Source organism: Heterocephalus glaber, unplaced genomic scaffold (genome assembly GCF_053883595.1).
Source record: "Heterocephalus glaber isolate CG9 unplaced genomic scaffold, H.glaber_assembly_v1.0 deba00001504, whole genome shotgun sequence".
Classification (NCBI taxonomy): domain Eukaryota; kingdom Metazoa; phylum Chordata; class Mammalia; order Rodentia; family Bathyergidae; genus Heterocephalus; species Heterocephalus glaber.
In genome coordinates, this window is record NW_028258324.1 from 29,761,140 (window position 1) to 29,833,228 (window position 72,089).

General features: G+C 34.5%; 1 pseudogene; it reads right to left on the reverse strand.

Moving 5' to 3' along the window:
- Positions 1-23,966: 23,966 nt before the first annotated feature.
- LOC147825291 (U4 spliceosomal RNA) lies at positions 23,967-24,116 on the reverse strand (annotated as a pseudogene).
- Positions 24,117-72,089: the final 47,973 nt, after the last annotated feature.

Sequence of the window (72,089 nt, forward strand, 5' to 3'; positions counted from 1 at the left end):
AAGTGGATGAAATTCATTTAAAATTACTTAGAATCTGGGTTGCCATTGACACTCTTCAAGATGAGTGTTTATAAAATTTTTGTCTTTCAGAGCATTAAGATTATCTGCAAACTTGCCTGAGAACAGTTCAAAGGAGGAAGATTTTGAATGTCAGTAACTTTTCTGAATATCCTGCCCCCAAAATACAACTTTTCTCTTAATTGCAGAGTAACAAAAGACCTTTGTAAATATTTGGAAAAATGTAGAGAAAAATAAAACCACACTATTCAGGCATATTCAATTTTAATATGCTGATGTTTTTCCTTCCAGTATGTATTTTGACTAAACACACACCTGCATTAATTTTCAGACTAGGAGTTATAGTGTAGATGAATTTTTGCATTCTGGTTCTGACTACAGCATACTATAAGCATCTTCTCCATAATAATCCATAAAATTATAAATTGCTGTCTATCCTATGAAGTATGCATCCAGTCCTTATAAAACCTGATTTTAGTTTATCGTTGCGGAAAGAAGGAGTCTTGGGCTGGTGCCAGGAATAAAGACTGGCTCAGGAGGGAAACACGAGTTTGTCCTTGGTCATGCTGTCTTGTGTACTGGTTCTCTGTAAAGTAGCATTTCTGGGGATTGAACAGAATATATGTCAAACTAATTACGTCAAAAAAGCACACCAGAGTGCCTGAAAGAAAAGAAATAACTTATGAGGAAAAAGACTGACAGGGAAAGCTAGAAAATGAATATTTAATGTCTTGTCAGCCAGTCCAAAATATTTTTGTCTAGAGCAACTGCTCTGTCCGTTATTAAGGAACTGAGGTGTGTTGGTGCATCTGTGTGAGCGCCGGCACCAACTCTCCCTTCACATCTTTTTTTTTTTTTTTTTTTTGGTACCGGGGATCGAACTCGGGTCCTTGAGCTTGCGCAGCAGGCAGCGAAACCACTGAGCTAAATGCCCAGCCCTCTCCCTTCACATCTGAGCAGGCTGGAAGAAAGAGATTTCTGAATTATTATAAAAGCTCTCTGAGATGGATTATCTTCGCTGTAATGATACCCAGCATTGCCCAAGTGCTTACTGTGTATCAGTGTGTCTGTTCTCTGTTCTTTCTGTCCATTAACTTATTTAATCCTCACAACAATTTCAATAAATAATTTCATTATTACCCCACAATTTCCATTTTACAGACAAGATAGAGGAGGCAAGGGAAGTTATACAAATTGTTGAAGGAGAAAAAGTCAAAAGGATTTAAACCTAGGTGTTCTGGTTGATATGTCTATGTGCATATATATGTATCCATATGAATATATATATATATATATATATATATGTATCCATATATAAACTCTCCAGTAAAGTATATTTATAATGCTGTGTGTATTTCTTTAGCTTGTTCATTGATGGTTTTTCTAATTTATAAAAATCTTGCAAATGTTCCTTTCTAACTATGGTGTCTTTGCTTGTTCCCTTTTACAAAAACTAGAGAAGAACAATACTAGGTGTAGCTAATTGTGTCACCTCACATTTTTGACCCTAACCACTGGAAACTTGCTTTTCTTCTCAGGATTTTAGGAACATAGTTTTTTTATAAAACCAACCATAATATATAGCCTTCCAGTTGCCATCCATGGAGCCTTTTTAGACATTGTCCTACACTCTTCATAGCATTTAAGAGAGCAACTTCTTCCTAGATATTCTCTATCATAGAGTTTCTATAACAGTGAGCATCCTATTTTTCTTTTTCTTTTTATAACATTTCTTTATCTTTTTGATGATCTCTTTCATTTTGCATCCTCAGAAACTATAGTCTGCAAATTTTCACTGTTATCCCACTGTTTTTCTCACTCAGTGTATGTTCCCAGTCTAATATGATTTTTGAAGATTTTATCTATCATCTTTTATAATGGTTCTCTAGCCTATGCTTTTCAAAACTGGATATAAATGTATTTAAACTTTTGTATACATCTGTGAGATAAACAGCTTCTAAATGGCTGATAGACGTCCTAAATTTAACATCTATAAAGCTCAACTAATCATCTTCTCCCTTAAATTACCTGATCCTTTTGTGTTAACTCTCCATATAAGTTAACAGTAGCATGCTCCACTATCTAATATTAGCATTATTCTTGTTTTCTTACTTTCTCATCCATACATAGTAGCAATTTTCAAGACATTCTTATTTTATTTCATAAATACTGAGTCTTGCATAAATGACACTTTGGATTCCAAGTGACTGTAACAAAACTCAACTTCAACTTCTCTGTGGCAAAAGGGAGACTATACAGACTCATTATCAGCAAGAAGGATCACAACTGGAGGAATTAATGCTGCCAATTATCTCTACATTTCTTGATCTCTCCCTTGTACCATCCCACAATCATTTCTGCTTCTCTCTGCTTATTATCTATATCCCTCCAGATTCATAGCTTTATGTATAAAGCTTCCTTTAGTAGCTCCAGTACTAGAAATAATATTTTTGGCCCAGCTTATGTTATGTCTCTGTTGTTCAGCATAATTATACAATGTGATAAAAACTACAATGAATGTTTAAAATTAAAATTTTAAATGTATTACAGTAAAGGATGTATTTCCATCAAAATACTTCCCCTCATTTCAAACATATTATCCCATCATTCTTGCCACTTTCTGAAACACTTCTGGAAGTCCTCTTTCATTACTGTCTTCTAGTGTGCCTCAATGTCCTGAATCATTTCAAAATATTTAAGGCAATTTCTATCAACTAATAACAGTATAGTGTGTTCTCATTCACTTGATTCACCAGATCTGGGACTGTGCAATTTTGACTTTGCAAAAGCCAAAATGACCAGGAAACACAAACACTTTGAATCAATTTAGTACATCAAGGCAGGCAGTTCAGCACAATTAAAGACCCCCCAGGACAGAACTACTTCAGAAAGTGGCAAGAATGATGGGATAAGAGTGTTTAACAAAGGGGGAATAATGGAAATGTATTTTTTACTGTAGCAATTTTTATTTAAACATTCCCTGTATGCTTTGATCATATCTTGTATTGTGGTTTGAGTGGAGGATAGGAAGAATTAACAGATTTGATGGGTCTATGTAATATCTTCCATTAGAATCATACTGTTGGCCTAGGGGAGGTCAGAGATCTACACCCCAAATGGAGAATTTGGTTTTATCAAAAAAATCAGAGAAGGAGTGATGCATAAAATGCACATTGAAGCCATACGCTTTTTTTTTTTAACTCAGTAAAAATGAAAACACACTTTATTAAAATCAGTAGAATTGGGACAAAGCAGTGCTCACAGAGAAATTTATACCTTTGAATGTATTTAATATTGCAGAAGAAGACCCAAAGTCAATCTATGTTTCCACCTTAATAAACCAGGAAAAAACAACCAAATTAAACACAAAGTTTAATATGTTCCCACTGGCTTGAACCACTGGTGGCAAAAGCCACCCTGCAGTGAGACACAAATTACAACCCCATCATGATTGTGTTAAAGAGCAGAAATTAATGAACTAAAAAATGGGCAAACAACAAAAATTACCAGAAGAAAGGAGAAAAAAATCCAGTGAAATAAAATGCTGCTTATTTTTTTAATCAACAAAAAATTTAGATAAACATAAAAATCAAACACTTTTTTAAAAATAATGAAATAAAATACATTCCTGAAATAAGAATCAGCTATGTCTACACTTAATGAGATTAAAAGATTCTGCTCATTGAGATAAAAATCAACAATATGAATACGCAAAATCATAGGCTGGAAAAATACACTCAGGAAAATTCATATGGTTTTAGTCTATATTGTGTTGTTATAATGAAATACCTGAAGCAGGGTACTTTTTCCAAAAGAGAGGTTCGTGTAGCTTAGAGGAGGGAAGTTCAAGATCAGGTGGCTGTATCTAGCCAGGGCCTTCTGGTCCATTGTAACACTGTAGGCAGGAGTGCTTGTGAGAAAAGAGAGGGGACCTTGATTAATCACACCTCCTCCTAGAAGGACTAATGCAGTCTCACAAGACCACTCCCTTCCCATGAGATGGGCATGAACCCCTCCAACAGGGTCCCCTCATAATCTCATTACTTTCCATGGCCAGTTCTTAAAGTCTCACCACTTGCAGGGACCAAGCTTACAACACATGAACTTTTGGGATGGAATCCATTTCCAAACTACAGCACATATATTCTACAAAGTCCTACAATCCAGATACAAATTTGACAAGATTCGTATCTAGAATATATACAGAACCCCAATTCACTATTAAAACCGTAAACAATCCAACTTTAAAAACAGACAAAATGCCTTAAATACAGCTTCACAAATAAAAATATAAACAAATGTCCCAAAATACATAAAGTGTGCATCATTGTTGATCAAAAAAAAAGAACATTAGCCAGGTTCAGTGTCACATACCTATAATCTCAGCTACTCAGGAGGCTGAGGCAGAAGGATCACAAGTTAAAGCCCAGCATGGAAAACTTAATGAGACCCTTCCTCAAAATAAAAATAGAAAGGGTTGAGGATGTAGCTCAGTGGTAGTATACTAGCCTAGCATGCACAAAACCCTAGTTTCAGTCCCTAGTCTCACAAACACACACACAGAACCAGCATATTAAAACCACAATGAGACACAAGAATAGCTGAAATGAAGTCTAGCAGCATTAAATGCTAGCAAGGATAAAATCAATACCTTGCTAGTGGGAATGTATACTGGGAGAAAATGTTTAGTAGTGTCCTATAAAGTTAAATACACACCTATTTTTGTCTGAGCAGTTCTACTCCTAAATGAGGGATGAAACCTATGCCCATAAAGACCTGCACAAAATGTTCACAGCAACTTTATTCCAATAGCTATAAACCATAAACAACACAAATGTTCATCAACACTGTTGTGATGAACGAGTTGCACTGTATTCATATAACAGATTATTGTCCACTAATAAAAACAAACAAGGTACTAAACAATATAGATAAATCTCAGACAAGCCAACATGGTTGCCTTTACATGCAGTTGTAGAGGTGATACAATTAATGTAAAGGTAAAAATCATCAGAACAGAGACTGTCATGGGGTGACTGGGAAGGGACACAGGGGAGCAATATATATTACAGTTAATGTATGGGCTAGAGGCCATACTCTTAAGTGAAATAAATAGGACAGACATGTGTAAATACCGAATAGTTTCTCTGGTATGAGAAACTGAAAGTCTAAATAAGGATCAAAAGGTATAAAGATAATGTGAAATAGGAAGAAAAGGTCCAAAGGGGAAGGGGAAGTGGAAGCAGTAGGGAAAAGGAAAGAAGGGAAAGGAACAAAAATGAGGAAAGGAAAAAACAGAAACAAAGTCTTTATAAATAGGGAGGTGTGGAGGGGTTGAAGGAAGGACAGGGAAGTGGGGAAAAATAAGAACCAATGGGGAAAAATAAAAAAAAGGTACAAACTCCCAATAATGAATGTCAGCATATTGTATACCTCAAATGTACCAATAAAATTAATTTTTAAAAAGATTTAGCTATAAATGTATTCAAACTCTATTAAAAAAGAGAATATATTGCATGTCTCCTACAAATTTATTTCCTCTATACATCTATTTCCACTTTATTTAAAAAATTTTTTTCTAAATTATTCCTAAATACTATGAAAGCCTCCTTCTTTGCTTGCCTTTCTTTAATTCTTCTCTTTGAATTTATTGCCAGCATAGATTTAATTTCAGGTAAATAAAATACAAAAAAACAATTTTGTGTGTATAATTATTACCAATCTACATAAACTTTTTAACAAGACCTATTTATTTCTGTTAAAAGTTTATATTTCTTCTCATGTCCTCCACGACTCCTAGATGCATATGTGCCAATCCAAACTCAAGTATTATTATTTCAGATTCTGCATATCTTCCTCTAATGTTATTAGTTATGTTATTGTAGAAAACAGTAAGTTTTCCTCTTGCTTTTGCTTCTCTGATTAAGGTGCCCTTCTTCTGGTTTCCCTAACTTCCTGGTTCTGCCCAACTCCTACCTGGGCCTTAAAGTTCAGTTCTCATACAAATCCCACATCCTGTCTCTCTAATAGGTATTGAACTTCCCCAATACTTGTGCACATTTGTATCTGTGCTAAAAATAATTATGTTTTCATCACCATACTTCTCCAAATTGTAAAATTACCATTGTATTCTCCATACTAAGACATTGTTAATTGAATGATAATCACATTAGAAATATTAGGGAAATGAAATTGCAAATGAAAATATTACAGACAAAACTGATCACGAGTCATTTTTCTGAGATACCTGGCATGATTCTACTCTAACAAATTTAAAATTTAAAAATATTTGACCTATTTGAAAGCACACTATGATGCTACAATCGTATCCATTATATCATGGTTTAAATAAAATTTCTTTAAGTTGTCTGCTTTGAAAATTGGATGATTAGATTATTCTAAATATTTAACTACATAGAAAATTGTCAGAATCCCGTGTTAATCTACATTGTCCAATATAGCACACTGGAAAAGTGGAAATTTTCTTTGATGTTTACAGCAACATGCTAGCAATATAATAATTAATATTACCATTTGTACAATACTATACTTAAAAAGACAGTATTCAATGATTAGACGTCTAGTAATCCCAGAATTCTTTTGAAATGTTTATCAACTCATAGTAAAGAAATTTGTTTATTAAACTCATTTCACTGAATAGACTATCCCATTTCTTTTATGAAGAATATATAATTTTCCTTATTTTTCTGCATAGTCTCCTAGGCTGCTCCATTCATTCATTTATTCAATGATGATTTCCTGAGTCTTTTCTGGGAACCATCTATTTTTCAGCCTCTTTGCTCATAAGCCACTTTCTCCCAGGTGTTCTGTTTACTCCTATGATGCCAGTGTTGTGCCCAGCAGAGACCTCTTCTCTGAACTCCCAACCTGTGTTCCATTTGCAACACAGTGTACCAACTATTTACATTGTATTAGGTGTTATAAGTAATCTAAAAATGGTTTAAAGTATATGGAAAGGACATATGTAGGTTATATGTAAATATTATGCCATTTTACATAAAGAATTTCAGCATCTTTGGATTTTGGTAAGGAAAGATCCTAGAACTCATCTCCAGTGGGTTCTGAAAGATAACTGTAATTTCAAATTCAAATATACATGTTAATAATAACATTGTCAGGCTGTAAGGTTTTAATGTATGTTCAACTTTCACTTCTCACATATTACCATGAAGATTATGCTTGTACACTTCAGATCACTTTAATCTACCTAGGGCAGTGCTGGTGAGCCTATGACATGAAGGTAACTGTGTTTTTCTTTTAAGAGAAAAGACGTTAATGTATGAGTTGTTTTTGCTAAACCAAAACCTCAGATTTAATTGCAGTGTTTGCACTTGGTGGTAAATAAGTGGGTTTGGGATTACAGTTTGGAACTCATCTATGAAAGTTTCACCCACTGACCTAGGCAAATAGATTTTAAAATATCTTCTAATATTGGGAATGCAATCCTGTAACAAAGAGGATGGCATTTGGGGTGGAGAGGAAACTACATGTGCATAGTAGTCATGGCTTAGCATTCACTAGCCAGATATTGTTGGGCAACACACTAAGCTCTTCACTTGACTTGTAAATTGACATAGAATTGGCAAGTTTAGGGTTAAATGAGACCCATCCTGGGAAAGAAGTATAAGGCTTTAAACAGTGGCAGTTGTGATTGTATTTAGTGTTTTTTCAAGGACCCAAGAACAGGATATTTTATGGGATGGAGATTCCCTGAAGCTCATGTGAAGACTGTGTGGGCTGAGAGCAGCAGCTTCTGGTAAGCAGAGTCTGAGTAAGCGCAAGTGTGTTTAGACTTGTTTCTACAGCTTACTACAATCAGCATGCCCTGCCAGGGAGGGCATAGTCTCAATGTTCTACAAATCATAGCAAGTTAAATGAAAAATTCACTGAGATAAACTCATCTCAGTATCTTGTCTTTAAATGTCTAAGTTAAATATATATTAAATGTATACACAGTATTTGTCAATAAAAATAAAAAAGTAAATCTATGAGAACAAAATCAGAGATGATGTTAATACAGGAAAACATGAAAGGCCTGTCAGGAAAACAGCTGTGCAGGTACACAGGCCACAGCCAGGGCCCCGCCCAATCACCAGCTGCTTGGGTGCACAGGTCCCAGCCAAAGGCCCATTTGGAAAATAACTGCACAGGCACACAGGCCACATAGCCAGGGGCCTGCCAAGATTCAACCGGTAAGTGCGAAAAACCCTGCTCAGACACCTGTGACTTGGGGTGCATGGCCCCCAGCCAAAGACCATCCCAGCCAGTAGCTATCCAGGTGGGCAGACCCCAGCCAGAGGCACACCCAGATACCATCCTATCGTAAGCATGCACAGGCCCCAGCCAGAACCCTGACCAGACAACAGCACAGCTCGGGAATCCAGAAGGCCACCACTCTGAACCCAGGAATTGGCACAGTGGTGAGCAGCATAGAGAAGGCCTCTCTGAAGTTTGCTGAGAATTGATATCCTCTAAGTGAGCAGAGTCACCTCAACAAAGGCGCAGCAGGCTGCATTTGTTGACAAGAAAAGACATGTAAACAAGACTCAAAACCAGACTTCCTGATCACCTAAGGCAATTGCAAGGGGCAACGAGATGGAACAATCTGATATTCAACCACCTTGACTCCTGAACTGGCAATGAAAGAAGATCTGGAAAAAACAAAATGAGAAATTATTTCTCAGATAACAACAGAGATTGTGTCCATAGTGAAAGACATAATTAATAATGCTAGAGCAGACACAGATTAAAAAAATAGAGGAGCAGAGGAACATGATGAAATCCCAGCATAGGAAACAAACAGAATCCATAAAACAGATGAAAAAAGATATCCAGGACATTAAAAACTCCATTGAAAGTTTACACAGCAGAATGAGCTACTGTGAGGACAGCATATCAGATATAAAAAACAGGATTGCATTACTGACCAGGAAAAGAAAAATTTCTTAAAAATAGCATGGGAACATGAAGAATCAATACACCAGTTGCAAGATGATATAAAGAATAGCATAAGACTGATCAGAGTCAATGAAGAAACAGGACATAGTGCAGATGACATTGGGCTGGAGATTTAGCTCAGTGGTTCCGGCATCTGCATTGCAAACGCAAGGTCCTGAGTTCAATCCTTGGTACCAAAAAAGAAGGAAACCTGGTGACAGATGACATTAAAAAACTGTTCACAGAAGTAATGGCAGAAAACTTCCCAAGCAGGGGAAAGAATCTGACATTCAAATAAATAAGGCATATACAACTCCATCTAGCCATGATTTAAAAAAAAGTCTACACCTAGGCATATAATAATAAAGATTCCAGAAACCCAACAGAAGAATAAAATGCTACAAGCACTTAAAGAAAAGAAACAAGCACATACAAAGGAAAGCCCATTACAATCACAGCAGATTTTTCAACACAAACCCTCAAGTCAAGGAGAGATTATAATGATGTCTTTCAAACCCTAAAAGAAAACAACCTCCCACCCAGATTGATATACCTTGAAAAACCGTTTCAAATTTGATGGAGAAATAAAATACATTCATGACAAAGAGCACCTAAGGAACTTCATGAATACCAAACCAGCACTCCAAGAATTTTTAAACAATATCCTAGGAAAAGACAATGAGGAGCACATCCCCAGGAAGCCTAGCAGAATGAATCTACCAGGGATGAGAAGAAATTAAATGCAAAGGAGGCATATCCAATACAAAGAAAAAGTCATGACTAGGATAAATCAATACACATCAGTTATAACCATCATTTTTTTTTGTATATCCTTTTATTGGTACATTTTAGGTGTACAATATAATGACATTCATCATTGGAAATATGCACCTTTACATACTCTCTTGGTTCTTATTTTTCCCCCCTTCCCCTGGCCTCCCTCCCTATTTACAACGACTTTGTTTCATTTTTTTCATTTTATCATATTAATTCCATTCTCTTCTTTCTTTTCCCCTACCCCTCCCACTTCTCCTTCCCCTTTGCCCTTTTTCTTCCTATTTCACATTGTCTATTATACCTTTTAATCCTTATTTACACTTTCAGTTTCTCACACTAGAGGAACTATTCCTTTGTGGGAAATTGTAGAATTTAGTTATCTAGTTGTAAGAATTGATCACAAGAAGTTTCTTAACTGAGAAAATTAAGTGGTTTCTGGGAAATTCCACAAGTCTTTTTGTTAAAAGAATGCCAGAAAACTTTAAGAGACATTGTGAAAGTTTCACGGGAGAAAAACAGGTTTTCCTAGTTTTCTTATTTACCATTGCCCGGGATCAGAGGACTGCGACCCAGTGACTCTACAGATGGTAAGAGAGATACGACTCACTAAGCATATCTGTGATGTTTGTGGTGGGCCGGTGGGCTTGATTTTGGCTGAAATTGCCCTGCTCTCTTGATACTATCTGATAAGAAGAGGGCTGTGGTGTGCTCTTTGATGTATGGGATTGGTGAACAGAAACAGGGGACATGTGAATTTTCCTGTAGCTTTTATGAGTCACTTGAAGTCACTTGTCACCAAAGGTTAAAATCAGAAAGACGACAGCCAAAATAACTAAGCTGCTTTCCTACATGTATAAAAGCCTTACTTCTTCCCTTTGTGATTGTTGAACATTGTCAGAGGAAATAAACTTCTGCTTGTCCCCCAGGCTGTCTCCTTTTCTTTCTTTAAAAGTCAGTGCTTTCTGGGGTCTCAGGTCTCCCTCTAGAGAGACCACCAACACTCCATATTTACATGTGTGTCCTATTTATTTCACTTAAAATATCGCTTCAATGTGAATCCATTTAGTGATTAATGTCTCTAATTATCCATTTTTGATGGTTGAGTAGTACTCCATTTTATAAAAAACCTCCACATTTTCTTTATCCAGTCTCCAGTTGATGGGCATTTGGGCTATTTCCAAGTTTTAGCTATGACAAACTGTGCTGCTATGAACATGGGTGCACATATATCATGGTGGTATGATTCTTTTAATTCTTTGGGGAAGATACCCAGCAGGGGAATAGCTGGGTCAAATGGGACTTCCAGTCCTATTTCTTTGAGGTATCTCTGTACTGATGTCCAGAGTGGTTGCACCAGTCTACCAGAAGTGGAGTAGTGTTCCTGTTTCCCCACAGCCCAGCCAGCATTTGTTATTGGTTGATTTCATGATAGCAGCCATTTTTTTGAGTGAGGTGCAATCTCAGCATTTTCATTTGCATCTCTTGAATGACCAGTGATGTTGAACATTTTTTCATATGTTTATTTATTATTTCTACTTCTTTGTGTGAGAAATGTCTGTTCATTTCAGATGCCCATATTTGGATTGGGTCTTTAAATTTGGGAGGTCTGACTTTTTCAGCTCTTTATAGATTCAAGATAGTAGACCTTTGTCTGAGGGACTGCTGGTGAAAATTTTTTCCTACATAGTGGTTGTCTATTCACACTGCTGGTGGTTTCTCTTGCTATGCAGAAGCTTTTTAGTAAGAAGAGATCCCACTTGTTGACTGTTTGTGCTAGTTCATAGGCAACTGAGGTTTTGTTCATAAAGTCTTTTCCTACACCAATGTCTTCAAGAGTTCTACGTAACCTTTGTTCCAGCTGGTTCAGCATTTCTGTTTTAATGTTAGGATCTTTAATCCATTTTGATTTTAGTTTAGTGCATGGTGAGAGATATAGGCCTAGTTTTAATCTTTGGCAAGTTAAAACCTAATTTCTCCAGCACCATTTATTAAAGAGACTATCTTTCCTCCAGTGAGGGCGTTTGGCTCCTTTGTCGAAGATGAGGTGGCCGAGTGTGTCTGGAGTTGTTTCTGCATCTTCTATTCTGTTCCATTGGTCCTCAGGTCTGTTTCTTTGCCAGAACCATGTTGTTTTTATCACAGTAGATTTGTAGTATAGTTTCAAGTTGGGGGTTGTAATACCCTTTGCCATCTCTCTGTTGCCTAGAATTGTTTTTGCTATTCTGGGTCTCTTCTTGTTCCAAATGAATTTTTAGATTGTTTTCTCAAGGTCCATGAAGTACACTGCTGGAATTTCAATTGGGATTGCATTGAATCTATATAGCACTTTTGGAAATATGGCTGTTTTCACTATGTTGACCCTTCCTACCCAGGAGCAAGGGATGTCTTTCCATTTTCTGATATCCTCTTCAATCTCTTCTTTCAAAGTGCTATAGTTTTCAGAGAAGAGGTCTTTGATTTCTTTTGTTAGGTTGATTCCTAGGTATTTCAGTTTTTTGGATGCTATTGTGAAAGGAATTGTTTGCCCTATTTCTGTCTCAGTGAGTCTGCTGTTCATGTAGAGGAAAGCTATTGATTTTTGTGTGTTGACCTTGTATTGAGCTACTTTACTGAATTTGGTTATTAAGTCTAGAAGACTTTTGGTGGAGTTCTTGGGGTCTTTGATATAGGGTATCATGTCATCTGCAAATAATGACAATTTGACTTTTTCATTTCCTATCTTTATTCCTTTTATTTCTTTCTCTTGTCTAATTGCCATGGCTAATGTTTCCAAAACTATATTGAACAGGAGTGGTGATAGTGGACATCCTTGTCTCATTCCTGATTTTAGTGTGAAGGATTTCAGTTTTTGACCATTTAGTATGATATTGGCTGTTGGTTTTTCATAGATGGCTTTTATCAGTTTGAGGTAGAGACCATCTATTCCAATTTTTTGTAGGGTTTTCATCATAAATGCATGTTGGATTTTGTCAAATGCTTTTTCTGCATCTATTGGGATGATCATATGCTTTTTGTCCTTGGGTCTATTGATATAGTGTATTCCATTGATTGATTTTCATATATTGAACCATCCCTGCATCCCTGGGATGAATCCCACTTGGTCAGGGTATATGATCTTCTTGATGATCTTCTGCATTCTATTTGCCAGTATCTTATTAAGATTTTTTTGCACCTACGTTCATTAGTGAGGTTGTCCTATAGTTCTCTTTTTGGGTTGGGTCTTTCTCTGCTTTGGGGATCAAGGTGATGCTCACTTCCAGGAATGAATTCCGGAGTACTGATTCCCTTTCAATTTCACTGAAGTGTTTAAACAGTGTGGCAGTAATTCCTCTCTAAATATCTTGTAGAATTCAGCAGTGAAGCCATCAGGACCTGGGCTTTTCTTTGTTGGTAAGTTTTCAATTACATTTTCAATTTCATTGGTTGATATTCATTGATTTCAAATTCATTGACTGTTTAGAATTTTTAGGTCTTCTTCATTCAACTTTGGTAATTCATACATGTCTAGGAATCTGTCCATTTCTTCTATGTTTTCCATCTTATTGGCATATAGGTTCTCAAAGTGGGTATTGATGATCCTCTGGATTTCTGCTGGATCCATTATGATTTCATCCTTTTCATTCCTAATTGCATGGCTTTGGGTCTTTTCTTTCCTTTTTCTGATAAGGTTGGCTAAGGGTTTGTCAATTTTGTTAATTTTTTCAAAGAACCTACTCTTGCCTTCGTTGGTTTTTTGTATCATTCTCTTAGTCTCCATTTCATTGATTTCTGCCCTTATCTTTACATTTTCTTCCTTTCTGTGTGCTTTGGGTTTCTCCTGCTCTTCTTTTTTTAGAAGCTTGAGGTACAGCATCAGGTTGTTTAGTTGAGCTCGCTCTGTTTTCCTAGTATGAGTATTCACTGCTATGAATTTCCCTCGTAAGACTGCTTTCATTGTGTTCCATAAATTCCAATATGTTGTATTGTCATTGTCATTTAATTGAAGGAAATGTCTGATTTCTTCTTTAATTTCCTCTGTGACCCATTGGTTATTCAGAAGTGTGTTGTTCAATTTCCATGTGTTTTTGAAGTTTTTGCAGTTTCTTTTGCTATTGATCTCCAATTTCATCACACTATGGTCTGATAATATACAGGGGATAACTTCAATTCCTTTGCACTTACCTAAATATGTTCTATGAGCGAGTATGTGGTATATTTTGGAGAATGACCTATGTGCAGCTGAAAAGAATGTGTATTCTGATTTGGTGGGGTGAAACACTCTGTAAACATCTGTTAAGTTCATTTGTTCAAGAGTTTGATTGAGTTCTAGTATTTCATTGCTTGTTTTTTGTCTAGATGACCAATCTATATGTGACAATGGGGAATTGAGGTCCCCCACTACTATTGTTTTAGTGCTTATATGATTTTTCATGTCTGTTAGTATTTGTTTTATATAGTTGGGTGGACTAGTGGTTGGTGCATAGATATTTATGATTGTCATCTCTTCCTCTTTGGATTGTTTCCTTTAGAAGGATATGGTGTCCTTCTTTGTCTCTCTTAATCAGTGTGGGTTTGAAATCCCCTTCATCTGCAAAGGGGATAGCTAGTCCTGCTTTTTTTCAGGTTCCTGTCACATGGAGTATTTTTTCCACCTTTCAACTTTTAACTTTTTAACTTTTAACTTTCTATGAGTTTCTTTTTGATTTAAGTGTGTTTCTTGTATGCAGCATATTGTTGGATCTTGCTTCTTGACCCATTCTTCCAGTGTATTTCTTTGATTAGTGAGTTGAAACCTTTAATGTTGATGGTTCTAGCTGACACATATTGAGTTATCACTGTCCTGACATTTTCCTTGTGTTTGATTCTCCCCCTTTGGTTTTCATTTCTTGTCATGCCCAGTACAACAATCAGTGTTAACCAATCAAAAGAAATCAACTGGCAGAATGGGTCAAGAAGCAAGATCCAATGATATGTTGTATACATGAAACACTTAATTCAAAAAGAAACTCATAGGCTGAAAGTTAAAGGGTGGAAAACAATACTCTATGTGACAGGAACCTAAAATAAATGAAAGTAGCTATCCTCTTTGCAGATCAAGTGGATTTCGAACCAACACTGATTAAGAGAAACAGAGAAAGACACTAAATTCTCATAAAGGGAAAAATCCAAGAGGAAGAGATGACAATCATAAATATATATGCACCAAATACTAGTGTGCCTAACTATACAAAACAAATACTAATGCACATGAAAAATCAAAGAAGCACTAATACAATAGTAATGGGGGACCTCAATACCCCACTGTCACAAATAGATAGATCAACTAGACAGAAAATAAACAATGAAAATAAAACATAAAAATACAAGAACTCAATCAAACTATTGAACAAATGAACTTAAGAGATGTTTACAGAGTGTTGCACCCCACAAAATCAGAATACACATTCTTTTTGGCTGCACGTGTGTCCTTCTCCAAAATAGACCACATACTTGCTCATAGAACATGTTTAAGTAAGTGCAAAGGAGCTGAAGTTATCCTCTATATAGTCTCAGGCCATTGTATGATGAAATTGGAGATCAACTGCAAAAGAAACCTCAAGAATTTCTTAAACACATGGAAATTGAACAACACACTTCTGAATAACCAATGAGTCACAGAGGAAAGTAAAGAAGAAATCAGACAGTTTCTACAATTAAATGACAATGTCAATACAACATATCAAAATCTCTAGGACACAATGAAAACAGTCTTCTGAGGGAAATTCATAGCAGTGAATATTCATATTAGGAAAACACAGTGAGCTCAAATAACCTAATGCTGAACCTCAAGCTTCTAGAAAAAGAAGAGCAGGACAAAATCCAAACCTCATACAAGGGAGGAAATTATAAAAATCAGAGCCAAAATCAGTGCAATGGAGACTAAGAGAACAATACAAAAAAAATCAATGAAGGAAAGAGCTGATTCTTCAAAAGAATAAACAAAATTGACAAATTGTTAGCCAAACATATAGAAAAAAAGGAAAGAAAAGGCCCAAATCCATGAAATTAGGAATGAAAAGGGTGAAATTACAATGTACCCAGCAAAAATCCAGAGGATCATCAATACCTACTTTGAGAACCTATACGTAAATAAGATGAAAAACTCAGAAGAAGTGGACAGATTCCTAGACATGTATGAACTACCAAAGTTGAAAGAAGAAGACCTAAAAATATTAAGCAACCCAATATCAATCAATGAAGTTGAAAATTCATCAAGAAAAGCCTAGGTTCTGATGGCTTCACTGCTGAATTCTACCAAGACATTTAGAGAAGAACTATTGCCACTACTGTTTAAACTCTTCAATGAAATTGAAAGAGTTCCAAATATTTCCAAATTCATTACTGGAAGCAAGCATCACATTGACCTCTAAAGCAAAGAAAGACCCAACTGAAAAAGAGAACTGTAGGCCAATCTCACTAACGAATATAGATGCAAAAATCCTCAATAAGATACTGGCAAATAGAATGCAGAAGATCATGAAGTTCATATACCCTGACCAAGTGGGATTTAATACCAGGTATGCAGGGATGATGCAACATATGCCAATCAATAAATGTAATACACTATATTAATAGTGCCAAAGAAAAAGACCATGTGATCTTCTTAATAGATGCTGAGAAATTGTTCAACAAAATCCAACATGCATTTATGATAAAAACCCTACAAAAAATTGGAATAGATGGTCTCTACCTCAATCCCATAAAAGGAATCTATGAAAAACCAACAGCCAATATCATACTAAATGGTCAAAAAGTGAAATCCTTCACACTAAAATCAGGAACAAGACAAGGATGTTCATTATCACCACTCCTGTTCAATATAGTTCTTGAAACATTAGCCAGACCAAATAAACAAGAGAAAGAAATAAAAGGAATAAAGATAGGAAACAAAGAAGTAAATTGTCATTATTTGCAGATGACATTATGCTCTATATAGAAGACCTGAAGAACTCCACCAAAAGTCTTCTAGACTTAAAAACCAAATTCAGTAGAGTAGCTGGATACAAGGTCAACACACAAAAATCCATAACTTTCCTGTACACGAACAGTAGCCTCACTGAGAGAGGAAGTGAAGAAACAACTCCCTTCACAATAACATCCAAAAAAAGGGAATACCTAGGAATCAACCTAATGAAAGAAATCAAAGTCCTCTACTCTGAAAATTATAGCACTTCAAAAAAAGAGATTGAAGAAGATATCAGAAAATAGAAAGACATCGCTTGCCTCTGGTAGGAAGAACCAATATAGCGAAAATGGCCATACTTCCAAAACTGCTATGCAGATTCAATACAATCCCAATTGAAATTCCAACAGCATACTTCACAGAACTTGAGAAAAAAATCCAAAAATTTATTTGGAACCAGAAGTGACCTAAAATAGGAAAAGCAATTCTAGGCCACAAAGACAAAGTAGGGAGTATCACAATCCCCAGCTTGAAACTATACTACAAAGCTATTGAGATAAAAATAGCATGGTACTGGCAAAGAAACAGACCTGAGTACCAGTGGAACAGATTAGAAGATGCAGAAACAACACTAGACACACTCAGCCATCTCATCTTCGACAAAGGAGCCAAACACCCTCACTGGAGGAAAGATAGCCTCTTTAATAAATGGTGTCGGAAAAATTGGGTTTCAACTTGCCAAAGATTAAAGCTAGACTTATATTTTTCACCATGCATTAAACTAAAATAGAAATGGATTAAGGATCTAAATATTAAAATGGAAACCCTAAACCAGCTGGAGGAGCGGTTATGTAGTATTCTTGAGGACATTGACATAGTAAAAGATTTCATGAACAAAACTTCAGTTGTACATGAACTAGCACAAAGAATCAAAGAGTGGGATCTCATCTTATTAAAATGCTTCTTCACAGCAAGAGAAACCACCAACAGTGTGAAGAGACAGCCCACAATGTGGAAAAAATTCTTACCAGCTATGCCTCAGACAAAGGTCTACTATCTAGAATATATAAAAGAACTTTAAAAAAATCAGTCCTTCCAAGTTTAAAGACCCAATCCAAAAATGGGCGTCTGAAATGAATAGACATTTCTCAGACAAAGATGTAGAAATAGCAAATAAACATACAATAAACTATGTAAGTGTATATTGTAAATTAGTATAGCTGGAGAAGCTTTGTTTGTGGGAACCGAAAGCCATGAAAATGTAAAAAATCTCAAAAGTGAAACAGTGCAAGAATTGATCTAGTTTGCAATAATAAAGATGCACACAAAGTTTTATGTACCTGGATATATACTTCATAATTATGTAGAATAAGAAATTATAGAAAATATAAATATGTAACAATAAGGGGATCAATTCAATGAATTAGGTGATTAATACTAAGACCATTTAGTGGCATCAAAATTTTCTTGAAAATATTGTTAATAAAAACATGTTAATGTTAGTGTGGGCAGCATATGGTCAATATATGAATAGATGGAGAGTCACATTCAAAAAATTATGGGAAAGTCCCTGGAGTGGTTTTTTCTTTCCTTTTTTTAATTTGGTGATTGAATTGTGTTTTAAATTATCTACAATGAGTATGTACTACTTTATAATTATAAATAAATACCAATAAACAAAATTTGTTTAAAAATTTAAACACTGAGATATTTCACTAGAGTAGAAAATTCCACTCAGATGTGCAAAAGTATCATTTTGTGCTTCCTCTTTCTCTTGAATCCATATGTCAACTGTTATGGAGTGAATCTGAAATATTCCTCCAGTGCTTATGTGTTTGGAAAGTGATTGGGTTATGAGAGTGTTATGCCCATCAGTGTATTGGTCCATTGATGTGCTCATAGATGACATGCTACTTGGAGGTGTGCCTTGATTTGATGAGGTTGGGTTGTGACCTGGAAGGGTATATCTCTCTGGCTCTTTATTTTGATCTCTACTTCTTGCTACCATGACCTGTGCCTATTTCCTCCATGGCAAGTCCTTCTCCGTTGCTGTTTTGCATTTGAGCCCATCAACCATGGACTGAAACTTCTGAAATTATGAGCCAAAATTAACCTCTCCCTCTTTAAATTGTGACTGTTCAGTATTTTCTTGACCCATCAACAAGGAAAGTAAGACACCTACTCAGTCACTGATGTATTGTGTGTTATTTGTGGGTCTGGGAAGTTCAACATCTTCAATTGAATGCATGTGGATTTTCCCTAGTTTGCTTGTTTGTTTTTCTTAAATATGTGTCAATCCAAAGATCTGACAATTTTTTCACTCTCAAGGAATTTCCCTTATTTTCATCCTTCCCCAACTGTTCTCAGGTTGCAGAAGGAATAGGATATATCTAGGAGGAGAATGTCTGCACCAGTCTGGCCTATCAATATAGTGCCTTGTTCGAGTGCTTTCTGGATATTGGCTTCTGTTCTAAAATTTAGGTTTTATGATTGTTTGAATAAGGTGAGGTCAACAAATCAGGAAGCGACTGCCATTGAAAAGTTAATTTGTTACAGTTCTGAAAAGAAGGAGACTCTACTTCATTCAGGTGGCCACACAGAGAAGCAAATAGGTTCAGGAGTCAGAGGGAGCAAGGGAAAAATCATGGAAAAGAGCATTTACTGTGATTTCTGAGGAAAGGAACAGGCCAGGAAGAATAGACAAGTTTAGAATTGGCTAGTTTGAGTGATGTATACAAGCTATAGTGTGTAGGGTCTAAGTCTAGTTGCCTGGCATCTGGGCATCAGGCAATTAGGACAGAATGGTGCCCTCAGTTTAATAATGGATAGCAGTGGTTCAGGGTACAAGTTTTGGGTTACTTTGTTTGTGTATGAAAAGGACATTTTCAGACAAGTAGAATCCCTTACTGTCTCTAGAAATTGGCTAGTCCTTGGACGAGCAGACTCTCTGTGAACAGTGTATCGTGACTGTCAATTGTATCAACTTGAGAGACATCTTGGAGATTAGTAAAGCACACTTCTGGGTATGTCTCAGAGTGTCATAGATGTGTAGCTTTGGGATCTATGTCAGGTCCCTGGACCCTTGTGATCTGGTAGTGTTTCTCTGCTTTGCTTCTAGCCACCACGAAGTGAGCAGGTTGGCCCCACCATGCCCTTCTGCCATGATATTTTTCTCTTCAAGTCAGCCAACCATAGACTGAAACCTCTAAAACTATGAGTTAAAACACACCCTTTCTCTCTTTTTTTTTTTTTTTTGGTACCAGGAATCAAACTCAGGTCCTTGCGCTTGCACAGCAGGTGGCAAAACCACTGAGCTAAATCCCTGGCCCCACCCTTCCTCTTTTAAGTTACAGGTGTCAGGTACTGTGTTCTAGCAATCAGAAAGCTGGCCAGTACATTCTCAAGGCTCCAGATATTAAAATATTGGAAAACAATGGTTAATACAATTCCCCTTTCTGTATCCATCCCTAATGTAACTTCCCATCCTTATCTCCAAGTAGCTTCTTTCTCCAATATCCTATCCTTAATTCAATCAAAATGATATAGGAAATAATACTGGAGATGAAATACACTATCTCCTAACCTGTCAGCTGTCTGATAAGCTGAGCTCATGTTCTCTAAAAATTGAAGATTGATTTCTAGAAACAAGGGAGGTTAAGAATAGAAAGATATTTATTGATAAGACAAATCCTGATAGGCAGGAGGGAACCCAAGTGAGTAGCTGGGAAATCCACTTTACAGGGGAGTTTTATAGAGTAAAACCCATGGGGGTACAATGTGGGCCACAGACATATCAACCAGTAAGGTTACAAGTATAGTCACTTAGGTAACAAGTGACTTGGGAAACAAGTCACATAAGAAGCAAGAATGGAAAGAACAAAGACTCCTTCAGGAGATGATGGATCTAGAGGTCTCTGGTCACTCACTGGGGTGGTTGATGCCTGTCTAGACTTCATTAAGCCCAATGTTTGTCCCTGAGGAAGTATACAGGCCTGGATGTCTTGTCTTTATCATGAGGCCTTGTCTCCAACAGATTTGTCTCCAGCAGCAGTTGTGGTGTGTTTCACCTTTGTCCTGACTCTCTCAATAGCTTAGTCCTATCTGACTGCATATAATATTTCTACCTAATTCAGCCATCTATAATAATAGAATCTTGATTTCTGCCAGTTCCATGTCTGGATTTGGCCCTCCTGGTCCCCAGACCTCTGCATGCTTTTATTTCACCTTGTGTGGGAATATGGCAGCTGTGGTTCTTTGGCAAACTCTATACATGCTTAGGGAACTGGGCTCCAGACTCAGATTGTTTCTCTGTCTGAACACTGAAAACAGGTTTGTTGTATCTCAGGACCTTTTGGAAACAGTATTGAACAAAATATCAACATCAAGATGACTCAAGCACCTCTGCTTTGGTTGTTCCCCACAGCTAGGTTTCTGGAGACTAAACACTGGACTCTAATTTCCTGTCAATTTTCCACTTGTTCTGCTGTTCTTTTCTTTCTACTCCATCTTCTCTAATTTGTCTCCTTCTCCAAACACCAGGAGAACTTTCCTACTTAGTATTCTGAGGAAACTGAACTTGCATAAGATCCTGATTCTTCCCTACTCTATAGTTTATAAAAGCAATTCTGAGATGAGAATAATTGAAGCCTTCTTTCATTATTGGAGTTGAGAACAGAACAAGTTCTAGGCTTTTCTAGTGATTAAAAACACAACGACTTAGTGCTTTTTATAGACTGAATATTTTGTTCCCCACTCCAGTTCATATATAGATGTCCTAATCATCAACACAATGGTACTTGGTAAAATCTTTAAGAGGGAATCAGGTTTAGCTGAGGTCTTAAAGGTGAGGGTCTATGAATAGGATTAGTGTTTTTAAGAAGAGACAGCAGAGAACTTGCTCCCTCTCTACGAGAACACATCAAGGAGAGGCCACATGAGCACACAGTGAGAAATCAACCTCTACAAACCTGGAAGTGCGCCCTCACTAGGACTTGAACGTGCTAATGCCCAGGTCTTAGACTTCCATCTCTAGAACTAGGAGAAAATAATTATCTGTTCATTAGGCCACCTAATCAGTAGTATTTTGTTGTAACAGTTCAAGTTGTGTAAGGCAATGTGTCGAAATATTATTCTTGCTACAATGTCACCTTAGTAAATTTTGCATTCAACAAAAGACATTTAACTTATTTATGTACCTTCTTTTTTTCAGGAACATATCTGCTATTATCATTTCTTCAAGTTAGTCTAGGTAAATTTTGCTGCTATGCAAAGTTCTCAACTTATTTTAATAAACATTTTCAATCTTCCCCAGAATACTGTGCTTGTTTCTATTCCTAACTCTCCAGGCCACTTTCCTGACCACTAGGAAGATCAGCTGAAACTGCAAGCAAGACTTTCCCTTAAAGGATGCAATATATGCACCTGTCTCAAAACACTGGAATTGGAGGAAGTAAGCAGCTGTCTGATGAAAGACAGTGGAATAATCTAATCCAAATCAGCCAGCATGTCTCTCCCCTGCCCAACTAAACTGTGTAATCTGTGGCCTCAGTTACTGTATTCAATTAAGATACAGGTATGGCTCAGCTGAAGGACTATTTTGTCTTTTAAAAAAATCTTTCCAGGAGGCAGTAGCTTCAGAATAATTTGCTATAGTCTCTTATTCTGGCTCAGTAAGTCTTTCTTCAAATTAGGTTTTAATATGCTCAAGGCCACAGTGCATCTGCCTGAACTTCTTCTACTGAAACTGGATTCCTCTCTGAGAAGAGTTATTTGAAAGTTTGGAGACCAAGCTAGTGGACTAAAACCTTGGTCCTATCTTCCGTGGTTATTTTATATCTGCTTTTTCACATGGCTGTCACAGAATTTTGACTTTAACTCAAAATTACATGACTTCTGCGTTTGGGTCTATTTTAGGTCAATCACTCTGAACTTTACATGTTGTAGTTTCAATTCTTATGTATTAATATACAAATACAATATACCATAATTGCTTCATTTTCTATAATTTAACAAATATTACCAAACAACAAATACAAATACATTAATAAAGTAAAACTGCAGATTATCAAAGCTAAAAACAATGGTTTCAAGGTAGAAAAAAAGATACTGAATTCATCTTGGCATCTCTTGCTTGCACTTTTTATATAATTAGCTGTTGTTACAGAGTTACAGACCAAATCAAGACCGTTTACAGTTCACGATCCTTACTAAAATAATTAGTGAAGGATGTGTCCCAAGAATAAGAAAACTGAATCATGATGGAATAATTGGAATACAAGAAATACAAACAAAAATTTAAAATATATTGGGAAAAATAACAGTAAATACACAATTGTATTTTTTAAATAGAAAACTAAAGAAAAATAATTTGGGAACAATTAGCTATTCTATGAAAACATTTTGACCAATTTGACTTTTGACTTTTAAGTTTTTTCCTGTATTTTAAACTATGCTGAAATTCCACATTTTTGAATAATAAACCTGTCAATCTTAGCGTTTATTACTTTAATTTTGATATCTTATTTAGAAATTTCACTCGTACTCCAAGGCTATAAAAACCTTTGTGTGTAATTTTTAAAAACTTATATTGTTTCCCATAGTTCTAAAACTGAGAGTCTCAAGAACCTACGAATATAGAAAATAGGAATATACTTATGTTTTGAAATAGATCACAAGAAATACGTTTAAGTAGAAAATCATAATTTTATAGTATGTGGGTCTACAGAGAGAAGAAATATAAATCCTTGAAGGGTATGATGAAAAATTCAAATTTACACTGAGAGTTGATTGTAGGTAAAGTGATAAATTATTCTTGTAGTTTACTGATAGGTTACCTTGTTTCCACACAGAGAATAAGTCATCAGTGTTACTGGCATGGTATTTTTAATTAGAAATTAAGACCATCAAATGTGACAAGACTTTGTATCTCTTTCTTCTTTCACATGTTTTAGATTCCATTTTGAAGTGCTAAGGAACAGTTAAAATGTGTAATGGAATTATTGGTTTAGAAAATTTCCAATTTGATGACAGTTGACTGAAGCACAAAGTTAATTTTATAAAGGTTTATTTAGCTGTTTACTCTCCCAAACAAACACAACACAATAAAATAAAAATAAAACTCCTTTTAAATTTCAGATATGTAATACACTTTTTTCAAAGTGTGGACTATGGGCGGGCCACTTTCTCATATAAATGGCAGTACAATAAGTTAAATTACAGAATATGGGGACAATAAATATCTAGATTTTGAACATTTTGGGTTGGAAAGAGCATAGACTTTGAAGCCAGATGGTCCTGAATGGGTGTGTCAGATTTAGAAAATAAAAATACAGGATGCCCAGTTACATTTAAATTTCAGATAAGCAATGGGTAATTTTTCAATTAGCAATAATCACTTCTCGGATAAACCTCATTGGCTACAATAGTGCCACTGTGCAAAGCTGAGTAATTTTTAAGTGCATGTTCAATGCAATATTTTATTGGGCAACCCTATTTTAAATTTATTGTCCTAGCCTCATTCTTCCTCCCTATGTAACTTTGAGAAGTTACTTAATTTCTCAGACCTTAATCTTCACAATCACCAACCAAGAATACTAGTCACTTTCAAGGCTGTTGTAAGTCTTTAAATATATATTGCATACAAAAGACCTTGAAAACTATCTAAAATGTGATTGATGTCTAAGAAGTGTCAGATTTTTTCCCCTCTTCTGATATTTTATGTAGTCACATGGAAATAGCTACAGTTATAAATTCAAAATTCTCCACATCAGACATGTAGGTCAGTAACATAGAAATTAAATGATTTGGGGTTTTTTTGTTTTTGTTTTTTTAAATTTTATTTTATTGGTATATTTTAGGTATACAATATAATGGCATTCATCCTTGGAAATTTGCACCTTTACCTAATCTCTCTTGGTTCATATATTTCCCCCTTCCCCTGCCCTCCCTTCAACCCCCCCATCCCTCCCTATTTACAAAGACTTTGTTTCCTTTTTTTCATTTTCTTATATTAATTCCATTCCCTTCTTTCCTTTTCTGTACCCCTCCCACTTCCCCTTCCCCTTTGCTCCTTTTCTTCCCATTTCACATTATCTATATTGCCAGCCAAGATTATAAACCACTCTTTAATTACCTCATTTATGCCCATGTTGTCCCTATTATCTCACAACAAACATTCATAATTTGGTCTTGAAAAATGGGAGGCTGGACAGGGGCTAAGTTAATGTCCAAAACATAATTTTTGATTCTCCGTTTTCACCTAATTTTGTCATATATTTTCCAGTTACATCAAAGAGATGTGATAATCTTTCCAGCGTTCAAGATATAGAAGAATGCAGTATGTTCTCAATCAAAATAAGAGTTTTCCCACAGAAATACAAAAAATATGAAAGACTCAAAACAAATTTGAAAAAGGACAGCATACCTCACACTCAAATATTGGTTTCTCATACCTTTGTTCAATAAAAGGAATTCGAATTTCTTGGAGAAATGGTTGGTACTTGGAATGTGGCAGTGATTGTACTAGATAATCTTGGATTAGCTTGTACTGTAAAAACATAAGATATGCTAAACAAAATACAAAAAATAAAAATTTAAACAATTTCACACAGATTGGAGTATGCCAAAGGAATGTCATATTTAAAAGAAAGAATTCCCAATGGCCAAAGCTGGAATAATTTGAGCAACAAAATAAATAAATTAGTATTGTATTATAACATAAGGTATAAAGTACATATTCATAAGTTCATATTAACATAAATGAATGTATGATTGAATAAATAAATAATAAAGGAGAGGGAAAAGGAATAATCTCCTTTGAAGAAGAATTCCAAATGATTTATGTAGATACCTCACTTTAAAAGAGGTAGAACACAAGTCCTCACTCTTTAATAGTGACATCCTTCCAAAGAGTACTTAGGGAGGAGGTGTAACTTTTTGGTGAAGAGACCTTAAAAATCCTATCTCATTCACAGATAATGAAGCCCAACATCAACAGTGATCATTCAGGTTGGTACTAAATATCCTGGATATGATGTGATGTGATAAAAATGTCACTTTGTTCCTGTAATAGTCTTTCTCCACAAAATCTATACAATCTAAAAGAAAAAGGATAAATCTGAATAATGTAGGGACCCTAGCCAATTATAGTGTATTAATATTGCTCATTAACTATGACAGTTGTATCACACTGAAGTAAGCTATTTATAATAAGGAAAACTGGATGTAGGGTATATGAGAACTGTCTGTATTACCGTCTCAGTTTTTGTGTAAATCTGAAACTGTTCTACACACAAAAAAAATTATTTTAAAAAATAAGAGCAGGTACAAAATTGAGAATTTACATTGATTTTGAGGTTTATTATATAATTATAATAAACAAAAGAGTATATAATAGGCATACAATAGTGATAGCAATAGGTGGGACATAATATTGAGTCTATAAATAGAAGTACACAAATATGATCAACTAATTTTTTACACAAAAATGCCAGTGTAATAAGGAAATGGATCTTTTCAAAAACAGAGCTGGAACAACTAGATATATGTACTAGAAAAAGTGAATCTGAATTATTACCTCAGCACCTAAACAAAGTAAACCAGAAATAAATCAAAGACCTAAAATAAAAGCTAATATTAACTTCCAAAGAAAATATAAGAGAAAATGCACCTTTAAGTAAGGATTTTTAAGAAAAAATATACAAACTGTAAAGAGCAATTGTCACTAATGTTTACTAGGATTAAAATGTTTGAACATCAAAAGATAACATTAAGCTGGGGGTGGTGGCACATGCCTACAATCTTAGCACTCTGGGAAGCTGAAGCAAGAGGTCCCAAATTCGAGCCCAGCCTGTGCAATTCAGTGACTTAGCAAGACGCTGTTTCAAAATAAAAATTTAAAATAAAAAGGGTTAGGGATGTGGCTCAATGTGAAGGTCCTGGGTTCAATCCCCAGTAACATTAAAAAAAAAATGACATTAAGAAAATGCTGAGCATGATGGATGTGTTTTATTACTAGCTACTTGGGAGTTTGAGACTAGCCTAGGCAACTTAGATAGACCCTTCCCAAGATAAGAAATAAAGAGGATAGGGGATGTAGCTTGGTGATAGAGAGCCCCTGGATTCAATTCTCAGTACTAAGAAAAAAACCCCATAACATTAAGAAAATAAAATGGTAAAGCATACATGCAGAAAAATATTCACAATAGATATATCTTACAAAGGACTTGTAATAAGAAGACAAAAAACTAACAATTTCTTTAATTGGAAAAAGTAAACAGATACTTAGATAAATTAATGACCAATAAAAGCATGAACTATGTGGCCAACATTACTAGTTATCCCCAAAGTGTAAATTACAAATGCATTTGAATTTCTAAAATTAAAAAAGACCAACAATGTCAAAGGTTGGAAATGATGGGCAGTAAATAGAATTCTCTGAGTTATAGATAAAAATGTCCAATAATACAATGTCTTTGGAAAACTGTTTAAATGTTTCTCACAAAAAAGTATTACCTGGCAACTCCCTTCTTTGGCTTATGCTTATTCACAATAAATGGATAAATAACTTATAAAAAGACTTGTACACAAATTTTCCTGTCAACTACATGAAAAATGTTCAAATGCTGGAAAAAGCCCAAATATCCATCTACCAGTAGTGGATAACAAATTCTGTTATATGTGTACAATGGGATATGACAGACTGCTAGAATAAATGGACATACTCCCAATCCACATGAAAACATGGTGGATCCTTAGCATTCATGTTGAGTGAAAGAAGCCAGGAACAAAGAGCATGTGCTTGTATAAGTCCATTTAAATGAAATTCTATAACGTGTAAAAAGCTAAGACAGAGAAATAGATTAGTGTTTGTCAAGAGTTGAGGGGATTAGGGATGGGGTGGAGAAGATGAACTCTAAGAGGTTACAGAGAAAACTCTTAGGTAATGCAAATACCTTGATTGTGTTGGTTACAGTTTTGTACCTTTGTCAAAACTCATTAAATTTCATATGTACATGTTATGCATTATGTATAAGAAATTTAAAAAGAAAATATACATATACATATATAGAAAAATATATATGGACATACTATTTGCTAAGTGTGCAATTTACTAACTCAAATTACACCTCCAAAGTTTGTGTGACTGTAACATTCTCACTTTCCTTTTCCATGTCTCAGTATGCACAAATCATGCTAAGAATAGTACTGGTCTCAGGGGATTCTTATATGAGTGAATAAATGTGCAATGATTTGAGTCTGCCTGGGACATAGTCAGTTCTAAATGGAAACAACAGTTCTTAATACCCTTTATTTTTCTCTACAAACTCATTCATTTGTAAATTCTGTCACCTCTACTTCCAATCTGACAATTTTCTCCAGTTTTCATTCTAGTGCTGATACCCCTTTGCCTCTTTATATAGTCTCTAGTCTACCTTCCCCAGTAAGCGTTTTTTTAAAAAAATAAGTGAATGAGTTTATTGTACTGTCTCTGTGCTTCAGTAGTTTTCCTTGGATCCCCAATCAGACTCCATACTTCTGATCTGTGATGAGGCCCTTCCTGAGATCTGTCTGCATGTCTCTCATCACTCCTCCCTGTTCAATGGCCTCCTGCTTCATGTATATTATTCTTCTGCTCTTCTATCCGTCTATCTCCTTCACAAGATAGGATTCTGGACCAGCTTGTTCTTCTGCCTAGAATCCTCTTGGAATAACTGACTCCGTTCTCAACTCTGAGGTTAAGATACTACCTCTTTAGAGAATATTTTCTTCACAGTACACAATGTGCAGCCACTGCCTGCCATGATAACTTTTTACATAGTATTTTGAAACAATTCAAAAGTTAAGAAAAGGATGAAGTACAAAGAAAATTTTCTCTGAACCACTTGAGGGTAAGATGATGATGTGATGACCTTACCTCTTCCTATGGTTTTAGTGAGAATTTCCTGCAAACACAAACATTGTCCTAAGTGACCCCAACACAACAAATAAAATCAAGAAATTAAAATTAATACATTACTTCATTTAGTTATTTGACTCTATTCAAATTATTCTAATAACGTCTTTCATAACAAAAATAACCAGTTAAAAATCATATATTATTGTATTTAGTTGTCCTTTGTCCTGATCAGGAAAAATTCTTGACTCTCCTTGACTTTCATGGCCACATTCTTTAAGATTACAGGCCAGTTATTTTAGAATGTTCTTCAATTTAGGTTTATCTGGTATTTCTTTTGAGATTAATTATGTACCATTGGCAAAAATATCAGAGAAGTGATACTGTGTTCCTGTTGTTGTGTCTTCCCAGGTGTCAGATGTGTTTGATTTTTGCCTTTACAAGTCGTGCTTGCCTTGATCTCTGGATCCAGGTCGTTTCGGTCAGGATTCTCTGCCATAGAGCCATCCATTTCTCTGCCTGGGCTCTGATAGATACACCACCTGACAGAATTCCTCTGGTCCCAATCATTTCCCTGCTGTGTTTCATTTAACACTTTCACAACTAAAATATCCAGAAGGAAAGGGAAGAGAGAGAGAGGTAGAGACAGAGGACAGGTTAAGTTCTTGATGGCAGTTGCTACAATGTAATTTATCTTGTTTATTCTCCTGTCCTATTTTATTATATGTCTTTCTTAACTACAACATAAAATCTGCAAAGGTTTACCACCTTTTCCAGTGTTACTGAAAAATTTTTGAACTTGAGAAGCCTACAGTGAATATTTGTTTCTCCTAAAATGCATACGTAGACCATTAAAGAATTAAGGCATGTAATTGTCTTTGAATTAATAAGATTTCAATGTCTATATTCATGCTACTAGGAGTTTGTTACAGTATTTCACTGCAGGAGACTGTTTTGGTTTATAAATCTAGAGTTTTAAATTTTCACACTATTACTTTGCAACTTTGAAGTTACTGTCGTGAGGATTACAATTTTTTGTGTTTAATAATAATAATGGACTATTTAAAAATTTTAAAGTAACTTACTTCTACTTCCCCCACAAAGATTATTCAGTTATACAAGTTTATAAGTGAATTAATATAATATTCATATATTAATTCAATTAAGATTCACTTTGTACCCTTATGATATACAGTTTATTTTTTTCATCTCTTTAGTATTCCCATTTCAACAGGATAGTAAACAAGAACAATGATGTAAATAAAAATATTTTCTACTTGTCAGAGAGATAAGTAACATAATTCATTATGTGGGAGATGGTGGTTTATTTATTTCCCTGTCTGGTGTTATGATTTCTTCCAGAGGGAAAAGCTTTTGACTTTGAGATATTATGCATGCAGCAGCAGAGCTCATGTGATGTGTTAGTTGCTAAGGTAACCACATTTTCCTGAAAATACCAAGCTAAACAGTAGCTTGCATCATCAATGTGTAATTTTCTGCTATTACATTCACTGAAATTTTCTTTAGCATTCAAAGAAACACATAATGCTCAGGTAATTCTGGATCTTTTCTCTGACCCATGTCTGGTTTTGACATTCTGAAGCACAATTATAATACAGTGATTAAAAAAGAGATAAAAATGCTTTATGGATTATAACATATAAACTCATAGGTTTCACTAATTAATAATATATGATAATTTAGCAGGGATTAGCATAGTGTATCTTTAATAATTTGTCAAGTAAGAAACAGAAGAAATTGGATTGCAGCTTACTTAAGTTATAGTGTTATACAGACTCAACATATTGTGTAAATAAATTGATATCTAATAACTAGTGAGTCTTTTTCAGAAGCAGAATTTCAAATGATAGAATCTTTATTTCACAGCTTATTAAAATACCATAGTAACTATAAAGTTGAGAGTTGTGTATTTGCATTATATTTATTTAAAAGTAATGTATGAAAGTCTATTTTTTCCTGTCTTTCACACATTTCCTAATTTACTCTTCATTCCTTCAATTAGCAAATTTGTTTTGATATGGCTATTATTGAATATAGTAATTTAATAAGCTACACCAAGTTTTAGAGATTTAGTGACACTATATATGAAATTCAAGAAATCATACACTCTTCATTGATTTCTATTAGCTACAAGCACACTTTAAAATTCTGAATCAGTTTTCTTTCCTAGGTTTTTGGTTTCCTATATACTTTTATCAAGAAATTCAACCTCACTTTGAAACCACAGAAACATATTTTCTGAATCAATTTAGGTTTAAAAACATATTAACATTTTGCTAAGATATCAGAAACAATTTGAATCTAAGTTTTTCTCTCTCTGTATAGTTAAATACTATAATCAAAATTCAAATTCAACTCTGAACCTTCTTTTTAGTGGAGCCTAGACGTAACTAGTGAAAGCAGCAATACTTTCTTCAATACTTTGAGAATAATAATATGTACTTCTTCAGGTTGTTGAGGGAGTAAATCATACCATCTCTACAAGGAAATCAAAACTGTTTAACATATGTGTTATCTGCTATTATTTTTTATTATAATTATTAAGTGCATTGGAAAATTAAGTTTATTGAAAAATTATTTATTAAATTTCAGATCATGTGGTCAACATAATCTTTGGGGTAAGGGCACTATAGTCACGATCAGATGCTGTTTTAGCTTCCTGGATATATAAACCTCATTTCAGAGCACTTGGTCATACATCTTTTGAGGGAAGTTTAAACCTGCTTTTCAAAAATAAATGAAGTTTAGAAACAAGTTGTGTTTTTGAGAGTGGAGTGTGGTCCCTCTCTGAAATGACAAAGCTTTCCAGATTAAATTAGTTTATTACACACCCCCAAGTATTAGTCAAAAATGAACATTTGAACAAGGTTGACTTTTTTTTTTTTTGATGACTCATGCTGCTCCTTGTGATCTGGGAGTATAGTGCTGCATTCCAGGCTTGCTCTAGGAGATTTCTGGAATATACAGGCCAACTTGCTTTGGCAACTACAGTTTTCTGTTGTATGTTTCTTTGGACTTATTCTTTACTGTCAGCTATCACTTCTATGCCTTTAGTTGTTCTGACCTTGTCTCATTTCTAACAAAGTAATCTGGAAAGAGACCAAGGTACCAAGTGAAACAAAATGCCCACGCAAGTAGAACAAGTGACAGTCAGTTTACATGCAATAGTAAACCAGCTGGACCTAAGATACATCCTCTGCTTTCTGTGGGGATTTTGTACTTGGAGGTTCTGTCAACAGGTACAGTCCTGGGTGAGTTGGACATAAACTTGCAATGCTGAAAAATGTTTCCTTTAGTGAGGACACTCTGAATGCCAGTTGATCCTACTCTAAGATGCATGAAATAAACATGAGTCATACACCTTGCATAATCGGTTTGTCCAATGAGTCATAGCAGTTCTCCAGAAACAACTTTTCACCTGCTTTTCTTCAAATAGTAACTTAATTGCTACTTTAATTGTATGCAAACTTTCTGTATCTTGGCTTACACTATGTAGTCTGATACAGCACTTAATTAATTTTAAGATCCTTTTAGATTTTCTCTTGAAGGAAATGCTGCAGTTTTATTAATTAGACTTTTTGTCACTTGAAAATATTACACACTGAAGTCTGTTGACTTTAAACTACCTTTTTTTCTTTTTGGATGTACAAGTTCACACTAAATTTTATTTTCACTTCTTTTCTGTCAATAAAATAACTGAAGATATACTTACTATCCTTGATTTACTTCCATTACTCAATAATATTGTCTACTTATTTTATCACCCTTGTTATTACTGATATGTAAAATGTTATTAGTTGATTTAATATTTTATTTATTTCAATTTTGTCAGAACCTGATTAGTTATTAATTAAACATATATCCATTGTGGTTTTCTTGTTAATCATTTTGCAATTATTAGTGGCTAGCACAATGCTTGGTACACACTAGATGCTCATTACATGTTCCTCAGTGAGTACTGGAATGATTGTTGCCCAGGTTAGGGTTACCCTATTTGTTACATTGTGAAGAACTTGAAGGAGATACTTTTGTTGCTGTTGTGATTGGTGGATTTTTGATAATCCATCAGCTTATTCATTCATGTTTTATAATGGTTTCAGAGTTTTGTAGAATATGATTTTGTCAGTACAGAGAAATGCAGAAAGTTGTTGCAACCATCTATTTTTCTACTGTATGCTCACTACCTCCTCGTGTGCCAGATGCCTGGCAGATGTTTAGTCAGTATTTCTTGATTCAGTAAGTAGATTCAAAATACTCAGAATAGGAGAATAAATGAAGATATATTCTAATTTACTTGCTTTTGGAGACTTGACTACTAAGAGAAATTGTATGCAAATTCATTATTATTTTCTGAACTGCTCTATGTTGGAGGATGAAAACAAAGTGTAATTGTCTTCTATACTGAGGAATGACAATGAAGTGTCCCCCAGTGTTTATGCTAATTTTTCCCGTGTTTAAGATATCCTGTTATTGACCAGAACATTCCTTTGATAACCATATTATTTCTTCAACTATGAGATTCGTTGTCTTGAAGATCATCCTGGTGTTATTTGTGAAGTGCTGATTTTAGTATTTAAACATCTGATGGCATAATTACTCCCTTCCAAGTTACAGAAATCATCTATCATTGCTTTAATCATTGGAAAACTATTAGCATAATGTGCAGACTTCAAAAATGATGGTTTTAAAAATGAACCATCCTCTGGTTGCTTACTAGTTTCTGTAAGGGTTCCAAATTTTCATACTAACATATCTATGGAGTCTTCTTCCCAACCATGTTGTTTAAGACAGTTTTGTTAGGCGATCTCTGGGGATGATGAAAACACATACAAATGAAATATTTACAGAGTGTATCAGGGTAAAACAAAGTGTTAACAATAATATAGATGATAGGTGTCAGGAAAGGTAGTATAAAGAGGCTTTAGAAAGATGTCATTCAACAATATTTATTGAGGGGTTATTCATGTAGGCATAGATGCTTTTGGTATAGGCTAAACATTCGCCTATGTCTTAATCCCCAGAACCTATGAATTTTACCTGACATGACAATAAAGGGTGTTTGTAGATGTGATTAAATTAGGAGCCTTGTGATGGGAAGATTATCCATAATTATCTGAGTATACCAATGTAATCATGAATGTATCCACAAAAGGAAAGATAGAGGGAGATTTGAAAGACACATAGATGGGAGATTTAAAGATGCTGACCATGAAGAGTGGGATGATAAGGCCACAAGATGAGGCCACTTTAGCAGCCACAAGAAGCTGGAAGAGGCAAGAAACAGATTCTCCCATAAAGTTTCTGGAAACTGCACAGCTCTGCCAACACCTTGATTTCAGACTAGTGATGATTTCAAACTCTGACCTCCTGAACTGTGAGATAATAACATTGTGTTGTCACTGAGTTTGTGAGACTTGTTATAGCAGTTTTAGGAGATTAACTTAACACCTGATATTACATTATGAAAACAATGGACACAAACCTGGATCCTCACTTATTATGTTTATGTTTATAAAAGGTAGGGGAGAAATTCATACTTACTAACTACCCACATACTTCCAAATGTAGGCACTTCATATCATTTTAATTTTCACAACTCCATTGTCTTTGTCTGACTAGCAACCACATTTTTAGTAACAGCTTTCATATCGGTGTAGACTTGAACTGATAGTATTGTTGAACTTTATAATGTAATGATTTGGATTTAAATTCAAAGCTATAGGTGAAGAATATGTCATTGGGTAATAATAATAGCCGTGCTCAGATGGTATATGTTTTCCACGTTTTAAAAAATTCAAAATAGATGGACTTATAAGCTTTCAGTTATTTTAGCCTGTAAGGTCCAGTTGCCATAATGGTGGCAGCCTACACTGGAATGAATATTATGGAAAATCTGAGGGCCAGTCATTAAGATAAGATAAAAACAAAGAGATGTTTAAAGAGGGGAAAGCTCCAGTCAACAGCAAAACATAGTTCATCAATAAGCTTCAGTACTACTCTGACTTGTCCTCTGAGGACACCAGTCTCAGTGGTCATAGAATTCTGAGGCTAGAAGAACTAGCAATCACTTTCTTGTGGTTAAACACAGTGAGTAAAGAAAGATCAGAATTTGACTCTGCTTCTACCAGCTTCCATCTACTGACTGCAGATCCACTATTCCACAACAAATACTCATTCCACTTGCTTTCCTTCTCCCAACAGTTGTCTCCCATATTTGTCTTTGAATACTTAGAATTTGTGTTTTCTTCTCACATTGAGGCCCACAGAAGAGAAGGCTTGTGGTCATCCCTTTGTGGGCGCCAGCTGTCCTGTTACTATGCATTCCAAAGGAATTCTGCTTCTGAGTATCTGAGATTGATGCAGCTGCCTTGGGACCTGCACCCTACAAGAACCATCTGACTCCTTCTTTATCTTCTGTATAATTTAGGATCCCTCCCCTTTTCTCTCTACTGGGTCTGGGAATCTGGGAGGTAGAATGAGCTCTTCTTGTGTTTTCCCCCTGCCCTTAACTTATATCTGCAGTGCTATGTTATTCATATTAATAAAAAATTGGTTATAAGAAAAGGAATCTTCTTTTAGTTTCACCTTCAAAGCTCAGAAATTAGTCTAAAAAGACTTAAAAACCTGGGCAAGGGGGTGGGTACAAGATCCAAGACAGACCAAAGAAACTTCCAAAAATGTGAAACTTGGGCAGAATCTCATAGTCTAAAGTACTGCAACTAGTGCAGCGATTATGCACTAAATTACTTTAGTTCTTATTTTGCTCAAATTACCTAAAGTTCATTTGCCTTATCACCCAAAACCTTGATTCATATAACTTGAAGAGTTTTAGCAAACAAAGGATAATGTATACAAGCATTCAATGGATGTAAACTAGAGATGTAATTGAGAGCAGTCATGAACATTAATTTAGAATATGTATAAGTGGCTTGAAGAAGTTATGAGACTATAGCTATGCCCAGTATTATAAGTTTATTATGATTCAGATTTTAAGCTGTTACTTGAATTAATGTGAATTATTTCAAAGGTTCAAACTTTTGGTGTTCATTCCACTGTTAGGACTTCTTATACCTGTTCTTTCTCTTTATATAAACAATGTTAATGTGTTCAAATTAATCCATTTGGAATTAATTAAATTAGATTATTGGAAAAATTACATATTTGCAGCACATTTCTGAATACTCCATCTCTCCATTAAATATTTCCTTAAGAAATTAATAAAATCAGATGACAATCTGTCTCATCTGACCATCTGGATTTCAACACTAATTGCTGCTGACAAGTGTTTTTTTTAAACGTTGTTGTTGAGTTTTTAAGTCCAGGTAGAAACAGCACTTTATCATTTGTGCTTCAGTTCACACTCCATGAAGAGAATTCAAACAAACAGATTAGGACAATTAGTAGGGGGATAATTCCAGGATATGTCCATAAAGTTTAATTAGAAAGTGGATATAGGTTTAAAAGTTACATATTTCTAGATAAACTTAATTTAAAACAGATAAAATCATTAAGTAGAAGAAACAACTCCATGATTTGGTTTCATGGAGTAATCAGTGGATGGTTATGAAGAGACTAAAATCCCTTTTTTGCCAAGATACAGGAAATATGTTCCATTCAATTAACCAGTTAGCAAGTATTTTATGAGTGCTTTTGTGCTCAGCCATTGATACATAAGATGTATAAAGGAAGCAAAGAATCCTACAATCATAGATTTTGTAGAAGAACCAAATTCATTACCTATTGAATGTTAGATTTACTGTCCCTCAGCCGAAAACTAAAGGGGGTTAATAGTCTAACCTACCTCTCAAGAGGATGCTTGAATTAAATAGTGCCTTGAGACTGATTAGTAAACATCTAAAAGTTATTTGTTATAATAATTTTAAGATATAAAAATTGATGAGCATGTTAGGTTTTTGTCACTGTGAAAATATCAAAAGTTTATCCTGGTTTACAGTTTTCAGTCTATGTTTCCTTGGCACCATTGGTTTGGGCCTGCAAGGCAGAATATTATGGTAGATAAAAGATTTTTAGCTCATAGTAGCAGAGAAGGAGGGAGAGAGAGAGAGAGAGAGGGGAGAGAGAGAGAGAGAGAGGCAGAAGAGAGCCAGGGATCCCTTTCTAGGGAACACTATCCATGACCTAATTCTTCCCCTAGGCCCCATGTTTTAAAGATTCTACCACTTCCCAATAGCATGACAGGTTGGTGTTCCAACCTTTAATATACAGGAGTTTGGGGGACATTTACAATTCAAACCTCAACATAAAAATTGCTTATAAATTAAGTAGGAAAACATTATCAAATATAAAGTAACTTTTTATTATCAAGTGCAATAGTTTGGTGAAATATGTTGCTTCGGAGATCATACACAACCTAGAGCAGAGTATCACTGAGACAGTCAAACTTTAACTTATGTTTTTCCTACCTCAGCAAGTGTCTTCTTGAAATCATATTTGATACCCTTTTCTCTCAAACTCAAATCAGACCTATCAGAAAATCTTGTTAACTTTATTTTCAAAACAAGCCTCATGCCTACTCACATTTCAACATGTCTACTGCTGATATCTCAGACCAAGCTTCCCACTCTTCTCACACAAAGAAATCTAGAGTCTTCATAACTGGTTCATCTGCACTTACTTTTATATCTCTGTTCATTACTCTCACAGTAGCTAATGATCACATATTTTTTTCAGTTCTGGGGATTAAATCTAGGACCATCTCCCACTAAACTTTATCCCCAAACTGTTTTTCAAATTTTTATTTTGAGAAAAGTTCTCACTAAGTTGTTCAGGGTGCACTTGAACTCGTTATTCTCCTGCAACAGGCTCCCTAGTAACTCCATTACAGGCATGTTGCCTCCATGCCCAGCCACTAGTGATTCATCCTCAAAAACATTAATCTTAGTATATCAGTCTCCTGTTCCCAATTCTCCAACAGCTTCTCAAACATTTACAACAAAATTTAAAATCCTTACAAAGGACTAGGAGGCTCTCCAATGCCTAACAATGTCTGCCCCTGCAACCTCTTAGATTATTTCTCTTGCCTCATTCCCTAACTCCAGCCTCCTTCTCATCTTACTTGAGTTAGTATTTTGTGACTTCTCACTTTCTGGTTCATGACCAGTGCTTGTTTGGTGGGCAAGGCTCAAGGGAGCTCTCTGTAGCCTCTTTTTTTTTTTTTTTTTTTTTTTTTAATAAAGGTGCTAATCTCTTTGATGGGAACTCTTCTCTCATGACCTATTCACCTTCCAAAGTCTCCACCTCCTGATACCACTATATTGATGGTTAGGTTTTTGCCCTATTGAGGGAGGAGCACATGAACATTCATTCTATAACCCTGGGCAGGGAAAATGAATGAAATAGGACACACGAACACTAACTATAAAGGAAAAGCTTACAAAGTGGAGTACAATACACCTGGGGCATGCAGTACAGGGAGATGTTATTGAGAGCCTACATAGCACCAGAAAGGTCCTTAATGTGGTAGGGGAAACTCCATATTGAAGCTCCAAGAAGGAAATTGTGATTGAAGTGCAAGGAAAAAAGTGAGGAACATAGAATGCACAGCAAGGATGCAGTCTCTGCAATGTCTGGTAACTATGCTGAAACACACATTGACCTCTAGCTATTGTGTGGTAGGTTACACAGAAATAACCCAATCTATTCTTAGTACTCTCTTCAACTTGTGCTTCTTCCTGTGAAAGCTCATTACCATTAGTTAAATCATTATTAGACAAAATTTTATATTTTTTCAGGGGGATTGAATAACAAAATCATATTTTTTCATGAAATCTAATTAAAATACTGGATAATAACAATACCATAATGCTGCTTTAACAAGATGTCTGATTAAAGTTTTATCATCTTCAGTACATTATTAGAGAGAAAGGCTAGTAGTTTAGGCTTAAACAAATTAGAAATAAAAGTAATCCCTGAGTTTCTGGTACATTTCAGCTGAAAAGAACTTGGTATTTCACAATCAAGACCTTTAATATAATACCAACAAAAATAAAAATTTGACGCCATATGGTTATCTTTCCTTAAAGACAAGAATGTAATTTATTACTTTGGACATAAACATTATAGTTTCTAAATATTTTGACTCTAAGCTTTAAAACCAAAGCAACCCATTGTTGTAAATATTTAGCCAGTAATTATTAAATAGATTGTCTCAGCATTACTCTCCCAGCTGGAGGAGGAGAACAGGATTCCTTGCTGCTCATGTTACAGTATAAACCACTTTTACTGTAAGGCTGAGAATGAGGAGACTTGTTACTTTTCCTCTTGGTATTCATCAGATTCTCACATACCATTTGCAAACTGAAGTCCACATGATATTTGATGGAGCTAAAAGCAAATATGCACCTACACTTTTCTGGTTATATCCATCACCTTAAGTTTTCATGCATAGCAATAAATAAAAAGAAATACTTTTTTTCAAAGTAAAAAATTTGTAGAAGTACTGTGTGACTGGATAGGTGTAGTGATAATTTCTAGTTTATTTGTCTGGGTTAGGGCTTCCTATGCAGTAGCAGTAATTTTTCCTTGCCTTAATTCTTAGTCTATAGTCATATATATGGACTTATATAGACCATAATTTATAGTCTATAATATTTGATTTTTCAAAAATAATATTCAAGTACTCTTATGTATGGAATCCTCCAAATGCCTTCATGTCTGCAGTATACTTAAAATTTTAAAGCAAAAATATATTAGGTTATAATTCTGAAGGCTGGGAAGTCCATGATAAAGTTTTCAGTTTTCAGTCCATGTCAGTTTTCAGTTCATGACAGTTTTCAGTCTCTGGTGAGATCTCTGCACTTGGCTTGCCTATGACTGCCTTTTTGTTTTTTCACATGGTGGGCATGGTGGGAAGAAAAGGTTTACGATGTAGTTTTAAATGTATTATTTCTACAGGTATTTTTCTAAATAAAGTGACTAGAAATCTGATTAATATTAAAAAAATTGTACCCATCCATTCATAAGAATATCCAGCTCAGATACTATTTAAATTTTATAAGGAGTCACAAAATAATGGAGTTGGGAGAGTATTATGACTTGTTATTGTCAAACTGCTCACATAATTTCCAATTCTGAAATACATTTCAAGGCTTCTAAATTTTTACATACTTTTTATTTTTTAGAATGAAAAAAATATAATCATTACTGCCTTTGTTGATGTTTTTCTCTTACTTTTGACATTCAATAATTGAGGTATCTTAGTTCTATTCCAGTTTCCAAAAACTTTTCTTATTATCTAAACTTAGTAAATAAAGTTTTAATTTAGACCGTGCCCCTAGAGAAGTAACAGCTCTTTCCCCTTCCCTCTAATATGATGTAAAACTACTCCAAGAAGTATGAGTCAAATCTTCCAAATACCTGATAATACAATAAACCCATTTTCAGTTGGCAGTTATTTAGCTTTGTTTATTTTTTAAAGGAATGAAAACAGATACAGCTGCCATGTAAATTTAGTTAGCCTCTTTCCAAAGAAGAAGAAATTTATTTCAATTTCCACAGCTACCTTGTAAGCTCCTACTCCTCTGGCTGTGTTGTTCTGGCACACATAAAAGGAAATGTATAAATGGCTGAGCACGATTCATTGCTACCAGCACAGAAGTAACTAAAAACAAACAAAAAAGTAGTCATTAAAAATATGTGATGCATCTCCATATTAAGAACACATTTACATCTATTGTGTCTTAAAGCTACACACATGGCCATATTCTTCCATGATTGGTATTATGTAGTGATAAGAGTTGCCTGTGAATAGTCATCTTAGGAGGAAGTATGGAATAAGAAAAATTGGGGGTATATTGATAGCTTGCAAGAGTTTATTATTCCATCTTATCCCTGAAGAATTTTGTTGATGTGATTGTGTTGGTCTAGGGTTCCAAGAAAATGGTCCAGTGACAAAAGTCTGAGATCTCTCCATCTATCTTGGTTGAGTATGAACACAAACTCCAGTGCTCCTCTGATGCACAAAGGATCTTAATCTGTGTTAGGATACTGTATCCCTAGAAGTAGTAAACAGTTGCAGAACTGAATTTCCCCCCTTAGAATGTATGTGACTCCACTTGTCAAATATCAAATAAAGAAACAGCCAGAGAGCACCTTTATGTATTCCTGATCTTGAGCACTGTAGTATGTGGTGTATCCAAATCTTCCTCTGGGTTCAGTAAATCTAGTTCATTTGCCTGGAATGATGTTCCCTACTGCCGTAAGGATAACTTTCTGGCCTTGATTCCTAGTCACAATCTATATTCTACAATGTATATTTGCTCTTTGAGAATAGAGGCTGAAAAGCTTCATGGTTTACCACAGGCATCAGGCATTTAGAAATTGTTTGGTTAGCCAATAACATTTGAAAGAAAATTTAACATAATGTTAAAATAAATGTAGTACTATTAATAGATCAAGAAAGAGGAAATTGGTGTCCAAGAGATAATAAGCCTGTAAATATATGAAAACGTACAGAAAAAATTCAACCTAATCTAGCAAAAATGAAATACAAAATAGATAAACAAAGAAATGAATATAAATTACAGTATCTGAACTATTGATAAAGCTTTTAGCAATAATCCCCACTGTTGTTGAAAATGCAGTGAAAGATTTATATATTATTAGCAGCATTTTAATCAATAGAGTCATTTTGAGGACCAATACGATAATAAGAGTCAAGAAAAATTAAAACTATAAATGGTGCTCATTAGATTAACTACATATCTGGGATTGAATCTAAAGAATTAATATAAAATTGAATGAAAAATTCTCTAAAATAGATTTATTGGAATACTAACTTTAAAATATGGAAAAATATAATCAATTTAAATGTCCATTGGTAAGAACAGCTAAACTATTAAAGCATGTCAAAATATTAAAATTTTAGCCAGCCCTTGAAGATAAGAAATAGGAAATTTACATATAATTTTTTGAACAGGGACTGAGAATATCTATGTGCTATCTTTCTGAGTGAGAAAAGCAGAAGTCAAAGGTGTGGCCATATCCCAAAAGTGATTATATGAATATAAAATATACTATTGTCAGAGTATAAAAATGTTTACAAAATTAGAGTTATATTTTCTAAGTTGCAATGACTTGTGAGAAATAGCTCTTTCATTAAAGTTGTGCTCATGTTGTTTGATTAGTATTATAATATCAATTTAAACAGCATAAAAATCTTCAAGAAAAAGAAGAGGGATGCCCCGATGTTTTCTTTCTCATACTTAGAAGAGTTGGTACATAAATGACACATATGTCAGATCCAGCTGTAGTAAAATAGGCAGCAGGTAGATGCCCAGAGTCTAAGCTCTAGAATGGGCTATACAATCTGTGACTTTGGTTATGTCTGCAGACATAACCAGTGGTTAATTTGAAAAATCAGAGGCTTGACAAGGGGCCCCTGAGGCATTTCCATAGATTTTTAAGTGAATACATGCTCTTCCCAGTTCTATTTGAGTTTAGGTATCAGCCATTCTCTTTTGGCAGCACCACTATACCATATTCTTTCTTTTTTGTAGGAAAGTACAATGAGTAGAGGAAATGTCTACCATGTAGTCAAAAGATTGTGATTCTTGACTCTTGAAGATATCACCAAAGGAAATGATATCCTAACAAAAAGAGTGAATGTCATCATTGAGAGCTTCAAAATAATGTGGAGATACATGTAGTTCTGGCAAACAAAGGTATATATGTATTAACTATAAAAATCATTCTGCAAATGACCAGAGCCAGATTAGATTGGATGTGCTCATCTGTTCTCATGCTTTCATGAGGCAAAGGCATTGGCATCAAAATTGGATTTTAGCTGGAGGAATTAGATTGAGACATCTCAGTAGTGTTCAATATATGCCCCCCCCAAAAGTGCCTTTTGTCATTAAGAAGAATAATATTATTTAGAATATAAATCACTGCTTCAGTCAGATTGGTTGTCAATTTCAACATACAAATATTGTCTGACTAATCTAACAGCAATTATTGCCTAATAACTGCACCTATTTTCAGTATAACCTGAATTTTAGAGTTAAGATTTTATTCTTTGATATTTTATAAATTATTATATATTAACTTGTTTATTGTCTGATCATGCACTAGTAAACATGTATTTGATATTTTATAGCTGTGTATAGCTCCATATATAAGACACACATATGTGTTCCCCCTATATTCATTTAAACATATCTCAAATGGGATCATTTTTAAAGGAGCTAAAGAGGCTAGAAATGAAAGTGGCTTTACAAAGTTTCCATTTTCTGTCACAGTCATCTAGAATGAAATAAAAACTGATTACTATCTTTAGCTAAATAAATTTTGATGTAATATAACTATTCTTTAAAAATATGTGCCCTAAATGAAAGATGAGAGGCAAACATTCTCTTTATTAATTTTAGGTACACAGTATGCTGGAGAAAAATTCAGAGTTTAGCATGCTCACAGTCTGTTATTACAAGTCAGAGTTGATTAAGTTCTCCCAAACTTTCATTATATTCACTGGAAACCTTTTTAAGAATTGAAATTCTTAGCTAGAACCTTAATGAACCTACTCAGTGTCCATCCTGAATGATACTTAGCAAGTAATTTTTGGCAACAATGTATTTAGATATTACCTTAGTAATTCTACATTGTATTATTGAGAAAAAATAGGTACTCCTTTGTACAGGAAAAATTGTTTAAAACTCTATACTACTTGCCATGTGAAAAAAATTATATTTTCAATTTTCTCATCCTATATACTCATTTCTCATTTGAATTCCTAATTATACTTAGTGTGCTATAGCTTTCTATAATTTGTTATTGAGTAAATTTACAAGGTATTTATTTTTTTCAAAAATGTTTACTAAACACCTATTTTATATTAGCACATAATTTAAATCACTTCTTTATAGATGGCTCTTATTCCTCTGCAATTTACAGGATGTGGTTTTTAATTTTGATATCCCATTACTGTGAAGTTAACTGTTAATCTTTTTAAGTGTATATTTGTTGCTTTTAATATTTTGACAAGATTGTACACTTTCCAGAATATTATCACCCTACAAAGATACCCTAATCCTATCTCCCCATCTTTCTAGCTCTTGACAATCAACAATTTCTTATGTTTTTCAGAATTTGCATCTTCTGAATATTTCATACAAATCTAATCATATAAGATATAGCATTTTGTGTTTGGCTTCTTTCACTTAGCATAATTTCTTCAAGATTCATCTATGTTGCAGCATGTATTAATACCTCATTCCTTTTTATGGCTCTCAATACCCCTACTTGTGGATAAACCACATTTTGTTTATTGATTAATTAGTTACAGAAAATTATATTGTTTCCATTTTTTGGCTGTTGTGAATAATGCTGCTACTAAAATCATGTATAGGTTTTTAGGTGAGCATGTTTTCAATTATATTGCATATGAACCTAGAGGTGGAGTTGCTGGGGACATGGTAATTTTATGTTTAACCTTTTGAGGAACTGCCTGTTTCTCAAAGAAGCTTCAGTATTTTACACTAGCACTGACAATATATATGGATTTTAGTTTTTCTCCATCCTCATTAACACTTTGTGGTGTCTGTCTTTTTAATTATAGCCATTGTAATGTGTCATTGTAAAGTCAATATCTCATGAAAGCTTTGACTGTTTCCCTGGTGTCTAATCAAGGTGAGTAACTGAGTAACTTTTTATCTGTTTATTGACCATGTAATATATGTTCTTTGGAGAGATTTGCATTCAAATAATTTGGCTATAAAAATTGGATTATTATCTTTTTAAAAATCTAGTTGTGGCTGAGGATTTAGCTCAGTGGTTTCACTGCAGGCTGCGCGGGCTCAAGGACCTGAGTTCGATCCCCAGTACCAAAAAAAATCTAGTTGTAAGAGTTGTTCACTTATTTTGGATACCGGAAGATTACTGTCATATATATAATACGAAATTCTTTTCTCCCGTTCTTCAGGAAGTCCCTTCACTTTCTTGGTGACATCATGTAAAACACAAATTTTTGAATTTTGATGATGTTCAGCACACCTGTTTTTAAAACTTTGTCTATTCTAAGTGTCATATCTAAGAAACCACTGACAAAGACCGTGAAAATTTACTCCTACATTTTCTACCAAGCATTATATTCTAACTCACTTTTCAGTGGTTTCCATCTGCTACACAATATGTTGCCTTTTCTTGTGGTAGACTTCTGTGAAAAAATACCCCTTTAGAGTGACAATTGAACTTCAGTATGGAGGATAAATTTACTAATTACACCAGTTTCATTTTGTGTACATGTATAATAATTTCCTTTTTAAAAAATCACTGTGCACCATTTCAAGCCAGGCATGGTGGCACATGCCTACAGTCCCAGCACTCTGAGTAGTAGACGCAGGAGGGTCACAAGTTCAAGCCCAACCTGAGCAACATAGTGCTTTTCTCAAAGTAAAAATAAATAAATAAATAAATAATAATAATAATAATAATAATAATAATAATAAAAGGCTGGCGATGTAGCTTAGAATAAAGGCCTTGTGTTAATCCCCAGTATCACACACACAAATAAAATACTACTTCACAGACATAATAAGACCTAAGGTCTAAATAAGATAATATTTCGATGTGAAACTTTCCGTATGACTCTCAATAAATTTTAGTTAAGTAACATAATTTCTTTGTATATAAATTGTGTTTTAAAAGCTATCATGTTGGAGATTCAAAAGATGGCAATTTAAAGGTAGCAGCACTCATGAGTAGCTCAGATTGTTGCTAGCCAGGATCTACAGTGACTGGGAGTGGCTAATATGTTCAGTAATTTGAAAAGGGATATAAACACTAAAACTGTCAAATCTGAGGACTCGTCACAGTGAGACTGAACTTAACTAGAGATCGCCACAGTAAGGATATAGTTTCTCTACCCTGATTAACTTGCAGCACAAAACCAGTAGAAATATAAGAAAACAAGACAACAAGATACCTACAAAACCTTTAACTCCTCAAAAGCTGTTCTTATGTGGAAAGAAGTAGCAGAAGCTAGAGGCAAGAAATTTAAAAAAACAAATGGTCAAAATGTTTGAAGAGATACAAGAAGAAACCTATAAGCAGATTGATAAAATGTTTAGCAAGCTCAGAAAGGAGCTTAATTAAAAGGATAAAGGATTTCACCAATAAAATAGTCATTGCCCTTAGAAAGAATAAACAATAAAGGAAAGAGTTAAACAATGCAATGCAAGATAGGAAAAATTCAGTAGAAAGCATGGGTAACTGATTTGACCAATTAGATAGAGGGTCAGAAATTGAAGACAAGGCAGATGTAATAGATTATATCATGAACTCAATGATATCCTAAAAATGACAAGACATCATACAAACTGCATCTAACAGCTGCTAGGTGACTCAACAACAATAACAACAAAAAATAAATAAACAAAAAACCACAACCTGAACATTTTAAGAATAAAGAAAATGAAAAGATGGCTCAAATAATATTAAAAATTTATTCACTGAAATCACGGTAAAAAATTTTCCAAATTTTGACAAAGAATCCAATATTCAAGTACAAAAGGCATTGAACTCCAATAACAATGACCAGAAAGGAACCTCTCCATGAAACATCAAATTTTCAGAAATTCAACAATAGGAGAGAATACGAAAAGCTACTAGAGAAAAACAGCAAGTAGCTTGTAAAGGCAAGCCTATCAGAATAACAGAATATTTCTCAGTATATACTTTAAAGTATATACTGAGAAAAGTTTTTCAAGACCTAAAAGAAAATTATCATTAAACTAAACCTCTATAACCTGAAAAATTTTCCTTCAAAATTGACGGAAACGTAAAGACTTTCCATGACAAAAAAACTGTGAAGAAATACATGACCTCTAATCCAGACTTGCAGAAAATATTTAATGGATTCCTAGACAAAAAGAAGAGGCCACTAGCACCAAAGATCTTAAAAGAAAGTATGTATTTAATTGGCAGAAGAGTTAAACAACAGGAAAAAATTTAAAATAAACAGCACTGGGAAAAATACTGCCCAAGATTTGGGTAAATACCTTGGGATAATAACTCAATATCAAAGGTCTTAATTCCCCAATGAAAAGACACAGACAGATAGATTAGATCAAAAAAGCAAAATCTACCCATATGTTTCCTACAAAAGACACACATCATTCAAAAGGAAGCAAATATACTGAAAATGAAAGGATGTAGCTGGATCCCCAAAGCAAGTAGAAATAGCTATCTTGTTTTCAGACACAATAGATTTCAAATCAAAACTGAACAGAAGGGACAAAGATGGCCACTACATACTGGTAAAGGGGATAATTCAACAGGAAGTGAGAATAATTGTAAAAATGTATGTACTGAATGTTGTTGCACCCAATTTGATAATACGAAATCTACTGCCTACAAGAGGACAGAAAGAAACTAATACAATCATAATGAAGAACTTCAATAACCCACTCACAAAATTAGAAAGGTCCGTCAACTAGACAAAATAAAAACAAAAACACCCAAAAGCGACAGAATATACACATTTCTCGCAGCACACAGAATTGAAACTGAATTTCACAATTTTTAAATGTAAGGGTTGACATCACAGGCATGGGTGATTAAGGAAAGCTTTCCACCAAAGAACAGAAAGTTGTACTAGAACACTGGAAGCCCTTCATTTAGAGGACAGAAGAAAAGGAGGCAATGAAGGGATGGCTCTTTCCTATCTAACTTCTGTGAATTTTAGGTTCCAGCACTATTTGGTAGATTAAATAAAAACGATATTGCAGCATTCTCTCTTATTGAAATTTTTTGCACTTGTTCAATCAACTTTCTAGATTTAGTTTGGAACTTTCTTCCATATGCCATTGCCAGGATTTTCCAGTCACTTTGCTTTTACCAACTAATTTCTTCATGTGAAAAGAAAACAAATACCTTTGGCTTAGGTGTGGAAGTTTCTGGCTTATTTTGGTTAAAGTCAATATTTGTGATCTCTGCATATTCTCTTTTCTAACAAAAGAAAGGACAACGGTCAATTTGCTCTATCTTGTCTCTAGTAATTGCCAAACACAGGCTCTTGCTGACTTCTATGTAAATATCATCTTTGGTTTTTCATGTAACTTTAGTACCCTCTAGTATCACTAGGATTGTTTGCAAATTATTTTAGGAAAAAGAAAAAATGAAGCAGAATCTCTCACTATGGAAGATATCAAAATTTCTGACTGGTTTTGCAATATTTTTTTGTCATTGTGCTCAGCTTTACCACATACAAAGGATAAAAATACATTTTTATAAGATACACAGCATTTGAACATTAAAAAGTCATCAGGATACATGTTTATTTTCTAATAATTTTGTATGTGTGGTCCTGTTTCGAAAAATGTTTTACTTTCACTTCCTTGTAGATAATTTTAACTAAATCCTTGTATCAATTTCTTCTCTATATTCATATCATTTTAGGTTATTGTTCATTTGGTGAAACTCTTTGCTTATGGTCGCATATTACTGAAATAATGTAGGTAATGCTTTCTAAAGTGGTTTGAAATTGCCACTTTAAATTATTTTTTAAGGGGGAACTGACTTCAGTTCACTTTTCTTCAATGTTATCTCTTTAAGTAACAGTTTCATGGATCTTTCTGAAGGAGTACTTACCCCAGAAATACATGCTTCTCATCAGGATGCTCTAAATAGATTGTTACTTATCAAATTTGGATCCCTCTTATATGAAAGAAAAGGTTCCTTGCCTGCTTTTTGAGAGTCTGTCTTTCTCTCCAGCCTCATGTCTGAACCGACACTGAGCTGTGTGGTCTTTTCCTTGACAACACATGCAGATCACAGCCACTTCTCACTGCCCTGCTCCTGTTCTCATCTCTCCTTCCCTATATATCATGGTCCCTCTGGCTGAACTTTGTGTATCTTCACTTGCCTTTCTCCTGCTTGTAGGCTTTATATAGTGACGAAGTAATCTTTCAAAAGTATTTATAAGGTTGTGTCACTCCTCCGTCTCAAACTCGGCCATGGTCTCCCTTCTTTGTCAGAGTAAAATTCAAAGTCCAATCATGACCAGTTAGCTTTATATGGCTTCGGCCCTTTGCTACTTCGTCAACCTATTCTCCCACTTTCCCCTTGCCTTCTGACAAACTCATGGCTCTCTCCCTCATGTCCTATTGATCTCTGCTTAAATTTTATCTTATCACTAATGCACTCCCAGATGAATCAAAGTGGAATAAAACAGCAAATCAACCAACATCCCACCTCCAGCCCATATAGTTTCCCCATTTCCCTGCTTTATCTTTCTCCATAACAAGCACCATCACTTGACATACTAAATATAGCTAATAGATTACTGTTTCCCTGCCTTCTGTAGAATAAAATTTCCATGGGAACTTTACTATATTCTTTGCTATTTCCCCATGAGAATAGACTTTGGTGCATGAATAGCATAAGTTAAATGAATGAATAGGTGCATGTATTGTAACAACAAATTTCTTTTTGAACTCTAAGAAAACCATTAATTTTTCAGCTTATTTCCCCCCCTAATTTCTGTAGAAAACAGGCATCTGGCTTTGCTTAATTAATCTGGCACTGACTTCCTGCCGCTGATATATTTCTCAATTTACAAATCAACTCCAAACAGCAGTTAAGCAACTGCTGAAATGCACAGGAAAATATTTTACTGCTTCTCAATAGCTGGGTTAGAACATATGATAGGACAGGTGAAAAAAAACGTATTGAATTATAAATATTGAACACTTGCACTGTGTATTTTCAGCTAAAATATGGTTTTGTGTAATGTATTAGATTTCATACCTGAGCTAGACCTATAGCTATCACCTTACTTGTATTTCTATCTTTTAGAGATAACTGCTAGATAAAAATCTGGAATTTTTCAAGCTCAGTGGAAGACTAAAATATGTGTTAATAATAACCAAGAAGACAAATGCTATGTGTTTCCCATGCTGATTTTCTTTAAATATTTGTTAAAGGTGAGACTAGATACCTTGTAGAAAAGGAAACCAAGGAAAACAGCTGATGGAAGGCTCAGTCTCTTAGCCATTGTCATGTGCCAATTCACTCAGCTTCTAAACATATATGCCCCTCACACTGGGCAAAATTAAAGCTTTTATTTACTTTTTGCAAGGCTTTTCAGCAGTGTCATTTGAGTTCTCACTTGCTGCATCCAAAGTAGCTTAACAAAATAGTCCTTTCAACCTCATATTATATTCACACAGAGAGGAGTTCTATAAATACAGTTTTCTCCAGCAGGGGACAGTAATTGTTCTGTGCCCTTATAGATTAGTGTTCTGAGGAAGAAGCCAGCAGCCTGACCCCTTAATCTGGCTAGGTTGAGATCTCACAGTTCTACCTGCTATTACTTAGGAAAGGGGAAGATTGTTGTTTTTGCCTAAAATGATATTTCTTAGTGGTAATTTAATTAAAATCACTCTTTTAACTTTAGTAACTAAAGATTTCTTCAAAATAGCATAATTTTATTATTATCATAGATAAAAAGCAAATTTTAAGAAAGAAAGGAGACTGATTTTACCCGTCTAAATTAACATTTAAAATAGAAGACAATCATTTAACTTAGGACTGGTTAAACAATAAGTCAATCAATCAGCTTTTATTGTGGTTTAGTTTGTTGTGCTTAGTATTTAATTTAATTTTGGACAGGGTCTAGTGGCCTGGGGTAGCTGCTAAGGAATATTATTCAGGCAATCAGGCCTCTCCGGAGGAACTGAAGAGTGGTCAGTGCCATTAGCAGACCAGAGGCAAAGATAGCAGTGACATCTGGGGACACAAAAGAGCAGTCAGAGCCAGGGAGAAGGTCCTTGCAAGACCTCAGTAAGCATAGTAGTTAGGTTTTATTTTTTCAATTTCTAAACTATTCTTTCCAACAAATGGATCTCAGAAGAGTTGAGACTAGGATAGCTCTCATTTTCACAGCAATAGGTTTTTGTCTAATCATGCTTTTCTTGTAATGACCAAATATTAGATTTGGTAAAAATCTGCTTTATCTCTTTACTTCATAAGATGATGAAGACAGAAAAAAAAAAAAAAAGAGAGAAAAGGAGTCATTTGAACATTTGATCTGTTAGTACCATGTCACTGTGTCTATATTGAGAAAAGCCCAGATAGAACCTCAGTACTCTCAGAAGTCTTCAAGTAATTCTAAGTCACTTACGCATTTTTTTTTTCAGTTCTGGAGACTGAATCCAGGACCTCCTTTATATATAAGTATATCACTTTTTAAAACTTCAACTCAAAAGAGGTCATGGGCTTTAACATAAACCATAAAAATTCTGTAATAGAAGGGGCCGGGGATTTAGCTCAATGTCTCTGCTGCCTGCTTTGCAAGTGCAAGGTCCCCAGTTCGATCCCCAGTACCAAAACAAAACAAAAAATTCTACAATAGAAACTAGGAGAAAAATCATCAAAATTTTGCATGAGCTAATAGTTCTTAGACTTAGCACCAAAACATGATTCATAAAAGAACAAATTGATAATCTGAACCTCAGTGAAATTAAAAAAAACTTTTGTTGGCAAGAGATTCTACTAAAGGATAAGAAGACAAATTACAAACTGGAGGAGAGTATTTTCAAATCACATATCCAGCCAAGGTATCTGGAATATATAATAACATTTCAACATTCAACATGATAAAAACAAGCAATTTAATTAGAAAATTAGCAAAAGACATGCATTAATATACAGACGACAAAAACATGAAAACTTCCTTGCCATAATTAACAATAAAGAAATGTAAATTCAAATTATTTTCAGATATCACTACTCACTAATCACAATCAAAAATATTACACAATACAAAAATTTTCTGAGGCTGCAGAGAAATTGAGTGCTTATGAATTGCTCTTGGGAATATACAGAAGTCCAGTTGCTTTGTAAAATTGTTTGGCAGTTTCCATATTATCTAGTAATTGCATCATTGGGCATGTGTCCCAGAGAAATTAAGACTTATTTTCACACAGAAATTTGTACACAAATATGCATACAAGCTTTATTGATATTTACCAAAATTTCAAAATACTCAAATATTCTGTAAAAGTATGATTGATTGAACAAACTTTGGTATACCAATACTGTGGAGTATTACTGAGCAATAGAAAGGAATGATCTATTCATACATGAAATGAGTTAGATGAACCTCAAGGAAATTATATTGAGTAAAAGCAGGCTGTATTAATCACCTTTCCACTGCTGGGACAAAATATCTGAATACACAATTTAACAATAGTATTAGGATATGTAGCCCTTTGGAGGTGATTAGGTCATGAGGATGAGCCCTGAAGAATGAGGTTGATGCCCTTCTAGAAGAGATTTTTAGCTCTTTCAGTTTTTGACCATGTGAAGATGCAACAAGAAATTGGCATTTGGCAAGCAAGTGGTGATTTTTTACCCAAAAGTGGCCCTGATCTCAAACTTGCAGGCTCAAGAACTGTGAGAAAGAAATTTATTTTTTGCTATAAGCCATTCCATCTATAGCACTTTGTTTTAGGAACCTAATCTGACCAAGACAACATGTAGTTCCAAAACAAGAGGTTTGAATAAAAAAGGTCTACTTAAGAAAATTCTAGAACAATTTAGAAGACAGGATATTAGCAATATGATAGAATAAGATTTTTCCACCATTCATTTCTCCACAGAAATATCAATTTTAACAATTGGTTATGAAAACATCTTCCAGCAAAGCTAAGGAAACTAGGTGAGATTACAGTACCTGAGTTACCACAAAAATAAGAAAAGATGCATTGAAGATGATAGGACAGTTTCATAGACTCAGGTCAATCTTTTCCCAATCTCAGGCAGTACGGCATGGAGATATCCTCTTCTTTTGGGAAGGATAGAGAAGTGAATCTGGGCCAACAGCCTCAGAATCTAGGCCTACAGAGCATACTTGGTCTCTAGGTCTACCTCACGACCAGGCTGAACCCTGCAGTCTTAGGTTCCAAGGCCATTCCAGGTTCTAAATCAGCCCAGAGATAAGTCAGTCCCAGGCTTCAGGCCTATCCCAGCTCTAGACTTTCCCTGTACCATGAACGTTTCTGATGCTACACCCTGAAGATTAACACATGTGCCCCTATTCCATTCCAGACCCAGAATCCAGGCCTAACTCTGTAGATGGAGGCTCCAGAAAGACTACTGCAAACCTAGGCTCAAAGCATCTTCATGGACTCAGAACCCAGACTTGCCCACAGACTTATGCCCACACCATAAGGAGGAGACCAGTTCCCTTGGACTTAGGTTCCAGGCCTAGCCTAGTGGATACAGGTCCTAGACCCATCCTTTTGCCTGGGGCAGCATCTGGAGACTCAGGCTGAAGGCCTACACTAGCACCAAATCAGTCCCTATGAACCCTGGCTTCAGGCCAGCTCCTATGGATACAGACTCCAGGTCTGCTCATGTGGATCCAAGGTCCAAGCTACTCCCCAGGAATTCAATTAATATCTTTCCACTCTAATGGATCCATGTTCTAGGTCCAACCTTGAGTACCTAAGAACCAGTCCATTTGACCAACTTGCTAACCCATGCAATTAACATTCATTAATAGAATGAAGGATAAAAACATGATTATCTCAATAAACACAGAAAACCTTTTGACAAAATTCAACACAATAATGATCAAAAATAGTCAGTAAATTTGGTGTAGAAGAAATGTACCTTACTCAATAAATGTAGGACAGCCCTTTCAATAAATGTCATTGAAGCAATTGGGTATCTTATCTCACATCGTATATAAAAATTCATCCAAAATGAAATTACTGAGTTAAATATAAAACCTGAAATTATAAAGCTACTAGAATAAAACATACAAGAAAATCTTCATAATGTTGGCTTGGCAATGATTTGTTTTTGAATAGGCCTAAATGCATAGGCAAGAAAACAAAGCACAAAAGAATAGGATTTTGTAAAACCAAAATGCTTCTGCACAGGAAAAAGATTAGTGGAATGAAAAGACAACCCATGGGATGTAAGAAAATACATTCAAACTGTACATTTTATAGAGGGTTAATATCTAGATATATAAGAAATTTAAAGGTCTCAATATAAATAAAATAGAAAACATAATTTTGAAGTGGCTGAAAGACCCAAAAAGACATTTTTCGAAAGAAAACATACAAATTCCCAAAAAGTATATGAACAAATGTTCAACATCACTAATCAATCAGGAAAAATGCAAATTATAACTACAATGAGATATTACCCATTTCTGTTAAAATACCTACTATAAAAAGAACAAAATATAACAAATGTTGGTGAAGATGTGGAGAATAGGAAACTTCTATACATTGTTAGTAAGAATGTAAATTACCACAGCCAATGTGGAAATCAATATGAACATTCCCCCCAAAATTAGAAATAATACTTCTATTTAACCCAATATTCCAACTATGGGTAAATATCCAAAGTAAATAAAATCAGTACGTAGAAGAGATATCTTCACCTCTATATTTGTTGCAACACCACTCACAGCAGCCATGAATTGGAAACAACTTAAGTGTCTATCAACTGATGAATGATTAAAGAAACTGTGGTAAATAAGCATAGTGAAATACTATTTAGCCATAAAAGAATGAAATGTTGCCCTTTATCACAATATGGATAAACCTGTAGCACATTATGGTAAATGGTATAATCCAGGTACAGAAAGAAAAATACTGTATAATCTCAGAACATGTGGAATCTTAAAAAGTAAAATTCTTAGAAGCGGAGAATAAAATGGTCTTATCGGGGACTAAAATGAAGGGAATTGGGGAGATAATGATCAAAGTACAAAAATATTTCATGTGGTAGGAATTAGTTCAAGAGATCTGATGTACAACATGATGATTCTAGTTTAATAGTATGGATTATGTTTTTGGAAATCAATTAAAAAGTAGATTTTAAGTGTTCTCACCACAAAAATAATATATATGTGAGGTAATATATATGCTAATTAGCTCCTTTTAGCCATTCCATAATGTATATCTATTTCAAAACAGCATGTTGCACAAAATAAATACATACACTTTTGTCATCTTAAAATAATAAATTAATTTAATAAAAATAAACTATAACTATTCCAAAATCCTGCCTCCCTCTGTGTAGTGAAGCAAATTCCCAACAGAATTCTAGAAGTTTTATAGGGAGGATTTGAGCAAATTTGGGTACAGAAGTGTTGCAGTAAATTTAAGATTATTAAAGCCAATAGAGGTATTGTGAGGCGTTGTAAGGTATAGGGCAACTGAGATTTTGCTTCTCTTAACTAACTTCACTTTTTTTCTCATTAGTGGTAAAGAGGCCAGTATCTACACCTTTTTTATTATATAGGTATTGTGCACTGCTTAACCAACAGTGTATGTTTATAAGGTTTTCATTTTATATGACTTTTTATAACAAAGGTAATAACCACTTCACTATTTTAAAATCTGTTTGCTGTTTACTATCACTGATTTTTTATGTAAATACACTTTCACATCTGCCGAACACCAAATAATACTATGCCAAAGGCTCAAATACTTCAAATCATCTACCAGTCCCCTGGGTTTTTTGTTTGTTTGTTTTTGTTTACTACAATATTTTTAATTGAAAATCTGTCTCCTGCACATTTCTGCTTTTTGCATCAATGTAGACCAGGCTAATGTCACTGTAGTCATCCCAGCTGTCCCTCTTTCCCCTTCTATAGTGAAGACAGTATTTTCCAAGTGCCCTCTCTTTCTATTTCATTCTTTACTGTCTTGTTTTTAATTAATTATATATGATATAGCTTCCTAAGAAACTGAATCAAAAGTAATTTTTTGTTGTTGTTTTTTGTTTGTTTCTTTACAGTACTGGAGATTGAACTTTGGGCTTTCACACTGAGCTACAAACCCAGGTTGTTTTTTTTTTTTTTTTTTTTAAATAAAAACATGATTTATTTGAAGGTGGGGAAAGCAGGGAGAGAAGGGGAGGAGATACTCTGGATGAGTAGGGAGTTTTTAAAAATGAAATATTCCCAGGTTTATAAAAAAATGTTTTTAATTTAATTTAATTTATTGTTGGAGACAACATCTTGCTAAGTGTACCAGCCTGGACTCCAATTTGTGACCCCTCTGCCTCAGCTTCCCAGAGTGCTAGAATTACAGGTACATACCACCAAGCTCAGCTAGGCAGTTTTTTAAAAGCATTATTGAACATGTAAAAATGTCTTTATTCAATTCTTACAGTGGAGTAATATTTCGTCTGGGTATAAAATTATGGGCTGACAGTAATTTTTCATTAGAATTTTAAGTACTATTTTTCTACTAGTATTTGGGATTCTAATTTCTAGTCAGATTGATATTTCTTTAGTGGAGTTTTAAATATCTGTCCTTTAATGGTACATCTTTGGAAAATTTGTGGTCCTATACCCTTTATGATCGATTTTGTTGAGAGTCAGTGGATTCTTTAAGTGAAAGACATAAATAAACCCATGTTTTGAAGATATTTTTGTTCTGCTTCTTTGATCTTTTCCTATCATTTTCACTCCCTTCTTTCTCTAGAATTTCTTGTGATTGAATGTAAAATTATCCAAATGAATGATATTTTCCAAAATGGTTGTCCTTATTTTTCACCTATGATGTTATGGCTACCTTATAGGTTTTCCTGATGTTTATTTATGTTTTTATTGCAAATTATTTCAATTTATAATATTTTTTATTTGTCTGATTGCTTTTTTTTTTTTGATCCTGGGGATCGAACTCAGGACCTCACACTTGCCAGGAAGGTGCTGTGCTGCTGAGCTAAATCCCCAGCCCCTGTCTGATTGCTTTTTAAAAATAGTTTTCTGTTCTCGTTTTATGGATTAATTGATCTATCTGCTTTGACCAGGTTCCATTTTTATTAACGTTCAGGTTTTTCAGTTTCTAATTTGTCCTAGAAGAAAATTTTCTCTCATGTATGTTACTATTTCAATAAACACAGAGTTGCATATATATTGAATTACAGAAAATTTATTGGAAGAGCTGAGTGGTAGGAGAGAGGCCTGGGGTGGGAGGTAGGATCTGATCAGTGGATTTCACTTTGGATGAGTCTACACATCTCAGGAAACTTCTAAATAGCTAGAGGTCTTTTACATTGAGCCTTTCTTTTTTTTAAGGAAAAGATAAACATTGCCACAAGTGTTCTGGAAATAAGGCAGACATAAGGGCTATGGTTAATGCAGTAAATAAGTCTGTAACAATTAAATCGTCCACTTTTCACCCTAAATGTGTACGTTTGTAGGTGTTCACTGGTTCTTGAAACAAATTCTGCAGAGACTGAACTTTTTTTTTTTCCTATTGTGTATGTAGAGGGGTAGAGACTTTCAGTCTTAGGTGTTCAGTCTTCATACTGACTTCCTCTTCCCGGTTCCCTGCTTCTCTGAGGCTCTGGGAGGCTGAAAGAGCTCACTCTTCAGAACTGCCTCTGAGGCAGGAGTGGTGCCACTGAGCTAAATTCTCAGCCTGAGGTGCACTAGTTTTTGACATTGGTTCAGCTGTTAGTTATCCTGCTATAGATAGAAGGATATCTATCCTATATCTTCCTAGATAGAAGTTTTCTGTCTTAGTCTGCTTTTTAAAAAATTGTTGTAATGTTTTTTCTGATGTTATAATTTATTTTTCTGTCTTCATTAAATTGAAGCTAAAAACTTTTTTTCATTTTTAAAACAATTTTTGTTGTGTTTGGGAGGCAGAAGAAATAATCATCTGTGGTGACACTTTTACATTTAACCCAAAGTTAGCAAACATGTTTTTCATTATTTTTAGTTGTCTATACATCAATTTCTTATCATTCTGTTTTTTCTTTGCCATAAGTACTAAATGAGCATTGATATAAACTGACCATCATATAGATAACTGAGGGAAAAGTCCTACAACTGAAAAGGCTGAGAAATCCCCAGTCATGTAGAATTCTCAATGAGTTACTAGAGGGAAATGTAGGAATCTTTGGTCAAATGTGGATTGTAAAGGTATTTATCACATTGCTCAATTTCTGAACTTCCCCGATTGTTAAGCTGTTTCCTGTAGTTTCCATCAGAATGTAGAACTTTATAATTAATGAGCACTATTCAGCCCCTCATTTGCATAATTTGTAATAGGTTCCAATTGCTATACGAGGTGTCATTCTGTAGTCCTTGTTTAAAAAGATACTTTCTTAACTGCTAAAAATAGAAAATGAATAATTTGTTGAGTTGTAGATAGTTCTTTGCAAAAGGAATTTATTACCTGCTCTCTTCTTTGGAGCAGAAGGAACAACCGTCAAGTTAATTGGCCTGGAACATAAATAAAAGGAAATTTCTAAGTAAGCAGAAATTTATTTAGTCTTCTTTTTTTTGTTTTTTGTTTTGGTACCAGGATCGAACTCTGGACCTTGTGCTTGCAAGGCAGGTGGTGGCACCACTGAGCAAAATCCCCCACCCTACTTAGTCTTTTAATGTAGTATAAAATAGAAAAACTAATGAAATATAGGAACCTATTTTTATCTCCAATCAACTTCTTAGTTTTACATCTTTATCTTAGTTGAGTAAGAAATACGGGTTATTAGGTATTTTGCTTAGATACAAAAATAACACATCAATCTTCATATTTTCCATGCTATCCTGACTAAATAAGTTTTGCTTCTCCTGAGGGAAAAAATAATATGTAGGACTTATGACTTATGTTATGATTAATAAAGTAGTAGAAATGATATTTGTACCTACATTTGTGATCCAGGAGAAACGTCTATTAGAAATCTATATTGTAAAACTTCTTAAAAGAAATTTAATTCTGCTGAATATTATTTAACATATTTGAATGTATTAGCTGAAAAATTAACAAAAGAACTAAGGGTTACTTGTACCTGATACCCTATTGCCATGTATCTAATCTTGAGTCTTTAAGATGTATCTTGCTGTGTCCTGCCTGTCAAAGTGGGTTCAGCAGCACCTTTTGTCTCAATGTCATCTCCCTTCCATTACCCTATGAATTTTTACTCATTTTTCATTTAGTGGGGTTTCACTTTATGAAACAACTTCTATGAATGATTTCCTGACACTAGTATTCTCTCTGCCACCAAAACCATCCTTTGTTTCACCTACTGCAATCTGAGCATAAACGCACTTTTGATTATTTTCTATGATCGGCCGTGATCATCTTTCTATTTCATCGTCTACACTGTGTTCTTGCCTTAAAGCTGAGTTCTTAACGTTTCCTCACCAGGACTGACCTCCACAACATCTTTATGTGATTTGTTCTTTTCTGTACTTTAGGTTTTAGTGAACATCCTCTATAATGAACTCGAAGTCTAGAGAGGGCAAGAATGTGTTCCTCTTGTATTAAATTGAATCTTTAATAATAATCTGAAAGCACTGAATTGAATAGACTCAAAACAAATAGCCAAAAATAGATGAACTGAATTCTCTACTTTAAATGAGAAGCTCTTTAATATCAGATGTGGGATGCTGTTCCTTTATGTAGAGTAAATAATCCAACTAAGTATACTTAAATTCAATTTGCAAACAAAGTTTCACAAATGCTGAATGAATAGATGAAAAAATTATTTTTTCTAGTAACTTTACCAATTTTTTCTTTTATGATGAAAAGTACATACTCAATTCCTAGAAAGAATTTGCTTCTGACTAACATTAGAGTGGCAGCCCTCATGATGTCAATTCTTTGTAAAATAGATTAACATTTTTGTAAGTCTAGTGCTTAGCATTAAACAACCTTAAGAGCACATATTAGATGCAAGTAATCCTGACAGGACTTTATTTCCAGAATTTATGAATGGGAAACATGAGCGGTCAGGCTGTTCATTGTCAATGACCCCTTATGGGACATTGATAGTGCAAATTTGTTTACATAATAGAGGTAAATAGGAGCACCATTAAAATTTTTATAGTCAGTTTTTATTCAGTGGAATTTTAGAGCAGAAATAAGGAAATAATAATAGGCATTTTGTTTAATTTCAAAGTAAATGTAACTCTATAAATTTATTAATATGACTAATGTTCAAAACAGCTATAAGCTAAACAAAAATGATTAAACTTTTTAAAAAAATAACATCAAGATCAAGGAAAGAAATCAGAGAAACTATGAAAAAGGAAGACTTGTTTAGCATTTTTCCTTTGAATAATTTCCTTTAAAAACAGTTATACTCCATTCCATCAGTTAGCCTGGGTTTGCTTGTTGTCAAATATTTATAAAGGAATTGGAGGAAAAAAAAGGGCATTGCTATAAACTTTCCTACTCCTCTTTCTCCTTCAAAATACCTATTTAAAACACTATGTTGTTTTATAAATTTTTTTTGAAACCCATATATGCTTCAAGATAGAAACTTGAATCAAATGCCATTTCCATTACTTGGAAAGATAAGATTTACAATGTTGAAATGTTTAGATGAAGTACACAATATTTAAAGTACTGAAGTATGTGCTTTCAAAAGATTGAGAAATCGAAAGCCACGTCAGGGTAGTGCAGGCAGTCTCATGAATAGGATGAATGTGAGACAGACCTTAAAATATTGCGTGGATTGAACATACAATAAGATTAAAAAAATAAAACCAGATGAGTGTTACGTACAATATAGGTGTTATAAGAGTAAAAATGTTTATAGCTTGATTGTACTGAAATGCATTTAAATAGATTGCTACAGAGGAGAAGGACATCTTTTTCATCATTGGTGCTAGTTTATGGAAATGGTGTTCTGATTTCAAGGTCACCTTTGCTGACAGCGGTGAATCAGGTCATTAGAGGAGCATGTCCATGGCCTGTTTGCTGAGGCTCTTGGGGTCTGGCTGATGAGATGAGATTAAAAGATGTAATAGTTTTCATGAGGTCATTTAATGTTACTGCTGTCTTTTTGGCTTTAAATATAAACACATCAAGCACATTTAGATTGTTTTCCTGGAGAAGAAAATCTTCTGGGAGTCATCTGATAATTAACTTTGTATGTCACAACAGAGGAAGGGTGAGATGGCTCTTTTAAATCTTTTCTCTCCTCTTATAAATTCCTTGCCAACTGAAGGGGAGATAGAGTATCTCATCCTAAAGATTCAGTGGTGCCCACTGGAGCAAATAGGTTCACCAAGGGAAAGCACATTTCTGCACATCAGGTCAGCCAGGTCAAGAAAATTACAGGATAATTAATTTGGACCTGTTATTGTATTTAGCACATGAATTCCTTTAGCTCACTACTAAGTGTTACACTAGAAAACATGGGGGATGAGAAAGCCTAAAATTCAATCTGGAGAAAAATATTAAAAATAAAATGGAAATGTATGCAAACATATGAAAAAGGATTTGAAGTGGATGAAAATCTGGGCTTATTACTTTGCAGGGCTGGATCTTACTGTTTCTAGTTCTAAGTATGGTAACTCAGAGGTCATGCTACATCAAACAAGAAACTTGAAACCAAAAAAATAAAAGAATTATGAATCATATTTAATGGCATTTTATATTAAATTTTAATATTTTATTTATATTATAAATAATACTTATATTCACTACAATATATTTTCTATATGAAATGCAATGCAAATAATTTCTTTTTCCAATTATTTATATATAAATGATTGTGTTCAAATTTGGTCATTTTAAAAACATAAATGACATATTTTCTTACAAATTATTTTATTACCTGAGTAGCCTTTATGTTTTCACTGATTGGGAAAGATGAATTTGAATTGTTACAGTATAAAATTTTATGTCAGCAATTTGTGCTTATTAATACACATGGTTCATGAAAGTCAGTTACTTAGATCACAAAGTAACAGAATTTACAAATTTAGTTGCAAAATGATAATATTTAAAGGTTAAGAGGTTGAAAACTGTGATAAAGCACAAAATTTTAGATGTAGTTTTTACATATAAGAGTTCATTTTAAAATGATTTCTTCTAATCTTTTCTATCTTCAGATTAAAAAATAAAAGCAAATTAAATGAACATTAGTATTTCCTGATGCTTGCTAAAATTTTAAGATAAATTTAGTTTTATAGATTAAAGTGTTTATTTTTCATGTCATGAGAGAAATTCAGATTAAAAAAGGAGAAAATCAAAATTATTCAATTTTAGCTAAGCTCAGTGGTGTATCCCTGTAATCCCAGCTACTTGGGAGGTAGAGGCAGGAGGATCTCAAGATCAAGGCTAGGCTGGGCAATTTAGCAAAACTCTGTCTCAAAATAAAAAATAAAAAGTTCTGGAGATGTAGCTCAGAATGAGGCCCTGGGAGTACTGAAAACAAAACAAGCAAAAAGTAGCATTTCTTGCTCTTGTTTTTCAATCCCTCAAACTAACCATTTTCCTCAATTTGCCTTTCTCTCAATTTGTCCCACCCTTCTGCCACTTTGATTAACAGGGAGAAAGAACTAGAAAAAACCAGAGGGCAATAAAATAGGAATAGACTTAGAGAAGAGAGGCTAGGAAATAATTGGGCAAGTTTTCACCATGTTACGAGTGAAGGTGAGGTAATTCAATGCACCTTGCTTTTATTTAATGTGCTTTATATACAGTATAAGACAAAAAGCTTAGAAATGATGAAGAGTATGAATCTTCACTTTTTCCATACCTCTCTTTTCTCACCCTCCCCAAAACACCTCATAGACAATGGTCCATGTCTCTGGATACAGATAGAACTATGCCCACATCAAGTTTTACTAGGAGACCGGAGATGCTCTTGGAGAAACCCAGACAATGAAGCCACTTCCACAAGCCCCATCTCTTTGCTTGTTTGCTCCCCTCATTTGGCTCTTTACAAGTAGTCTGAAATTTCAGGGGAGTCCCAGATGTCCTTCAACTACATATGCTCTGTCTCACCATCCCAAAAATTCCCCCTAAAAACTTATCTGCAGATCATCTACTAATCTTCCTGATGAGAATGAATAAATAAATGAGTTATTGAATGTTAACCTGTTACTATGTGTAAGAAAAATTTTGTGGAAACATGTTAAAACAAAGAAGTGCCTAAAATAATGACACCATAATGACAACTTAAAACATTAAATTGACCAAATGTAAGAAAACATTTAACTTAGAGCATTCTCCTAAATTTCAAATACTGAAGGTCACATGCTCCATCACACACAATTAGCGCAGTAGCATGCGGAGCTTTTGTCCTCTATAGTCAGGGACAGCAAACTGTTATCCATGGACTACATGCTGCCAGTTGCCTATTTTATAGATGACATTTTACAGGAACACAGACATTTCCATTCTTTAGTGCACTGACTGCTTTCTTGCTGCAGTAACAGAGTTGACTATTTACAAGAGAGACCATGTGGTCCACAAAAGCTAAAATATTTACTGTTTGGCCCTTTATAGAAAAAATTTGCTAATTTCTACTGTGCAGGAATAAGGATGCTGAAAAGTGGGGCCAATTTTCTATCTCATTGCAATTATTATTCTCCCTTTTTCTCAGCTTCTTTTTTCTTCATTTGTTGAACAATACCATTAATTTGACCACTTGGCCAGGAAATCTCATTTAGAAAGCCCTGAAAGAAATGAACCATGATCATCTTGAGACATCTTCAGTTTCTGCTACCTTTACACTATAGACATAATTGAATGAGAGTTTGTAGTAATTGTGGTTACAGAACTTCAAATCAATTTCTGCTTGGCTCCCTTTAATGACTTTGATGACTGCTGATTTATTATACTGGGAATTTACCTCCAATACAGAACAAAAATGTACATTTTTTATTCTTACTTACCATACTAATGTATCATGTTCATAAGATGAGAGGAATAGATATTTAGAAATTCTAAATATTGTATGGTGACATAAAGAATATAACAACAAAATATCCTGGGCCATCACTATTTTGATTGAACTTTAAAATTACAAAGGAGCCAATAATTTTAAAATATAAATTTTTCTAGTGCACGAATATCACATTCGTCAATTTTGTATATTCCAAAGCATGCTTCCAGAAACTGTTCTGTATAAGTAGGTTAAAAGAAAAAAGATTAGGAGGTCAACTAAGCATAAGAAAGGCAGAAGTAAGTGAATAAACTTTATGTTGAATTTCTCAGCATTTAAAATATAAAACTCATTGTTACTGTTTTTGATTTTGGTACCGGAGAGCGAGCTCCGGTCCTTGCGCTTGCGAAGTAGGCGGGGAAACCCCTGAGCTAAACCCCAGCCCATAAAACTCATTGTTAATTGCAGAGAGAAAACACAATATGCTTTTTCAAAATGTATTTGTTCACCCATTCAATATGTTTTGTGTTTATTCTGTGCGAATCACTATTTAAGTCCTGCCCTGGAAGTCTGTGTCAGACATCAGCACTTGCCTTTCTCCCTGCTCAGATATTCTTTATCCAGATAGTCTCAGATTTTGTCTCCTCGAACACAGATCATTATTCAAATATTAGAGAGATATCTCATAACAATCTTCCTTAAAATGTCAGTAACTCTTGATTTCTCCCATACTTTCTCTGCCTGTTTTATTTTCCTCACTGTTATGCACACTAACACACTATTGTTTATAAGCCCCCCCACACACACACCAGATTTTAAACTCCGCAGGGCAGAGAATTTTGGTTTATGGCTTAATGCTGTATATTCAGGGCCCAAAATAGTGCCGGTATATACAGTGAGTGACACTGCATATCTGATAATTCAAGATTTACTTTTTTAATTTTTATTTTTGGTACTGGGGTCGAATTCAGGACCTTGCACTTGTGAGGGAGGCGGCGGAACCACTGAGCTAAATCCCTGGCCTGAGATTTACTTTCTTGTACTTGGAAGATTTCTCTCATGAGCATTAATTATATTACACAGAACTTAAAAAATCTGGACTGATTCTTAGACATTCAATGAAATTATTGTTTTTGAAAAATAATTTTCTCATATTAAATGATTAATATAATTCAAAGTATCGCCTATGTCAAAAAATCAGTAAAAATGTAAAGGCTTTATTTGACTCTCAGCAAACAGCAGTAATAATTTCTATAATTTTTACAGTTACCAGATGTTACTTATATTTTTCCTTGTGTTAAATTTTCTCCAACTCAGTATATAGGATATATTATTCCTATATAAATTAGAGGTTGGCTAAGGAATTTGTACAGAGTCAGGCAGCTCATACACAGTAAAGCTAGCTCCAATGATAGACATTTACCACAAAAACTACTTTTAATTCCCTTTTCCCTACCATAACAAAAACTCCATTTTATAAATTAATGACAGCAAGCTAAGCACTGTGTTAGATACATTATATACATATGCTGATTATTTTAATTCCATAATTATTTTGTGACATACATATCTTATCCTTACTATACAGCATGGTGATTATCAGTAGGGGCTTTGGAACAAGATTGCCTGGGTCAAGTTCTAACTTCACTACTCATAATATATGTGACTTTGGACAAGTCAACATATATTGGCCTCAGATTTGTCTGAAGACAAGGAATATTCTAGAATTTAAAAAAATTCTGAGCTCTCCAGATGTTTGAATTATAGATAAATATAGCCTTTCTCTATTTCAGGATAAGGTCCCACTACAGCCTAGGCTCATCTAGCCCATGGTCTTTTTTCACTTTTATTTATCAATTTTGATAAATATAGTTTTGAAAATACAAATATAGAGTTCATATTTTAGTATCAGTGAATATTTCAGCTGATGTTTTGGGTACTCTTTCCAGTTTAAAGACTGTATTGAAGAAAATTCAAGAGGGGATGGAAAAGAAAGAGAGAAAGAAAGAAGGAAAGAAAGAAAGAGAGAAAGAGAAAAAGAGAGAGAGAGAGAAAGAAAGAAAGAAAGAAAGAAAGAAAGAAAGTCACTTGTGCTCTGATGAACCTGAATCTGAGTAATTTTATTATCCAACCATGCCATTAAAACCTAATCAGGTCATTTGGTTGGCTTTGGTGCCTTGATTATGAAAACAAAATTTTCACTTTCTCTTCTTCTTTCAACTGGCCTATTCTTGCCTTTTTAATTCTCCTTAAATAAAAGAATCCCCAGTGGCAAGCCTACTGTGCATTCTCCTGTCTTGCTCTTCACCCCAGACAGAATATGTTAGTGTTACAGGGAACCCCAGTCTCCATGCACGTCATTGAGAGAAATCTTTGCTCTCTGGTACAGTGCTCTTTTTATTGGGGTCATTGAAGATAATGTTAGAAATTTAATTAGCATTATTTATCCTTAAGACAACCAAGAAATAAGGATTTACTAATATTTACTTGAATCTATAATTTTTTTATTCCCTTATTAATATGGATGGCACCAGCACCCTCACCAGGTCCTGGTGTCATGTGTGTAAGACTTCCTGAGGGAGGGTGAACGTGGCATCCTGACTGTGTTCAGAAATTGTGCCCCATTTATTCTTTTTGCCCATAATAATGAATTTATTTTTGTCTGCCTGATAACATGAATTTGAATTATCTATGGTGTTAAACTAAAGCAACTCTTGCCAAGTGAGCAAGTGTCTTGAGGTGCATACAACAAAGCTGCAGATGGATGATAATACTAAGGAAAGCAAAAGCAAAATTCAAGAAAGTGGCAGTGCAAACATTTCTTATACTCTTTGTGCCAGTACTTTCTCAGCCACTTTCTGACATAACAGTCATAACCTCTTCGTTTGTGTCAAGGTGTCAGCAAAAATGGTGAAATTATCAAGGGGACTATTGAAATACAGCTTTTAAAATCTCTTCCATTGTTAATGAAAAATCTCATCCTAAGTGTATGCATTGTCTTCCACATCAGTTAATGATGGTAAGTGGACAACTTAATTGGCAAACATTTTAAAACAAAGCATCAAAAAACAATTTTTCATGACAAGTAAAAGGTTTTGGGTTTTTTGGGGAAGGTACATTTAAAATTCAAATAAATAATGATTTATAGTACATTCATCTAATCCTAGTTAAATTTTATATTTATACATGTTTTATGATGTACAATATATTCCATAGAATAAGGCATGTCTAATTTATGAATAAATTTTAATATTCTCTATATAAAGAACATGCTAACAACTTGTGTAAAAATGAAATGAGTGAGAAAAATGAGAAAGGAAGGAAAAACAAACAAAGCTTTTGTAAATAGGGAGGGGCGGAGGGGTTAAAGGGAGGGAAAGGAAATGGAAAAAATTAGAACTAAGATATGTAAAGGTACAAATTCCCAATGATGAATAATGGTCATAATATATACATAAAAAGTACCAATAATCTTAATTAATTAAAAAAATGAAAGGAGCACTGGACAAGTTTAGAAAGCACTTCTCAGTAAATGACAATTTTACTCAAATAATTGATATAGTGTGTATATGTTTCCTTTTTTATTAATCCTGACTTGAATTGATAAACTTAAGCCTTGTTAGGCACATTTGTCCCCCTAGGTTTCTGACATTATGGAAGTAAGCTTGGAATAAGCCAATGAAAATGTAATTAGCTAGTTGGAAAACTGCACTTAGTGCTCTTTTTCAATACTTAGTGCTCTTTTTCTAGGAATTAGTCTCCACAAAAATCCCCAGATTTAGAAAAAGACATTTTTTTTTCTTCAAATAAGAATGGGTAGTTGTAGATTTTGTTAGGAAATAAAGACATTAAAGTACTTTAGTGGGCTAAGTTTTCCACTAACTCCTTTCAAAATCTTTCAGGACTTCAGAGATACCAAGTTATAAAAGAAATGATTTACCAACAAACAACAGTTCCAATGACAATGTTTACTCTAACAGTAGCTTAATTAGACTGTGCTCTAAGATTTGCCACATGACCTAAGCTAATATTATTTTGTAACATATATTGAAATACCAAGATTCATTTATTAGAAATTAGTTAGAACAATTTATATTATAGGATAAGTAACCAGGAATTTACCATAGTGGAAGATTTTTCCTTTTAGCATGGTCATTGTAGAGATCACTATGTGGTGAGGTATATGGAAAAAATTGGATAGAAGTATTAATAATATTTCCTAAACATATTCCCCAGTAGTGTGGGCTGGGTATGCATGAGAAGCCAAAAAAACTATTACCTTTTACTTCGATGATCTATCACACTCAGGAACATGGTATAAGACATCTAGGTGACCAGAAGTTATTTGCTGTGAGACTGGGTAAGTTACTGAAACTACATGCTTCAGGTTCATTATCTTGGAAAGGGAGATAAAAATAATACTTTGGTCATAAAGTCATTGTGAAGATTATTAACTGAAATAATATAATTAAATGTCTTATTAAGTAAGGAGTTATTTACATTTATATTCAATGAGTATAAACTGTTATCACTGTAAATAATTTTATGATGTACATAACTAGTTATAAAATGCAATGCCATTTTGAGTATAAAAGTTTAATTGTGAAAATTCAGAGACCCAGAAACTTTTAGATGTAATGACATCAATGTCAACACCTGCTATTTTACCCTCCAACAGGGAACATTAATTTTAAAAAGTAATTCAAAACAAAATTTCTTAGAAATCAATGTAATATTCCCCATAAAAATCTCAAAATTGGCCAGTGACTAAAATTATTAATACCAAGAATATGATCATGTATAAAATGATTTCTTTTACTAAAATAATTAAATTTAATATAACTGATTCTGATTTTCAATATTGGAGCTGATTTTAGGCTCAGCTGTATTGTCTCAATGCATTATATTTGTGCATCCTAAACCAACGTCACAATAAAAACAGTGATACTAAAGAAAAGAAAGTTATGGGCTGGAGTTCTTTCTCATTGGTAGAGTACTTGCCTAGCATGTGTGAGGCCCTGAGTTTGATCATACAAAGAAAGTGGAGGAGGAGAAAGAGGGGGAAGAAAGGAAGGGGGAAGGGGGGAAGAGGAAAGAAAAGAAGAAGGAAGGAAGGAAGGAAAGGAGGGAGAGAGGGAAGGAGAAGGAAATATTGTGCTTACTTTTTGCTGTTTAAATAATGTATCAATTCCTGAATAATATAAAGATGTATGGACAAAGATTGATAGTGAACTTCAAAGCTTCCGTGTGTCTATATTTTAAATTATTTTCCTCATATTCCTTATTTTCATATATTGAGAATGAGAGCTTGTGCCATTAACATATAAATTTTTGCTAAGATCCATACATAGTTATTAAGAGAGAAAGCACTCACCTGGAAGTACCTTATTAACAGAGGACAGAAGTAACAAAGGTCTATAGAGGCTTTTATTGTAGGCTTTTATTTCTATAGAGATTGACTAACTTCCTTGCTATCTGATTAGGAAATCTGGGAATTTTAAAGAATCTGGTGTAATGGTTTCCCAGGAACACTACCAACAAAGAGTACAAGAGTCTTCCAACAAATAGTCAGCTTTATTTTTCTTTGTGTTTAGTTCATACAAAAGAGTCAATACAACCAAGAAAATCCGATGTAGGTCTCCCAAAAGTGCCATTATACATTGTCACACACAGAATGGCATCACACTGCTGCCATTCTGGTGACGATTGCCTAGCGAAGTTCTTTGCCACCAGTTTCCCCTTCTTTAGTGTGTCTTAGATAAAACCAACCATGACTAATAGCCTTCATTCCCTATAATGCACACTGTGATTTAGTTTTTGGCTCCCTAACATTTGAATCCATTATATTTTGGAGGAATCTCACATTGCATGAGACTGAGCAGGAGTTTGGATGCTGTCTCTTAAAAGTACAATAGAAAGATATTATCTCTTCTTTCCCCCCAACAACTGGGCAACAAGTGCTTGACCTATTAGTCAGATGTTCCTACTGTACATTGAATGCTGAGGAAGTGATACAAAAAAGTAGAGGTTATTTACAAATTACACATTAGGGCATGTAGTTCAATGACCAAATTTAGTAGCCAACAAAAGCAATTCTGGAGAGCCAGAATCTTCCTAATGGAATGGTTTTGTTTGTTTATTTATGTGTTTTTGATATTTTCTTGGTGATTCCTTTAACCCAGCCTTTTTGGCTCTAGGTCATTTCTGAGCATGCTTCTGACATTGCTACCCATTCTATAAGAATCCATGACAGTCTTCCAGTAAATCCCTTCTGGGCTTATTGAGGACTTACTTCTGACCCATGGAATTTGGTTCTACATACTTATCTCTCTAGACTTCTAATTACAGCCTCAACAAAAAATGCATTACAGCCATAGCGCTTGTCATTCTCCCACAAATTCTATGATAAGTGGTTTGTTCTCTCTTCCTCTGTCAAGTCACCTCCTGACATATCCTCTATTCTTCACATCTCCATATGATGTCTCCATTGAACTCCAAGTTGAAGTTACATTTCCTTCACAATAGGAAGGTGGCATAGACAGTGGAAGAGGTAAGTGACTTGGATCTGGTCAGTGTCCCTCTATTGTACTTGATTTGGACTTTACATTCCATCTTTTCTCCAGTGTAGCATTTCAATTCACTTAAATGGAGTAGTTCAGAGGCTATAAGAAAAATTTTCATTCTTAAAATTGATATAATTTCCTGCTATTCTATGGTTAAGGTGAGGAAAATATTAAACCTAGGGCTTTGCATATACTAGGCAAGCACTCTACCACTGAGCCACACCCATGCCCAGAACTGGAAAGAACTTTTTTCCCCATTAAATTAATTGGTACATTCAAGGTATAAAATACAGTTACATTCATCATTGGGATCTTGTACCTTTACATGAGTATCTTGGTTCTTATTTTTCCCCTCCCCCTGCCCTCCCTTCATCCCCTCCACCCTTCCCTATTTGCAAAGACTTTGTTTCCATTTTTTTCCTTTTCTCATATTTTTTCTTTTCCCTTCTTTCCTTTCCCCTACACCTCCCACTTCCCCTGCACCTTTAGACCTTTTCTTTCTATTACACAATATCAATTACACATTTTTCAAATTACAATATCAAAATCTAGAAGACATTACCAAAGATTTTACAGAATTTAAAAGAATATAAAAAGCATATTACATAAATGATTTTTTAAATAAATTTGACAACTTCTAAGAAGTACCTTGGAAGACAAATTAATGAAACTGACTCTGGAGAAAATATAAAATTTGAATAGCACCTATTAAAGAAAGTATATTCCTAGCTTGAAAACCTATGTATATGACAACAACAGGCTCATACACATATTAACTGATAAATTATATCAAACATTTAAAGCAAAAAAAGAAGGAACACTTCTCCCCTCATTTTAGGAAATCAACATTGTGCTAATCCTAAAACTGGATAAAGATAATAGAAGAAAAAAGTATGAATATAGATAGAAATTTGTTTAACAAAACCAACTATTAGAAGTCAGATCTGGCAATATGTAGAAAGTGGGTTTGTTGTAGGGATGGTAGTGATGGTTCAGTATTGGAAGATCCACCCTCAAAAGTCATCATTTTAACAGAAGAAAGGAAAAACACATAAGATACTGTCAGTCATTGGAGAATATATATTGGACTAAATTCTACAGCTGTTCATGGTAAAAGCTATCAGAAGACTAGAAGTAGAAGAGAATCTTCTCAACAGGTCAAAGATATGTACTCCATACTTCCAGCAAAAACAACTTATATGAATAGAGACTATACAGTGCTTTCTCCCTAAGGTGGGGAACAAGGGCAGATATGCCTATTCTTCATCTGTCATTAAACTTTTGAAACATAGGCCCAAACTAAAATAGTCTGGCAATAAAGTGACACAATTAGGATAGGATTGGCAAGGTGGAAGTAAAATCTTTATATGTAGATGAAATGATCATCTACAGAGAAAATACTAAAAAATCTCTAGGAGCCCCTAGAACTTGTATTTGAATTTAGCAGGGAGGCAGGTCTGTGCATGCCCTAACGAGGTCCCAAGTCATGCAGAAGACACTGAATCACCCCGCTGCGGAAGGCAGCCACCTGTTTCCACACTACAAAGACGCAGAGGACACCAGACCACCAGACCACGGTACTGAGTCCCGCTATTCCCGGCCCAGAAGTAGGGGCTTCTGAGCCACCGTCCCACTGCTCCTGGTCCAGAGGAAGGGGCTTCCAGATCAGCATCCCTCCCATTGCTCCCAGCCCACAGGAAAGGGCTTTTGGGCCACCATCACTACCACTTCTCCTGCCCGTTGTCCCACCTCTCAAAGCTCAGAGGAGGTAAACCATGCAGGAGCTAACAGCCCCCCAACCCAGTCAAAAGGAGAAAATACATAAATAAGTCTCAAAACCAAACTTTCAGATCACCTAAAGCAACCCCAAAGGGAAATGGGATGGAACATTCTGATACTCACCCACCTAGACCCACTGAACTGGCAACAAAAGGGGATCTGGAAAAAATGAAATCAGAAATAATTTCTCAGATAACAGGAAAAACTGTGCCCCTAGCACAAGACATGATTAATAAATCTAGAGAGGAGCTGAGGAACATGATGGAATCCCAACATAAGAAACAAATGGAATCCATAAAACAGATGCAAATAGATTTCCAGGACATGAAAAACTCCATTGAAAGTCTACACAGCAGAATGAACCAATGGGAGGACAGAATTTCAGATATAGAAGATTGCTATTAGTGACCAGGAAAAGAAAAATTGCTTCAAAATTATAAGGGAACATGAGAAATCAATCCAGCAGTTGCTAGATGATGCAAAGAATAACATAAGACTGATTGGACTCAATGAAGAAACAGGAGAGAGT